This window comes from Anoplopoma fimbria, chromosome 11 (genome assembly GCF_027596085.1).
Source record: "Anoplopoma fimbria isolate UVic2021 breed Golden Eagle Sablefish chromosome 11, Afim_UVic_2022, whole genome shotgun sequence".
In the NCBI taxonomy this organism is placed as follows: domain Eukaryota; kingdom Metazoa; phylum Chordata; class Actinopteri; order Perciformes; family Anoplopomatidae; genus Anoplopoma; species Anoplopoma fimbria.
Window position 1 is genome coordinate 23,339,125 of NC_072459.1, and position 70,378 is coordinate 23,409,502.

General features: G+C 40.9%; 7 protein-coding genes across 10 annotated transcripts in view; 3 read left to right on the forward strand and 4 right to left on the reverse strand.

Moving 5' to 3' along the window:
• The first annotated feature begins 1,113 nt into the window (after positions 1–1,113).
• On the forward strand, positions 1,114–4,172 carry LOC129099054 (inward rectifier potassium channel 4-like). Its single transcript, XM_054608221.1, has 2 exons — positions 1,114–1,136; positions 2,549–4,172. Exons 1-2 carry the CDS (start codon positions 1,114–1,116, stop codon positions 4,170–4,172), a joined length of 1,647 nt encoding a protein of 548 aa, XP_054464196.1.
• Positions 4,173–24,331: 20,159 nt separating this feature from the next.
• Positions 24,332–28,127, forward strand: sox10 (SRY-box transcription factor 10). Its single transcript, XM_054608222.1, has 3 exons — positions 24,332–24,765; positions 26,915–27,177; positions 27,322–28,127. Exons 1-3 carry the CDS (start codon positions 24,332–24,334, stop codon positions 28,125–28,127), a joined length of 1,503 nt encoding a protein of 500 aa, XP_054464197.1.
• A 5,560-nt stretch (positions 28,128–33,687) lies between these two features.
• Positions 33,688–36,542, reverse strand: polr2f (RNA polymerase II, I and III subunit F). Its single transcript, XM_054608227.1, has 5 exons — positions 36,373–36,542; positions 36,134–36,203; positions 35,420–35,550; positions 34,382–34,453; positions 33,688–34,235 (listed from the first exon to the last, which is right to left on the reverse strand). The coding sequence occupies exons 1-5, from the start codon at positions 36,390–36,392 to the stop codon at positions 34,145–34,147; spliced, it is 384 nt and encodes a 127-aa protein (XP_054464202.1). The 5' UTR covers positions 36,393–36,542; the 3' UTR covers positions 33,688–34,144.
• Positions 36,543–37,242: 700 nt separating this feature from the next.
• On the reverse strand, positions 37,243–43,734 carry LOC129099051 (MICAL-like protein 1). 4 transcript variants are annotated; one of them, XM_054608215.1, is made up of 16 exons: positions 43,600–43,734; positions 43,158–43,446; positions 42,611–42,659; positions 42,285–42,426; positions 41,997–42,085; positions 41,754–41,896; positions 40,722–41,344; positions 40,535–40,580; positions 39,556–40,171; positions 39,330–39,452; positions 38,882–39,008; positions 38,665–38,755; positions 38,413–38,486; positions 37,957–38,071; positions 37,823–37,869; positions 37,243–37,612 (listed from the first exon to the last, which is right to left on the reverse strand). In XM_054608215.1, the coding sequence occupies exons 2-16, from the start codon at positions 43,298–43,300 to the stop codon at positions 37,488–37,490; spliced, it is 2,553 nt and encodes an 850-aa protein (XP_054464190.1). In that variant the 5' UTR covers positions 43,301–43,446; positions 43,600–43,734; the 3' UTR covers positions 37,243–37,487. The 4 variants fall into 4 exon arrangements, with proteins under 4 accessions (XP_054464190.1, XP_054464193.1, XP_054464192.1 ...); XM_054608218.1 differs by having other exon boundaries at positions 39,556–39,809; positions 39,900–40,171; positions 43,158–43,734; XM_054608217.1 differs by having other exon boundaries at positions 39,556–40,165; positions 43,158–43,734.
• A 1,457-nt stretch (positions 43,735–45,191) lies between these two features.
• On the forward strand, positions 45,192–54,089 carry LOC129099052 (ADP-ribosylation factor-binding protein GGA1-like). Its single transcript, XM_054608219.1, has 17 exons — positions 45,192–45,268; positions 46,326–46,410; positions 46,686–46,761; positions 47,214–47,312; positions 47,417–47,540; positions 47,725–47,825; positions 47,925–48,005; positions 48,457–48,594; positions 48,975–49,056; positions 50,029–50,142; positions 50,275–50,427; positions 50,543–50,616; positions 50,751–50,938; positions 51,372–51,601; positions 51,693–51,862; positions 51,991–52,101; positions 52,783–54,089. Exons 1-17 carry the CDS (start codon positions 45,226–45,228, stop codon positions 52,891–52,893), a joined length of 1,980 nt encoding a protein of 659 aa, XP_054464194.1. The 5' UTR covers positions 45,192–45,225; the 3' UTR covers positions 52,894–54,089.
• Positions 54,090–54,238: 149 nt separating this feature from the next.
• Positions 54,239–62,308, reverse strand: LOC129099053 (probable ATP-dependent RNA helicase DDX17). The gene is made up of 13 exons (XM_054608220.1): positions 61,961–62,308; positions 61,186–61,345; positions 60,945–61,041; positions 60,680–60,813; positions 60,515–60,580; positions 60,217–60,358; positions 59,916–60,076; positions 59,641–59,813; positions 59,326–59,436; positions 59,032–59,093; positions 58,851–58,910; positions 55,873–56,100; positions 54,239–55,571 (listed from the first exon to the last, which is right to left on the reverse strand). The coding sequence occupies exons 1-13, from the start codon at positions 62,008–62,010 to the stop codon at positions 55,066–55,068; spliced, it is 1,950 nt and encodes a 649-aa protein (XP_054464195.1). The 5' UTR covers positions 62,011–62,308; the 3' UTR covers positions 54,239–55,065.
• Positions 62,309–62,578: 270 nt separating this feature from the next.
• The window catches only part of LOC129099057 (transmembrane protein 184B-like), a 14,950-nt gene continuing 7,150 nt past the window's right edge, over positions 62,579–70,378 (reverse strand). The window contains exons 5-10 of the mRNA XM_054608224.1: positions 68,001–68,091; positions 67,803–67,878; positions 67,248–67,339; positions 66,600–66,769; positions 65,976–66,170; positions 62,579–64,950 (exon numbers count right to left, since the gene is read on the reverse strand). Of these exons, the coding sequence (XP_054464199.1) occupies positions 64,724–64,950; positions 65,976–66,170; positions 66,600–66,769; positions 67,248–67,339; positions 67,803–67,878; positions 68,001–68,091 (851 nt within the window). The 3' untranslated portion in view covers positions 62,579–64,723. The remainder of the gene's footprint in view (positions 64,951–65,975; positions 66,171–66,599; positions 66,770–67,247; positions 67,340–67,802; positions 67,879–68,000; positions 68,092–70,378) is intronic.

Genomic DNA, 70,378 nt, shown 5'->3' on the forward strand with positions numbered 1-70,378 from the left:
TATTAAATCACAACGAACCTGACCAACATCTGATTGTAATGTTTTCCATAAAAATAAAAGCAAGACGATATCGTAGATCAGTTCATTTGAAACCATAAATCAATCTTTTAGTTCCATTTGAGCCAACTTCTTGTCGTCACAAGCTCACATGATTAAAATGTATCACATGTATTGATAGGTTGACTGTATGGTACTTGAACTTAAACTCAGTCAGTGATCAATAATTCTCCAACTTGGTGTTCACACCAAAAATATTGTTCCAACCATTTTTAAGTCAATTTGATTTACAGACTGTGTAGGCATACCCTTCAGAATTGAGTATACTGTATATAAATAGTATCATATTAATATCCCAGATTTATAGGAAATAAAATCCCAGGTGAACAGCATCAGTTTCAATGGGATGCTCATTTTGACTCTGAATCTCTAAACCAGATTGTTTTAAGGTGTAGAGAAAGAAACGAAGATGCCAAAAAGAGCATTTCAATAAATCCTTTCATAGTGTATTGTTTATTGGTTTCTGTGAGTGTTGGAGAGGTGCACATTACTATGCTTTATCTTCTGGCTTAAGCATAGTAGACTGCTTGAGATGTTTCCTTACTGTGTAACCAGAGTAAACCCTTCGGTTAATCTATAATTACCAGATGTGTCACACCCAATGTAAAACAGCCACTTGCACCCACATACAACATTACATCTCAAGAGTGCGGTCGCTGTTCCTTCAAAACACTCTGCAGAATCATCTCTTCTAATCATCCATATCTTTAGCTCACACGAAACAGACTAGAAACACAAACCCACGCCATATGAAGAGATAAAATGCGATGAAACCGTGTTGGATTAGGTTTTAATGAAAGTCAAAGAAGGTAATGTTTTGCAGTTATTAAATTGTGCCTCCCTCAGCTCTCTGTACTTTCATGGATTAAACCCAATTAATTAGACAATGGAGATTTTACATGAACCGATACGGACTGATTCTGTTACTCTTTGTATCTCTCCTGCAGTGATCTTCTCAGTGGTCCAAGCACCACCTCCATGGTGGTGATCTGACTTTTGGGAGCAGGACAGAGTCTGGCCTCCCACCCAGGCCCCATACCAGAGACCACTGGTGCCATGGGAACAAGTAGGTCCAACAGGTGAAGGAGCTGCCAATTGAGCTATTATTTCTTCATTTTAGTGGTCCTTTTTAGTTTTTTATAAAAGCCTGAATCTGCTCCTGGATTTCAGCATTCCTTTGTTACTAATCCTTTGCTCCCTTTGCCATCAGTCCCAATTGACAAAGAAATTAGAAATAAGGGTGGCAAAGTGCCAATTCACAGCACAATTAAGAATTAAGATGGAAACTGCAGTTGTTTGGACATGATGCCTTTTGTTATACCTATTAATCAATTTATTCTGTGTGGGAGTTTCAGCGTCAAAGGGCGTCACAACAGATGCTTTACAGAAACTATTTGTTCATTTTGTAACATTATCTTCAACACTGCCGGTAAGAATGGGCTTGCTAATTTGGTGATCTAGTCGCGGTGAGTCAGGCCCGGCTCAGGGATATTTACAGCAAGCACATCCTTAGAAAGGCCAAGGCCATCCTACACTGTCCTGAAAGCTCCTGCCTTCAGGCATCTGCAGCAGATCAGCTGCTAAGAGAACAAGAAGGCTGACGGTTGTTGTATTAATGGTCATCAATACGCTGAACATTGAATAGTTTGCACATTATTAGCCTGCCACATTAACATACATTTTTCAATTCATACCATTTCTGTTGTCAGGGTTTAGATGTCTCATAGTTTGGGTTTCCTTTTGTCTTGCAGTTTTGCGCAGTGGTTCCAACTGTCTTATTGTCTTATTTCTTTGTGTGGTGTTTTAAAGCCCATGTAAAATTTCCCTTCAAGGCACAATAGAGATTGACTTCATGGAGAAAATCTATGCAAAAAAAACGATCAAACGCCTTCGAACATCGGATCTCTTCTTATCAGTGAGTTAATGAAAGAATAAATGAGTGTGTTAACATTCATCTACATATAACAGGTAACATATATGTTGGTCCATCTCAAAACGGGTTGTCTGACTGACACTGACTCAGATATAATCCTGTAATCTATGATGACCGGCAATCCTTCTCACGTAGCTAAACTGAACTCACCTTGCTGGTAATCCTCCATGTAAAGGAGAGAGACAGGTGAGGTTGATCGATACACTCAGGTGACTGGGAGTTTGGTCAATTTGAGTAGATTTGGAAGGGGATTTAAATATATCTTTTATCACTGTGTTCATGTCCGAATTTCCCCCTAAACTGTGAGGCAGGTTCCTATTTGAGACTGCTACCAACCCTTGTATCCCTGATGAGTCAGGTATTATCTTCTTGTCGCTGTCTATGAGAGCATGTGCATTGTGTCTTTGTGGGCTTTAAATGGTACACTAGGAAGTACACAGGGATCAGTGAGATTACTGGCTCTATCAATTGTTCCTAAATTTTGTTCACACTACAATTTGAATGATAAAGATACCAACTTTTGGGATCCTAATCTCCCCCTCTCTGTTGGCCTCACAGGTACGGCATTGTGTCAGGCAATTTACCGGAGGAGTCACGCCAGAAGATCTCCAGCTCGGGACTCCATAACGGCCACAGTTCCCTCAACTTCCGACTGCACTCGCCCTGCGACGCAGAGACAGAAGACAGTAGGAGGAGGTCGGGAGCCTCTGCTGGCGTGTCCAGCATAAAGGGACAAGGAGGGATGAACAACTACAACGGGAAGATTCTGACAAGGGGCTCAGGCCAAGTACGTAGCCGGTTTGTAAAGAAGAATGGACAATGTAATGTTCTGTTCACCAACATGGACGAAAAGAGGCAGCGCTACCTAGCTGACATCTTCACCACCTGCGTGGACATCCGCTGGAGATACCTGCTGCTTTTATTCTGCGCCAGCTTCCTGGTCTCGTGGCTTTTCTTCGGCATCATCTTTTACAGTGTCTCTCTGGTGCATGGGGACTTTGAGGAGAAACCGACGGTGAAGGGTGACGGGCTGGCGGTGGCGGGGCTGCACGGGCCCACATCTGGACACACATCTGGAGGGCCGACACAAAGGATGCCCTGCATACTCCATGTCCAAGGCTTTGTTGGGGCTCTACTGTTCTCCATGGAGACCCAGACCACCATTGGTTACGGCTGGCGCTGCGTCACCGAGGAGTGCCCCGTCGCTGTGATAACAGTGGTCGTCCAGTCCATTGTGGGCTGCATCATTGACTCTTTCATGATTGGCACCATCATGGCCAAGATGGCGCGGCCAAAGAAGAGGAACCAGACCCTCGTGTTCTCCAAAAATGCTGTCATTGCCCTGCGTGATGGCAAGCTGTGCCTCATGTGGAGGGTAGGCAACCTGCGGAAGAGCCACATTGTGGAGGCTCATGTCCGTGCCCAGTTGATACGTTCTTACGTCACAGCTGAGGGAGAGTTCATCCCCTTGGAGCAGATGGACCTCAATGTGGGCTATGATGAGGGCACAGACAGACTGTTTCTAGTATCCCCGCTGGTAATCATCCACGAGATAGATAAAGACAGCCCCTTGTACAGTTTAAGCCGAGCTGATCTGGAGGCGGATGACTTTGAGATCGTCGTGATCTTGGAGGGGATGGTGGAGGCCACGGCCATGACCACCCAGTTCCGTAGCTCCTACCTCGCCAGAGAGGTCTTCTGGGGTCACAGGTTTGAGCCTGTGATCCACGAGGACCGTGACCGATACAAGGTAGACTACGCTCGCTTCCACAAGACCTACGAGGTGCCGTCAATGCCCCATCTCAGCGCAAAGGAGCTCGACAAGGCCGCCAGCAGGGCCTCTTCTACCGCTTCTCCCGTCTCGGCATGTAGATCCACGAAAGACTTTATTCCCAGGTCCCTGAGCGCGTTTTGTTACGAGAACGAGATGGCACTGAGCTGCGGGGAGGAAGAGGATGACATCTTCGACTCACAGATTGTGGGGAAAGAGAGGGCAGAGGAGAGGAGGACTTCAGCGTCTGTAGACTTCCAAAATGTGTTCCAGGACACAGCGACCATGACATCAGGCAGTCACAGCGTCATGTGCGTTCTGGACATGGACAACAACCAGATGGAGTTTGACATCCTACAGACTGCCATCCCTCTTGATCCAGTGTCTTATAAGAGTGAGCAAGACATCTAATGATTGTCTTGTGTCCTTCTTATACTTCACCCACACAAATCCTTTCAACTTCTTCTACAGTGAGTTGGACCTGAGTAGGGTATGCTTGGCGAACTTTGGATTGCATGTCCAGAAATGAATACCCCTTTTGCCTGGTCGGTTTTGTTTCACATTTACATTTGTTTGTTTTTTCTTCTCAATGAGATTAGAAATTACAAAACAGAGCACAGGTTCCGAAATAACTTTTGGCACATGCAACTACACTCCTTAAATGCGCCATAGCTATCAACCAGACTGATTCTGCAGAAAGACAAAGGATCTCAGACAAAGCGCTGATGGGCTTTTATTAAGATTTGATAACCCAGGGAAAGCACAATGGCAGTAAAAGTAAACATTTTGGACTGTTTGTACATTTTCATAGTTAAAGACTCTACTTCATTTATTCTCTTCCTTTTCGAAGAGGAGTGAGCTCAATACTTAAATGGTCAAATTTGATGCACTGTTTGAATTTATGCTTGATAATCTCCATGTTGTTCATGGATTTTAATGGTCATCATGCCTGCAATAGTTTCCTGCAAAGTCAGCTTTTTGCACATTTTTGTGACTGACTGTTTGGTTGAATCTTTTCTGGTAATTCTTAAAGAACCCTCCCTTTATTTAGTGAGAAACTACAGTTGTTGATTTTGCTGTGCAGTACAATCCCAGGATCATTCAAAGTGCAATCACTAAGAGTAGCAGGAGGACTATGTTTCTGAATTTGATTAAGACTCCTTAAGACAATAACTTTTGACATTTGTCTTGATGTATTGCTTTATTAGGAAGACAGCACTGCATTTGAAATCCTATGTAAAGAACACATTTTTTCTTCTGAAAACAAAGCTTTGTATAACTTAGACATTTGTTAGTTTACTGATCCTAAGAAGAGCATAACAAATATTACTTTACTAATATTTATCAATGTCAGGCAAAGTAGACCCTTTGTTCTGTTTATGGATCACTTTTTTTTTTTCTTTTTCAGTTAGTTTCTTGTGGAGGCTGCAGCCATTGATCACAAAAACAATACAGGGAGCTGGCTTTGATTTATGTTTGTGCTGTTGTTTGTTCGCCAAAGGTTCTGGAAAGGTGTGAAGCCACTGTAAAGCACAACAGGAAATGAATGGATGAAGGCTGAGGAGTACAGTGTCTTGGGGCAGTGGGGATAAAGTCAAGTTTATGTCAGGTAAATTGCAGTGAAGAAAACAGTAGACGTTGAAAACATAATTTAACATAATTTTACGCCCATCTGGTAGTTCAAACTGAACTGAAACTAACTAACGATTTAACTTCCGATTGACCATTATATATGAAAGTACTGCCACCTTTAGATAGAGTCACACAGTTGTCAGAACAGTCGACCTGCTGAACATGATGATATTGCAACTCTTTTCAGTGAGTTTTTTTTGTTTTTTTAGCTGGTTTTATTGAGTGTTGTGGGTTTCAATCAATCAATATGGCCGTGAGAGACTGATTGTAGTAAGAAGGTTTTCTCTAAAGCAATGTTTTCATAAATTTGATATAAATTACTGTCATATATACTTTTAAGTAACAAAGATAACTCTAAGGAGAAACCTGTGACAGACAGCTGTATTGTATGAATATGTCCTATAAAATGAATTTGTACAGTACATCCTGACTGCAGGAACATTTTCAATCAGATATCTGGTCAGTTTCTTAATGTCTAATTGTTCAAAGATACAATCAATTTCTTTAAACTAAGTGCTCCAAACTTTTAAGGTTATTTTTGAAGCTCAACCAAAACTTGGTTTTGAATTTAAAGCATTTTTTGCAATGTCTGCATGCCCTGTGCATAGGTACTGTGCGTACTGCTCACTGCTACATGTTTTACTGAGACACCTAAAGGATTCATCGTTAAGGTCATTCAATCCACCTGTACGACGCCTGCTGTGACAAGGACCTATGGCTCAGATCCTAATTAGCTCTTCATTAGACGCAGCTGTTTAAATGTGTGTAGACAGCTTCAGAATTAAAGGTAACAAATATACAGGGCAGTATGTTTAATTGACCTAATTCCCTTCAAAAATAAAAAAGGCTGAATGTCTTTCTTACTTTAATTATCTAATTTGAGGTTATTCATAATGAAACTACCATCAAATTGCTTGGGATCAATCCAAAATTGTCATTAGAATGCAATAAATAAGAAAACATTTTGACTGGTGGTGTATAACAGTCTTTCTGTAATGTTGGTCTTGGCTTGTAGAAGTAGTTCATATTTCAACATGGGTACAGAAGGGGAGCCAACTTGAGTGCAGGAAAACACTCACTGTAAAAGCCATTTTTTGTAACAGAGAGATTATTTTGTTATCTTTGCTTGCTGCTTTGTATAAGTCTTGTGATAAACATGCACTAAGCAAACTATTGTCCTAACTGAAATAAGATGAGAAGAAAGAAATATCTCGTACAACGCACTTTATTCTTCCTTGTATCCCTTTTGATGTCGCTAATAAAAATATTTATATAATTCTGCTTGTTTGTCCTTTTGGAAACCTGGTGAAATATACATAAAATGCATGCAATGTTTTCTAATTCAGCTATGAGTGCTGGAGCTCCAAAGCCACTAGATGACTCTGCAGCCATTTATATTGTAGAGGCTTCACAGAATACACTGAGCCACGTGTTCCCTCTAGGGGTGAAACAGGGAAGCAGCAGAGGAGTTCAAACCTGTATCATGAAGTCTAAACTCAAGAATGTTTTGAGAAAAACACATTAAGATGATTATTAATACCCTGTAAAGCAAAAGTCTGATTAGATTTTACCTGCACTGTGTGTGTGTTAGTATGACAACTAAAAACATTGTGACTCAGGGGGAAGGCCTGACTACTTACCCTGGGGGGGCATTGCAGTGGGTGTAACATATCACAAGACACAACATAATGGAGCCCTGATGAATTATCGATAAACACTGCAGATGGCTGACTGACACTGAACTGATCTGACTTATATGTCTAAAAGTGGCTCTATTGATTAAAACACCACACCTGGTGCGAATTAGCCAATCAGCTGACCATGTATAGAAGAACAGGTGTGCTCTACTTACTTTTAGAAAAAATACATTTTCTGTATAAATTATTGCATTTCATTCTGGTGAGGTGCTGCTTTCCCCCATGGTATTTAAATAGATTTTATTCTAAGCTCCACATCCTTGGAAGAAGGTATTGGGTGCAAATCGCTTTTCTATCCAAACTAAAGTGTTTCTAGCTCATTTTCTGCAACACAGCCACAGTTACTTACACACATGCAAAAAATGTACAACTGGCCAGGTTCAGACTGACTACTTTACTTATAACGTAGCTCTTTAACACGTGCTAACGAGGAGGTGTTTGTCAAAAGCAAGATATAAACAATGTGATTTGGACAAAGGTAATAAAACAAAGTTTCCCTGCCTGGGGCATATAACACATCTCTTTTGGACTCTAGTGTTGGAGGCTTCCATACTGTCCAGATCTGATTACTTCATGATTAACTGGTCAACAAGGCTGCCTTCTAGAATGTACAGTTTGCTGGCAGGTTTCAGTAATAAGGTCAGAATTTCTTTGTAGTACAGTCAGCTCTTAATCTGTTGATGAAGAGGGCCCCGTTTCAAGACTAAGTGGTTCCTGACAGAAGGAATGCTGTAGAGCACCAACAAACCGCCAGGTGTGTCCAGATGTGGAAACAATTTTATAGGAGTCTGTAAAAACAAGTTTTTCAGTTGATTTAAAATAGCTGAAAAATTCAAGACTCAAGCAAACTACAGTATGTTGATATGAAATGTGTGGACATTTTTTTTGTATTTTAATTTAGAGGGGATTGCCTGAAGAGTATATTTTAAAGTTATGATTTGTGTACATTTTGTTTCATGAGAAGCAGCTGTAAACATTGTAGAGTATCTGAATGGTTAAGATGTTGTGGACTTACAGTTTCACGGTCCATTTTTTAGCTTTAGTTACTGTTAGCAGATGAAGCAAAAGAAGAAGAGGAAGTATATGAGAGAGATAATGAAGATACCAAATCTCCGACTTGACGACAGGTGGATCAGAAGCATCTATTGGGAGAATTTGGCACGTGTGCAGTAATTCCACTGCAAATCTCAGGTGCTGCCTGAAATTAAACCCCCCCAAGGAATTTGACAGAGGGTTCAGTGAGGCTTAACCTCATTGCCTACAGAACCAGGCCCATTGCAGGTTATATGAAAATGTGCTTTGCGGAGCGTCAACATACGGAGCAGCTCACTGCACGTCCTGGCCTCTGACATTGTGAGGATATCAGCACTGCATTTTGACAAAAAGCACTTACAGCGTTGTTTTCTGGGGTACTTTCCTGACATCAATATGTAAAGTATCTGCATTTTTCCCCATAATCAAATCATTTCTGTCCAGATTTTAATCAAGTTAAAATCACCCTGTGTCCGGCTAACAAGAGAACTTCCCCTGTCAGCTTGTCCTGTCTTGATCTTCCTTTAATTACATATCCTCCATCCCTGTTTTGTCAGCTTGTCGCTGTTCCCATGCCCACATATTGGACCTCTGAACCTCAGGAGAACTGGAGAGGCATTTCTGTCGGTGGAGGAAAAGATGAAAAGAGGGAAATGAGGAGGAAGGGGCAAGCTGCTCAGTGAGCGCAGGCCTCCAGGCTATCGGCTTTTCATTAGCCGGTAAGTGAGTGAGTGAATGACTGTGATCGGTGGAATGGTAAAATAGGAGAAGCCATGCTGGGCCACGTCGGCTATTAGGGTGATTTGGGGGCTCCCACTGACTCCCATTGTGCATTGTCTCCGAAAGTGAGCAACCGAGGCTCAACAGTGAGCCTTTGTGTGGGGCATTTAACTGCCTGTTAGCATGCTAATTATGGGATGTGTGTGGTGTGTGTGTGCGTGTGTGTGTGCATCCATCATCTTCTTGACCTTTCCATCCCTCCGTCTCTCTCCTGGGATTTAAACTCCTCCAATTCCTCTTCCCATGTCACATCTTTACTATCTTTCCCCAAGGCATGAGTGCACCACTGATCTCCGTGTTACTGTTTTACCCCTTTTTCAAGCTTCGTCCTTTTGTTCCCATTTTTTTCCACATCTGTCTTTATTTCTAAATCTGTGTGCTCCCAGTGTCTTATTATTTTTTTATTATTAATCAGCTGCCTCTGATTCTGCTATGCTTGAATCCGTTTCGCTCTCACTCCGACATTTAAACAAGCCTCTCTCACAGTCAGTGCGGTACATTATCCTCACATTTAACTGTGGAAAAACCCTGTTTCAGACATGCCCCTCTTTCATAAGTGACAACTTCTCCTGTAAAACTGTTCGGCCATCTTGAGCCCGTGCTTCGTTCTCACCTGTCTCCCTGTTGCTGTATGGGGGGTGTACGATTACAGATTCCAAAAATATTTTTGGCCAAAGAGAGCCAATCCTAGAAGGGAGAAGAATGAGGCTGGCAATGTGCTTTACAAGAGCTGGACACAACATAAAAACCTGTAAAACACGTTACAATGAATCCAAAAGAAATAGTGGAGGGTGTTGGCATGCGTAATATTACAGAGGGGTTTATTTTATTGTGTCCAGGTCTTGATTGGTAGCCAGGTAGCACTGTGCATACATTGAGCATCTATTGTGTTTCTTCATTATGCTAAAAAATAATCTTTCCTTATTGGACTCCTGTTTTGGGGCGATTTACAGAGGTATTTAGAAAAACGTTTGGACCCTCCCCTCTAATAACTACTTTTGATGTTGTCTTTATCCAAATAACAGGCTAACTCATTAGCTTTTGCTTCTCTAGTAGCAAAATACACTTATTCAGTGGATTAGAGATTTTATGCTGTTTCTCCACCTAGAAAAGACAAAGATGCTCTTAGAGGCCGAACTAGACGGACTAAAACTGCACTCCCTCGCATCAGGGTCTAGATGTGCATGATCTGCTGTTGGGCTATTTACAAGCTCCATTAAGCCTTGACTTGTCATTTGGATAGATGTTTTATTATTGTCAGTATTTTTTAAAGATGATGACATGATTTGTAATGCTCTCTGAAAATTTAAACTTTTTGTTTTTCTCTTTATTTCCGTCCGTTGTTTGAAATAGAACCGTTCATGCAATGTTTTTGAACACAATCTTGTGTTTGAAATAAAGTGGAAAAAAACATTTAATTTGCTAACCAAAAAAATCTAAGCTGAGCGGGGAGGCCATCACATCGATTTGTATTACCGACCTTTTAACCTTTAAACAGTTTTACTACATTAAAAAATCATGGGAGGCAAAATCATTCAACAACCTGAAACACAAATTCTACATGTCTTGTCATTTAGACGACTGAATCATCTCACTGAATTGTATTTTAGGACACAAAATTAATGTTTTTCAACAATGAGCGGTGCTTATTAGTATCTAGCATTTTAATGTTAACAACAAACACATTATATGGGTTCAAGCAGTGTTAGAAACAAGTTAGCTTAAACTGTAAGAAGACGTTTTCATATCATGTCTCTATCTCTCCTCAGTCGAATATCGATGCATATCCACACCCCAATCAGATGAATGGTGAACACTTTTGGTGTCCATGTAGGTTAGTATGTCAACCAAACGAATCAACAGGCTCTGATGTAACATGATGACGTTTGAATAGAGTTATCGTAACTGATCAGGAGGAAATACAATTGAACAGACACAACACTGAACGGTAACAAGTGTCTCTCGATGAAGACAACAAGGACGGCTTTGTTTGTTGGGCCTGATAACTTGAACCCTTACAATGATGGTATTTCTGATCTAGAAGCTTTAGTCTTGACTGAATGTGAGTAACAGAGTTACAGGTGCTGAAAAAAAAAAAAAGGTCCATCCCTCAAGCAGTAAAGTCGTGCTGCAGTTTTTTCATGTAGGTATGTATTTATGTGTATATTTTCTGTGTCTATCCATGCAAATTCATGCACTATGTATCATAAACTTAAAAGGGCATTCGTTCACATTGTTTAACTGCAATGGACTTGTCCAATCACACTTTTTCAATATCAATGACTGTTTTTCAGGAAAGTTTTGAATGTATGATCTCTGTAAATTATCTTGTGGTATTGCAGGATTTTTTTTTTTATGTTTATTACAAGTACTCTCTTTGAACTAGGTCACTAATCTAAACATTTTGTACTCTCTTCCTAAACAGATATGGGTTGTTCTTGTATTTGTTGTACTCAAATATACATCATGTCAGAGATTAATGTTCATTATTGTCAGCATTAACGGGCAATAAACTGTTTTAATTGTCTCGTGTTGTCGGTTGACATTATGTTTGATCTTTCTGTGTGTGATCGACTTTTGTTTTTCCAGTGTGCACCGAAAGGCACTGCATGCACATGTGACTGTCTGCTTGTTTGTGTGACTGTGTGTGTGTTTGCCTATCAACTGTTGAGTACGCAGATGCATTTCTGCAAGTAGTTTGCGCGTCTGCTTGTATATTTTAGTTATGTGTGTGTATGTGTGTGTGTGTGTGAGCAGCTGTGGGCCCTGTGTTTGAACTCTAACTCACATGGGCAAAGCGAGGGAAGGCCGCAGGGTGAGGAGGCAATGGGAGAGGGGACTGATGTCCGACAAACTCGCCATCTCCCTCTCCTCTTTCATCTCCCTATCCCAGCGCTGAACAACTAACTCTTTCATTCAGGCATCTTTGCGGCCAGCCGCCCCCAGACCCTCGAGGCCCCCACCCGTTCACGCTGCTTAATTCAATGTTCCGAGAAAAACTCATGATTGGAAAGTGACTCTGGTATCCTCCTCCTTTTCCATATCTCCTCCTAAGAAGCATCACCCCTCTTCCTGTTCTCCCTTGCGATGTTTTTTCCCCTCTCGCATCAAAACAGCTTCTGTCCTGTAAACACAAAAGAAGTAAACCCAGGTCAATCCACTCTCAGAGCTGGACTACACAGTGAAGGTGAAGGGCACCACCAGTGAGCATGCAATAATTGGTACAATTAAGATGCCAGAACATTATATTACTGGCATGAAAATGATGTTACATTACTTATTGTAGTGCTTTGATTGCAATTTTGGTCTCTTTCTAGGGACTGGCATTCACTCATCCTGATGCAAGACATTGGTTTATCAGAAACAAGAGTTTATCCATTGAGTGAAGGATATGAATGACTCAGAGCAGCTCTTCATCTGCACAATGACATAACTGAGCGACACAAATTACCTACTTCAGCTCCTTCAGTGAAACATTAACTGGAAAGTGAGTTCATTCCAACTGTCTACCTTTCTACTCCACTTCCATGACTCATCAAAGAGTCTCTTAAGACAACAATGCTTATATAGACAATATATAAACAAAATATATGTAAAAATATAGTATATAGCAAAGTAACAATACTGTCCAAGAAACGTACAAAGCATGTGAAATACACACAGCACGTACTGTAACAACTTCATCACACAACATGTCCTATTCAAAACTACCCATGATCAATACAACCAGATACAAGTCTAACATGAGCCATTATTAAGTTCTTTCATGTGCAAAAGCTTTTCACTCCACGCCGATTTATTAGGAACAGCTAGCTAAAAGTAATGTAGACTTATGCAACAGTTCCGCAATAAATCCTACTTCATAAAGGTTATAATGTTTTTTTGTTGTTGAAACTGTTTAATAGTGCTGTTAATTCAACTTTATTGTCATTTTGGAGGCTGTTCAGTGTTTAATTTCCCACCCTATTGATTTAAATGAGGGTGGACTGACAGCAATGTCAGACAATTATCTTATTTGAGTAAATCTGATCCTGGCAGTCCTTCTGCTACAATTTAACATTTCACCTCTGGTTGAACATTTTGGTGAAAGAAGTATTCACATCAACAACTAAATGTGGCAATACCACACAACAGATGTGCTCCATTACAACTTCAAGTTTTGCCTTCAAGAATTTACACAACTGTTAAGTAATAGAGCTAAAAATGCTCATCCTGCATGATTTTATTATTGTATACTGTTATATAATTGGTTTATTAATAGTGAGGCATTATAACATAGAAGCAGCATTTTAGTTTACTGTTTTATTTACTGTCAAGTCGTTTATAGGAATGCATCCTGTTTTATAAAATAATCAGGTATAAGGAATAGGTACTAGTTGTCAGACAACAATGCTCCTGTGAGTGGTATATTGCATTATTATTACTCATGCATTCATAAAGAACAATGCATCAGATTTTATAAGCACATTATGTTTCGTATTATTGTTCCTAGCAAGGCGGGTTCAAAGCACAATAATTCCCTCTTAAACATAATAAATATGCGGAAATACAAAGAAGCATGAAAGGGAAATTTTCAACTGAAGCACAAAAATCAAAGCAGTACTAAGGTACAGTACTTAAATAAATGTACTCAGAAACTTTCCACCACCGTTGCAAGTATCTGGAATACATATTTTTGTTCTCAGCTATCAGGACGTCAAGCAAAATTAGATATTAAATGAGAATTTTGTTTTGTGTCCTGGGGGGAAAACATTCTGTGAGAGAATCATTCAAATGGGACATTTTTAGAGAGGCACATCAATGCTGCGTGATGATGTCCCGAACAGCAACCATCCAGACAGACATGCAGCAGAACCATCCTAACAAAGGACACCCTTGTTCCCCGCTGAATTCTTGAACATCATTTTCTGCATTTTCCTTCAAATGACTCAATCTCCACGTCCCTCGCCTCTCATTCCGCCCAATTATCATTTTTCAAGCATGTCCCCTTGTCCTGCAGAGATGGGTTCTTTGGGGGTTTCCAAATCTTGCCAAGAAATCTGCTTACATGTGTCGGGATGTGTGAGGGGTTTTACAGACAAAATCACACACACATGAAGAGAGAGGTGGACTTAAAAGAATATCGTGACTGAATTTGCTCCAAGAGGGAGACAGGAGACAGTTGTGAAGGACACAAGGCAACATTGAGGATTCTCTTATTCTTCCTCAATCGCCCCCTTTTTTCTCTTTCCTCTCTTGTTGCCTTCACAGCTGCAGCAGAGCTCAGCGACCGCACAGCTTTAAGGGCTGGTCCTATTTGACACAAAAGGGTGCGATGCTTGTCAGTGTGTTAATGGCTGCTCAGTGCTTCTGTGACTAATTATTTGTGTATAAAAAGTAAGCGATGTAAACCTGAATTGATGGCTCTTAAGGTCAAAAGGTCATGTGTCTCGACAGAGCATTCACACCTGGCCAACTATGAAAGTAAAAACTTTTCATAAACACAATCCTTTTTCCCAAACTAATATGTCTAATAAGTCAGTTGTCATGTCGTAATCGTAAAACATAACGCCACCTAACACACAGCGAGATTTACACTCTATAATGTTAATCCACAAATCTAAACAGCACCACTTCTGTTATGCTTGAACTTCAACTTAATGCAACTTACATGCATGCAACCTTTTGCTTAATCACAAGGGGTGATACACTATGCAATCTTATGTAAGTCACTTACATATAACCAAATTGCATCGAAGTGTTTCAAGCCAAACACCAGCATCAAAAAGTCAGTCAGATATCACAGCAGTGCTTTGAGCTAAATGCTAACGCCAGTATAGAAACATGTTCCCAATGACAGTGCTAACATGCTGCTGTTTAGCAGGTATAATGTCTACCATGATAGCCATCTTAGTTTAGCGTGTTAGCATGGTGACATTTGACAATTTGAACAAAACCCAGAGTCTAGCTGAGGCTAAAGGGAGTCTCGTTAGTTTTACAGATGTTGGTGCTGGATAAAAAAACAAGGCATCACCAAAGTGATAAAAAATTCTTCCTGAGCAGGAAAAGTCTGAGAGTCATTAGGTCACATCCTCTGAGCATCATAGATATCTGTACCACATTTCATGGCAATCCATCCAATGGTTGTTGAGATATTTTACTAAAATACAAAAATGTCAACCTGCTGGTGGGGCTAAAGCAAAAGTCAGAGGACCACCAACGTTGGTAGGAGTAATACTCTGGGGACCATGATTGTTTATAAAAATCTAATGGCAATCAATATGACAGAAAGTATATTATAGTTTGGACCAAGGGTGGAACAACCATCAGCTGTAGCCATGTTGAATGGCAAAATTAATACTACATTACTCCCCAAAAACAAAACAGCAATCTATAAATTAGCTTGTATTCACTTAAAATCTACCTTTATGCAAACCTATTGAAGTAATACAAACATGCATCATAACACTGCACCTCTAAACGCAGTACAATGAACAATAAATGAGCACAACACCAACTGCCTGCTGAGAGTGTAAAGAGGAAAGGCAAGTTCTCAAAAACAAGTAGAGTGATGATTACAGAATACCAGCAGAGATCAGCAACAGGAAACTAAACTCTCCCTCTCCGTCTCACCTGGGACCCTTAGCCCAATACCCCGTGCCCCTCCAACCACCACCACCACCCCCACACATTCCCCCCTCAACCCCCTATATATCAATTTCCTTTAGATGTTCCCCCTCACACAATTGAAGTAACTAGAGTCTTTCCTTTGGCTGGCCAGTGGAGATATGGAGCAGAATGCACAATGGGCTATTCATTAAGGTAGCAACACACACACACAAACACACACACACACACACACACACACACACACACACACACACACACACACACACACACACACACACACACACACACACCCACACACACACACACACCCCTACCCCCATTCATCCCCACCCGACCAGCACCAGTAGCAGCACCGTCCATCACACATGTATTTACCACCCATGTCTCTCTGTAACATACATGCATGCACACAAACGCAGGCATACAACAACACACACATTATGCACACACACATTCAAAAGCCCATGCAAATACATTCACATACACACATATAGCACACACGCACACACACACGACATCCCACCTCACTCCCCAGCTGCAGTGAAAGCTCTTCCAAGTTCATGCCAACCCCTCTCTCTCTCACACACACACACACACACACACACACACACACACACACACACACACACACACACACACACACACACACACACACACACACACACACACACACACACACACACAGTTTCGACCCCTCCTCCCTAACCAGTAACTCAGAGAAAGACAAGGAGAAAACAATATAATAGGAACTTTGGTGGTATGAGCACAAAGGCAGGATTCACAGGACTTATTTAAAAGTAACACAGCTGCATGAATTTATGAAGACAGATGGACAGAGCAACAAGTTCAGGTTCCATGACATTTTAATTGGGGATGTAACTAATATTTATGACTATTAGAGAATAATTTATAAATGATAGAAGCTCAGTTACTTTCATTAGACGCCTTTCATTACAGTAGGCCTCTAAAATGGAGAGATGGTCTGAAGAAGAACAAGGAAGCTGGTTTCAAACCCTCTGACTCTCAATCCCTACCAGCTCCAGCTGTGTCGTTCTATGTCTGACCCTGACCTCTGACCCCCCCTGTAGGGCAGGAATATAAAGGAGAATCCATCAGTATCTCGTCATTACTGCCATTATTCCTGAGGAACTCAAGTTTGAATGCTGCTTTTATTTCAAACTATAAGACAGAGTTGATTATGTTGGTAATAACTTAATAACTGCAGCCCACCTGATCCCTCTGCAAGCTTGACTGAGTCACTTCAACGAGCAGATACGGACACACCTGCTCTGTCCTGCACAGGTGCATGCAGGGAGAGAGATAGAGTCACAGAGGCGTGGAGGTCGAGTATGTTTGTGAGAAAGAGAGGGATATAAACAGATTTCAAGGGATACAGACTTTTCACAACACCACACTAACGTCACTCCCTGGTCAGTTGAGCAGCTCCCTGCCTTTTGTGAGTCAGCCGGAATGTGTTGTGAAACGGGCCGAAAAGGGAGATAGCGGCTTCTGTGCTGAAGAATGCGTCCCTTTTTTTTTATAACACACAACATAACACAAGTAAATTGGGTTTCTAGATTCCATTCAGTTGAAACACTATTTTTTTATTCTTACCTAAAACGTCATACCAGCAACATAACTAGATACAATATACAAAACAACGTTATATAGTTCAAAGGAGGAAATAACATTCTTAACAAAAAGTGTTGGATTTAATCCTTCTAATGTGGTTGTGAAATTAGTTTTGATTCCATTTTAATGTTAATAAATCACAACAAATAAACAAGAAATATATACAACTTTTAAGTATTTTTTATTTGGCCGAAACATAGGCATTAAATGCTCCAATTCCAGTGTGCCAGTTTGTTAAATTCTAATAAAATGTGTACATCTATTGTATATTTGTGTTTTGGTCCCTATACATGTGTAAAAGAGACAGTTCAGTACCTGTCGTTCACCAGTAGATGACTGGGCTCACACGGGTTTGGAATACAATTTAAAGCTCCATATTCAGTTTTTGAACGGGTTTGTTTTGGAGTCTGATAATGTAAAGTCAGGTTGAGTAGTGTGCATGTATATCTCTGCGGTAATTCTGGCCCGGATAAAAGATTTAGGGGCCAAAAGTCAAAGGACTGTGTGGCCCGTGATAGGCCCCTGCTTTGACGCCGACTGATAGCTGACCTTTAACTGTCACTCTTTGCCATGTGCTGTGTGTGTGTGTGTGTGTGTGTGTGTGTGTGTGTGTGTGTGTGTGTGTGTGTGTGTGTGTGTGTGTGTGTGTGTGTGTGTGTGTGTGTGTGTGCTTCACAACAAACTACATAATTTCTGTCACATGGCAGGTTACGTTTGCATCATTGTCTCTCTCTGTCTGTGTGTGTTTCTTCTCTGGGTTCTTTGTTTATGTTATTGCTAAATAATTTGGTCCAATATAATTATCTTCTCATTTCTTGGATGCAGCAAAGTATTAACTTTAAAAACAAAAACTCTTTTTAATGTGCAGATTGAGTCTCAAAAGCTGCATGTGTATGTGCACAGTGAAACCAAATGCAGAAGAATCAAAGCAGTTTTGACATTAGTTTTCCATAATATTTGGTTATTATATTACTTTTAAATGTGCATTTTGTGTGACCATGATTTGTCATTAACCTAATAAGTTTATTCATGCCAATATCTAAAAGATGTAACTATTGATCACTGGGGGCAGTTTCAATAATTGACTGCATAATATTCCTTAAGGTTGCAGGTTTTTATATTCCACTGAGACAAATTTCTTTTAGGTTTTGTATTGTTTAGTATTTTAGTATTTTGAAAGTTATGTATTTCTCTTTGAAAAAATGTTAAACTACTAAAGTAAAATTGTCTTTAATTATTCAGGCCAACTTTACTTTTTAAAAGAAGTATCAACCAGCTGCAATACAAGCCTTTTCATACTGAATACATTGTTTCATATAATATATAAGTCAGAATAAATAACGATCTTAAATAACAACATTTGTAGCACTCATGCATTATCAGCAGCAAAATCATAGAAACACGTTACATAAAAAATGTTTTCTAAACATCTATCTTTAATTGCTTTATTAAATCTCCCTCATTCTGACTGAAGGCAGCAGTCTGTCAGCTCTTACATTATTTTTCGGACAGAAGAAATTTAGGAAATTATCAAGCAAGAATCAGGCCTGTAACAGCTGCAGGTTCTCATTGATAATTAAAAACAACAACAAGAGGTTCGTTCGAAAATATAGGCTATTTTTGAAGCATTTAAAATTCGACCCAGTTCCTTATTTAATTAAACAACCAGCACCTTGTGGCCATAGACAGATGTGTAGAATGAATTCATTCAGGTTAGAGATACAGGCCTATGTGTTGGGCCTGTTCACACACACACACACACACACACACACACACACACACACACACACACACACACACACACACACACACACACACACACACACACACACACACACACACACACACAGGCCAAAACAAGCACTCACGTCAAATCCTCCGCCGCCTCAGCGAGTGTCTGTCTGAAGATGCCCGCTTCTAGAGCTCCGGGAGGCGGACAGTCCACCACAGCTCACCGGGGAGGAGTCTCCTCTCTGGAGCTCATATGTGTGTATGTCAGAGAGTGGCGGTGGAAGGGAAGACACCAGCTATTCCCTTCTCTTCTTTCCTTTTTCTTTTTTTTTTTTTACATGCACAAAACTGCTTTTTGTTCCCCATTTCTTTCTCTTTTTTTCATCTAAGGGGGTGCTGGTTTTGATCACATGATTACAACTCACCTGAGATAAAACAAAGCACGCACAGAAAGGAAGGGAGAGGAGGATTGGGACAAAGAGAAGCACTCATGGCTGCAGGATTCCCTGATCGACATTAACTGATAATGAAAAAAAAAAAAAAAAAAAAAGTGGTGATTTTTGGATTGGGTGCCAGTGTGTCGCATGTCGGGGATACAAGAGGTCATTGTTCCGAAGAAGGAGCCTGTGTGTGTCCGTGATGCTCCGTGGGTCTCAGTCTGAGGCGAGAATGCAATTAAAAACACTCACATTCGTTTGAGTTTTACTCATTTTCTATATTAAGAGAGAAAGAGAGAGATGACCATTATTGTCTGTGCACCTATTTCACCACATCTAAGTCATATCATTTGTCTAGAAGTGGATAAATATATATATATATAGGCTATATATATATATAGGCTATATATATACCAGAATATTTCTGAAACATCACAAATGTGTGTTTCTGCCTTAAAAAAAAAAGAAAATGAATTATCCATGATGCAAATTCTGTAACCTTGACATTCAAATGTGTTCAAAACCACCGATACTTGTCCGTCTGTTTGACTGTGTTTGAAGCATCATTGTGTAAAATCTGACAAACTTTTTTCCTCCATAAACTGCATATTATTTGAGACTTGAACAGCATGAAACATGTCTGATGAACTGAGGCGCAGTTTATCTCCACTGCCTTAAGAAACGACCAGACCTCTAATAAAGCTTTTTATTTTTTAGATTTTAATTTGTGGATCTGTCAGTGACGGAAATGCCCTCGAGCATGTTCTGAAATCTAAACTGCCTCATCAAATGTTGCACGAGAACATTGCTCTCAGCTGATAAAGTTTCCACAAAACTCCTGCAGCTGCACACTGGATTTCATTTCGTGATTATTTTTAGAATCCAATCTATACACTATGTTTTAGAATGGTGCACACTTGAAGTTTTCCTATTAAGCAGGCCGAAGGGAGCCTGTAAATAAAATGGTCGTTTTGGGGCTCTGCAAAAAAAAAAAGGCAGATCATCCAAAGTAACCAAAACCAAAGTTTCATTTCTCAGGTGCACAACTGTACAAAACAGAACATGTGTATGGAGATTTTGATTTTTTGATTTTTGATTTCATTTATTTATTTCAGACATATCAAAATACAAATCAAACATCGCAAATAACACCAAACAAAATAAAAAAAACATGACACTACAATAAACAAAAGCGATGTGCCAACTATTTCACTAAAGAAAAAAAATTACATACATTCAATTGATATGTCTGAAAAGGAGTAGGAAGAAGTGTAACACTTATACTTATACTTAGACAAGCATTCCCCAGGTAAAGGTGTTCATTTATGAGATAAACAGATATTTTGCAAACTTTCCTTTGCATAAAACTTGCAAAATGTATTTTCTTATAAATTCATCTCCATTTTCTGAAGCATCATGGTTTGGGTTGGATTGATGAAGAGAGAGAGAGAGAGAGAGAGAGAGAGAGAGAGAGAGAGAGAGCCAATCAGAGACCTCCAGGCCTGCAGGTCCACTGCTCCTTTAAGGATTGTCCTCCCCATCTAACTGTGTTTCTGTTTTTTCCCCCTCAGCCTCGTACAAGGAGCTCTTTAAGCCTCACCGACACACAGAGCAGGCATTCATCCGGGCTCGGGCTCGGGAGCGAGCGTCACTTTGGAACTCACGGATTCTCAACCGACGACCTCCTTCTCCTCACTGCTGAAGTAAGACGTTTAGCATTTCCAACTCTGGCTCTGCCATCTGCACATAAGCCCAACTCATAAAGTCTTGATATCAGAGATGATTTAAGGATGCCATGCCTAGGAGTGTGTTTTTAGACTGGTCCAAAATGACCGATGACTTGTTCGTTCTTTAAGTCTTTATGTTGAACAATCTGCAATGCACTTTAAGAATAGTTATGTTTCTTATGACATTATGATCATAAACAGGATAATCGCTTTCATTGTGAATTGTTTAATGATGAATTGTGTCAGTGCGACAAGTGCTCCTATTTTAAATCTGGGTTTCATTTTTTATATAGTTGATTATTATAAGTTTTGGACATTCTTTCTTGACACAATTATAGAAATGTGTTTCTGTCCTACTAACTGAGAACACAGCAGCAGCCTGTTGGAGCAAAACGTTTCCTACGTTTTTACAAGTTGAAGAGAGAAACTATAAACGGACATTTCTTACATGGACTTTGGTGCAGATGGAAAAAGCAATGTTTTCACTATTTCCTTGTTAGATTATAGTGAGCTTTGTTTAATTGCAACTTGTGCTGGTTTTGTTCTATATATATATATATATATATATATATATATATATATATATATATATATATATATATATATATATATATATATGTTGTTTTGGAGCTTTGTGGATCAGATGACACTTGAAATCTAAACTGTTGTAAAACCAAATTGAAAAAAAAACAGATTAAACAAAAAAAGGTTTCTAAACAAGCAAATTAAGGCCACCTCACTGCAAGTCAAGCGTTGGTAATGAGTTCACATGACCGGGAATCATGTAATTAACAACAAGCAGGATTTAGGGGTTGTGTCGAAAACACTTTAAATATTACATATCATCAGATGATAAATCAAATGACCATTCAGAAGACTCACTGTTGAGTTCATGACCAGGAACCAGTGATTCTAGCTTCTAGAGCACCTTAGTAATGAGCGTTTGGTGCCTTTACTCAGTGTTTAGCACAGTGTTTAGCACAGTGCTGTGGTAAAGGGACTCCTATGAACCGTGATGACAGCCTGTGATGAAGGCCTTGCAGAGCAGGTGGCAGGCGACAGGTGGGGAACCACTCCGGTGTTAATTAACATGTAAGAAACTGTCGTTCTCCCAGAGGTTTCTCCCTCTTTTCTCCCTGTTAAAGGGGTTTTTAGGGGAGTTTTTCCTGTGAATGTGAGGGAAGGACAGAGGATAAGATAAGATAAGATAAGATAATCCTTTATTAGTCCCGCAGCGGGGACATTTGCAGGCTTACAACAGCAGAGAGTTAAAGTGCACACAAGAGACATAGAAGAAGAAGACAAGATAAAAATAAAAAATAAAATAAAACAAGTATTATAAATAAGCAATAAAAAAAAACAGTAGAAAAAACAACAATAACTGAAATATTATATTTACAGACAGAGAAAAAAAACAACTATTTCAACTATTTCTAACTTTTTTAACTATCATTGCACAGTGTAATGTGTAATGTGTTGCACATTGCAGGATGTAACATGTGCACAGATTGTAAAACCCTCTGAGGCACATTTGTAATTTGTGATTCTGGGCTCTACAAAATAAACTGAATTGAATTGAATTAAAGGTTAGTGTCGTCACACTGGGATCCACACGGCACGAAATCTGTTATTGAATTCATTTATTTTATATCATCGACAGAGAAAAAGAAAGAAAACACACACACACACACACACACACACACACACACACACACACACACACACACACACACACACACACACACACACACACACTTAACCTGCACTATATGCACTATTTCGTAATGTCACTGGGCGTGATTTTGTGTTGCTGGTTCACAGGACTTAAGGTTTGAGGGTGTTTTCTTTAACGGACAGAACAAGGACACATTCCGCTCCCTCCCGACGACAGACCTGCTCCTGTGTAACAAACAGGACTGTGTCTAACTCACACGCCGGGTTCATGTTTCCAGCAGGCCGTGTTTATCCACGACCATGCTGGGTATCAATCCGGAGCCTGTGCTGCTGCGGCCTCTCCGGGGAGCTCGGAATAACTGCTAAACCTTAAACAGCAAGGTGTGGACCTCTGCACACAGGAGCCGGACCTCTGCAAATAAACTTTATATCCTTATTTTGAGACTGAACTTTATTTTACTGAGCCCCAACTTTGAATTATGACAGAATTGTTTTGGCTCAGCTTCATTTCTCACATTGATTTGAACCAATATGAAGTAATGTTAGTAATGTTAGACAGAGAATGTCTCCAATACTCCTGACATTTTAAAGAATTCACTTCTCATATCTATGCGAGTGTCGCAAGTAGTGGAGTGAAAGGTGGAGGCAATATGGGGACATGGCCCACCATTAAAGGGAGTATGTATTGAGGAAAGATGGGGTGGGACAATCCTTTTAGGCCCAGTCTTGTTCTTTATTACTGTGATGCAGAGAGAGGGATGTTGTACTATTAAGATAAGATAAGATAAGATAACATTTGCAGGCTTACAACAGTGTAGAGTAAAGTGCACACAAGAGACATAGTAGAAGAAGACAAGCTAAAAATAAAAAATAAAATAAAACAAGTATTATAAATAAGCAATAAAAAAAAAACAGTAGAAAAAACAACAATAACTGAAATATTATATTTACAGACAGAGAAAAAAACAACTAGGCTATTTTAACTATTTTTAACTATTTTAACTATTATTGCAGTGTAATGTGTAATGTATTGCACAGGTTTTTATTGTCATGTTATTATTGTCATGTGGTCATGTGGTCTGCTGGGAGCAGAGTTATTGACTTGGCCTTCATATATTAAAACACTAACAAATAACAAAATCCCTCCAGCCTCCCATGCAGCGAGATGGCCTCCTGCCTCATGACGCAGTGACATTTACCTGCTGTTGAACTGACACTCTGCATCATTCTGCTGTTTCCAGGTCCTCACTGTTGGGATTTCAACCTCGGCACAAACGGAGGAGAGAGAGACTGAAGGGGAAGTCAGGAGGGAAGAGAGACCGGGTGAGTTTGGCGCACGGTTGTGCATTAGCAGGTAAACTGGGGTCCAAGGTGCGCACTGAGCCGCCTATGATACCAACAACACGGATGGAAAGAACTTTAATGTGGAACCCTCACAGAGTTTTGCAACGGAGGCTGAGAGTAGAGACAGACTGGCAGTTCATATTATAACTTCCAGGAGGCCAGAGGGACAGATCAGACCGATCCGACAGGTAGAGCCAAGCACTTAGGGACATCCTGCGCACCTGGGGGCCTGTGTGTGTGTGCGTGTGTGTGTGTGTGTGTGTGTGTGTGGAAAGATGTCAAGAGAGGAGCAGAGCATGTCGGACGTTGAGCTCAGTCCCGGGATGTCGGACGACAGTCGCTCCCTGTCACCGGGTCATTCCTCCGGTGCGGCCGGCGGAGGGGACTCGCCTCCCAGCCGGCGGGAGGACCGGCAGCTGGCGGGTCTGGACGACTCGGTTCCAGGCTGCTCGTCTATCAAATCCGAGGACGAGGACGACCGCTTCCCCGCAGGGATCCGGGACGCAGTGAGCCAGGTGCTCAACTGCTACGACTGGACACTGGTGCCCATGCCCGTGCGGGTGAACAGCGGGAGCAAGAACAAGCCGCATGTGAAGAGGCCCATGAACGCCTTCATGGTGTGGGCGCAGGCGGCGAGGAGGAAGCTGGCAGACCAACACCCGCACCTGCACAACGCAGAGCTCAGCAAGACCCTGGGGAAGCTCTGGAGGTGAGGAGGAAGCTGGACGGCACATTGTCAGATCACATAGTGTAAGATGAGATAAGGTAAGGTAAGGTAAGGTGAGATGAGATGAGATGAGATGAGATGAGGTGAGGTGAGATGAGATGAGATGAGATGAGATGAGATGAGGTGAGGTGAGATGAGATGAGATGAGATGAGATGAGATGAGATGAGATGAGATGAGATGAGATGAGATGAGATGAGATGAGATGAGGTAAGGTAAGGTAAGAAGATAAGATAAGGTAAGGTAAGATAGGATAAGATAAGATAGGATAGGATAGGATGAGATGAGATGAGATGAGGTAAGGTAAGGTAAGATAAGATAAGATAAGGTTAGGTTAGGTTAGGTAAGGTAAGATAAGATAAAACAAGACAAGATAAGATAAGATAAGATAAGATAAGATTAGATTAGATTAGATTAGATTAGGTAAAGTAAAATAAAATAAAATAAAATAAGATAAGATAAGATAAGATAATCCTTTATTAGTCCCGCAGCGGGGACATTTGCAGGCTTACAACAGCAGAGAGTAAAGTGCACACAAGAGACATAGTAGAAGAAGACAAGATAAAAGTAAAAAATGAAAATAAAAAAACAAGTATTATAAATAAGCAATAAAAAACAGTAGAAAATCAACAATAACTGAAATATTATATTTACAGACAGAAAAAACTATTTTAACTATTATTGCACAGTGTAATGTATTGCACAGGTTTTTATTGTCATGTGGTCTGCTGGGAGCAGAGCTGGTTGTGCAGCCTGACAGCAGGAAGGACCTGCAGACCTGTAGACATCACGGGTACAGCAGGACAGCACAATGTTAAGGATACATCTAGAGCTAAGGGGCCGGGCCTTGTTTTTAGGGTGGGATAGCTCCAGGCAAAGGTCAGTGGCATGGTCCAGCCTGATTGAGAGCAGAATAAATGCAACAGAGTAAAGCCATCTTGTTGTATATTTTTCCCCTATAATCAAAAGAACTTCAAAGAAGTATCACCTCAATCAGTGGATGTCTAGCACCCTGAACTAAAAAAAAAAATAAATGTTTTGTTCTTTGTCTTTGTGAATATCATCTCTCTCTATCATTGCTTTTCCTTCAGGACAACTTAAACGAGTACACTCACATATACTAATATTAAGAAACAAGAGTTTATGTGCTTTAAAAACAGTTAAAGCACACTGAAGGTTATTCTTTTATGATGTTTTATCAATAGGATCTTATTATTATTATTATTATTATTATTATTATTATTATTATTATTATTATTATTATGATATTATTACAAATGTTTTGCAACAATAAACCTGATTTATAGGATACTTTTCAACAGAAGTTTTTTGTGTCTTATGTCATACACTGTTCCATTACTTGCCATGTAGAGCATCAGGCCAGTTGTCAACACCGCTGCCTCTTGATCACTCCTTTACACTTCTTTAAGTTTAAAGTTCTGTCAGACCATCCATCCAGCGTCTATCTTCTCACAAAAAAACACTCACTATTTTCTGACAACAAAGTCAGAGAGGTTAAGTTCATTAACTTTGTGAGGACTGAAGTTAATTAAATGAAGACTTTACCTTGGGCTCAGGCATGATTGGCTAATCGGCCCAGAAACACGATGAACAGGGAGGCTGAGGAAGGTCAGGAGTTTCTCATGCCATTCCTGCCAGGAATAGTAATAAGGAGCTCAGTTTCATGTGTGCAGACAGGATGCATCTTTGGCCTGTATTATATTATTAGATGCAGCTGTGCAGATGAAGTGAATAAAGCATAATGTATTGATAAGCACTATACATGTATCAAATTTATCACTGGATACTAATATATTCCTATATATTATAATATATACAAGATCATTTTGACCCACATATTGTTTATATTATTTTATACCCGTAAATCCAGGTCCCTGACTTCCTACAGAATATAAAGCCATAAATAATTAATTTCAATGTGCATTTTTTAGTATATATGTGACCATTAACTTATAGTCCCTAATTTTGTGAAATACCAAAGTTACCAAGTAACCAAAATTTCACGATCGCATTATCTTGTAGAATATAATCAAAAAGCAGTGTTGAGACTTTTCTTCTCCTCTTTGTCACTTAAACAAACTTATCTACCAACATCTTTCCCTTTCACCCAAGGCTTCTTAATGAGAGCGACAAGCGACCCTTCATCGAGGAGGCAGAGAGGCTGAGGAAGCAGCACAAGAAGGACTATCCCGACTACAAATACCAGCCACGACGCCGCAAAAGCGGAAAGCCCGGTTCTGGGTCAGGAAGTGAGGCCGATGGCCATTCGGAGGGTGAGGTCGGCCAACCCCACTACAAGGGCCTCCAACTGGATGTGGCCCTCAGTAGGGGAGCCGGGTCCCCTCTGGAAGATGGGCACCACCCTCATGCTGCAGGTGGGCTGCAGGCTGCCTGCCACTACCTCACTGATACTGTTTCTGTCACACGGTTTCCAGATTAGTCTGGCTACAACAGCACAATGTGGCACACTGATACATAAGAGAACTACTGTAACTTCATGTTTTCTTGTGTCTCCACAGGTCACAGTCCTCCCACACCTCCCACCACTCCCAAGACCGAGCCTCAGTCTGGGAAGGTGGGGGAAGGAAAGCGGGAGGGTGGGTCTGGGGTCTCGCGTGGTGTAATGGGAGCTGAGGGAAGCTCAGGTGCTCCGGGATCTGGAAAACCTCACATCGACTTTGGTAATGTGGACATTGGTGAGATGAGCCACGAGGTGATGGCCAACATGGAGCCTTTCGATGTCAACGAGTTTGACCAGTACCTTCCCCCAAATGGACACCCAGGGGTTGGGCAGAGTGCTGGGGCAGCTGCTACGGCTTCTCCAGTCTCTCCGTACACCTACGGCATCTCCTCAGCTCTGGCAGCGGCCAGTGGACACTCAGCAGCCTGGCTCTCCAAGCAGCAGCAGCAGCAGCAGCAGCAGCAGCAGCAGCAGCAGCAGCTTCAACACCACGGCCCGTCTCTGGGCTCTGATCACTCCAAAGCCCAGATCAAGAGTGAAGCTGGGGGTGCCGGGGGTCACTTTGCAGAAGCAGCCTCAGTAGGTTCCCATGTCACCTACACCCCCCTCAGCCTTCCTCACTACGGTTCTGCCTTCCCCTCACTGGCCTCCAGGGCTCAGTTTGCCGAATATGCTGACCACCAGGCCTCCGGGTCATACTACGCTCACTCCAGCCAGGCCTCGGGGTTGTACTCCGCCTTCTCTTACATGGGGCCCTCCCAGAGGCCCCTGTACACCACCATCCCTGACCCAGCCAGCGTGCCGCAGTCACACAGCCCCACGCACTGGGAACAGCCCATCTACACGACTCTGTCGCGGCCATGACAGACAACGAGACCAGAGGGCACTGGTGCAGGTTCAGCCCCTATGTCAGACCCGAGGAGCAGCAGCTCCAGCAGCAGTGTTGGTGGCTACGGTGGTGGAAGTGGTCTGGGCTGGGGGGAGTGGGCCGGCACTGGGGGAGTCGGCAGGGGAGGCAGGAGGGGAGAAACCCCGTTCTGTCCCTGCCCAAATGGAGAAATGCTGTCACAGCCCAAGGATGAGCTTGGAGCGTGGTGCTTTTGAAGCGGGGTTGATTATTTGGGGCACTTGGTGTAGTTGTGACAGAGCGTTTCACTTCACACCCACCATCGCAGAGTTTCAGGTTAGATTCACAGCAGCCAAGCCTCTGGCGCTCCAAACAACATGATTGACAGTCTTCATAAGTGGTTAAGGATCAGGTCCCTGTCAGGTTTGTGTATCAAAGGAGGCACTTTGTAGTCTACAGCCCTCTCCCACAAGCCACCAGGGGTGAGTAGCGACAGAGAACGGTACACATTGAGAATTAGCAAGACTTTGATTTCTATTGGGAAGGGTGTGACTGAGATGGAGCCAAATGCATTCTCTATGAAATAAGGTTTTTTTTGTACCAGAAGAATGCAGTGCCAAACTATTTGGCTGTGGCCCGTTCACTTCTCAGGCAAGATTTTCCCTTTATCAAACAGATGTTAAATTGTATTGCTTTTGGAAAACAATACAACCTATACTGATATCATTCTGTTGGTTTCTGAGGCACATTTGTCCTTAAATAATTAATTGAAATTATTATGCTTTGTTAACCTAACATGACTTTTGTATACATAACGGACGTGCATGGAAGCAAAATGCCATAAAACTCTTTTGAGGTTTTGTTAAGTTAAATGATATTTAGTCAAAAAACAAAACAATTTTTATGGTAACTGATTATTTTCAGGATAGTTTGTACAATGTACTTGAAATTACAAATGTACCTTTAATGACACGTACAGATTTGCGATATTTGTAATAAGACCAAAGTTTTGAGACCAAAACTTTAAGAAAAGAAACTGATTATACAGACGTTTCTCCCAACGTGACATCAGAACTACCTTACATAACATAGATAATTAGTTTTCTCTTAGCTGTCAAGATTCTTTTCAATGTTTCTTATTGTAAATGCCTTAAAAACGTATTGGTGTCAAAAACTACTTTTGCCTTTCTTTCACAATGGCACTGATGAGTTTGACGAGTAGTTGACGCATTCATGAAGAACATTCATGAAAAAAGAACATTTGATTTATACTTGCATGATCCATTTTTATTAAGCATTGTCGCAATTAGGGATGCACGATATGTATCAGTCAACAATGGTAAATTTATATTAATATGAATTATTTTGCTAACAAATTCTATATTCTATATAATATATATATATATATATATATATATATATATATATATATATATATATATATATATAGTCGATTTTACGAAACCAAATTGCTTACATGAACTTAACAGGCTTAGCATCTACACACCTTTAAAGTTGGTTTGTGAGCTGCCAATACACACAGAAAAGAACAAGCGCTGCACCCTGACTAGAGAGACAAACGTGGTCGCTGTGTGGACGTTTTGCACAGCGCCAGAGAAAAACAACACGATTGCTATTTGCAATATACGTTTTTTGATGTACATTCCTAGAAAAAAATGACAGAACATTTGAAGAGTCCGAGATATTGAATATCAAATCATCCATCTTTTCTAAGTACATCTTAGCCTTTCTTTCACTCAGGTGTTCAAAATACAAAAATGTGAAATTATCGCTATTGGCTATGAGAAGCAAGTAATTATCAGTTATCGTATCATCTGTAAAAAATCCATATCGTGTATCCCTCGTCGCAATGTGTCATAAAATACATGGTAGAAGCTTTTTTCATTGTTTTAAATATTGACTAATATTTCTAAATTCTTTTTGCTGTTATTATCTTCACTGAAAATCTGCACCCTGCCTTTTCTTTACCTTTGTGTGTAATTTAAAATGTGTTTCAATTTTCAATAGGAAATGTCGGATCTTTTGATTGTAGATGGGTTTTTTTTTTGCATTTTGAGGACAGTTTTAATGTGGGAGATGCCAATATTGAGAAACAGTTGCCAGAGATTGAGCGATTAAAGCTTCCAGGAGAAAATAAGTTTGAACGTTAAATATAAAATGTGCATGGTCCTTAAAAATATCCGCTGCTCCCATATGAAACAGAGAAATATTTTATCTTAAATCATGTATTTGTCTTTCCCAATTTTTGGACTATTAATTAATCTAGTGTTTTCCTCATCTCTTTTTGGTCTTTATAGTATACTATATTCCCACGTCATTTCTTTCCCTCATTTCTTAAACAGAACTGTATTTTAAGTATCTTATTTTCCATCTGGGGAAGTGGAAAAAAAAACCTTCATTTGTTTTTGCTATGTTTTTATTTATATCACTCAAATATTCTTTATTACTACAGGACGCAGATCTAAACCATATGCATGCAGCACTGCTTGTTTTAATTCATAGTCCATCTAAGCTTAAAGCCCATTTATATTTAACCCTTTTACCTCCAGCACAAGAAGCAGAGTTCATTTTACTATGTTTGAAATACGTGTTATATTGCTACGAATTTTACATTTCTTATTTATATTTGTTTTATGCTTGTGTTTGCGCTGTTCGTCGTTTCTCTCCAATATGAAGACAACTTTTGACCGGTACTGCCATTTTAGTATTTCATAGTCTCATCCTTGTACAACTGTTGCCAGCACACCACAGCAACACGACTTCTAAGTAACAGCAGGAGCGAAAGCCTAAACATGTGATGATGACTAATGACCTTTTACGCTCACTTGAAATAAAGCTCTATTATTTCTTCTTTGATAAAAGTTTGCCTCTTGGATTTTTTGGGTTTTTACAATGCAACAAATATCAGAAATAATCCATAACGCATATCAGTCAACAACAAATCGTCCCCCAGATTTTAAACGTGTCCACTGCTCACATTTTCTGCATCACCCGTCTACCGAATGTATAATTCACTTTAGCCGGCTGGGACTCACAGCTACAGCGATATACATCCATTAACGGAGGTAAGGTGGACACGAGTGATGGTGCCTTGTATGTGCATGCAGTGAATGGGACTGTAAGGGATGGTGTGTTTCATTACAACAGTAGCAGTCAACACATGTACATTAATTTACTGCAGTTTGTAGCTGTTTACTGCAACTGAACTTGAACTAATCCAGCCCCAGATGAGGGTGTGATTGGTTATGCATGCCTATATGCATATTTCATCATAGTGTGCATGGGTGTTTTTCTGTGTGTTGCGGGTTAAGCCTGACTCCTAATTCCCTCTCTTTAATCGGCTGTGTGATACTTTGGAAAGACAAAGAGGGCCATTGAAGGGGAGCTAGGGGGAGGAGGGAAACAGGGGCAATGAGGGAGCCTTACCCATAACTGCCTGGCCTGTAGCTTTGCTGGGATACAATGGGACTCTCATACTCTCTGCACACAGACCCCGCAACCCCCACTACCCACCCTCCTCCTCTCATCCCCCACACTCACCCCATCCACTGAGAAAACCCCCTCCATTTTCAGGATGGAGCTGTAATGGGATTAAAACATTCCCAATATATTAGAGTTAACCAGAAAGATGTTGGTCGAGTTATTTATTTGTTTAACTGCTTTTTGAGCACCAAACTGTCAAAGCAGGTGTCAGCCAGGTGCAGCACACCCAGGAACAAACAGGTCTGGACATTGACTATCTCCAGACGAGACTGGATCAGACCTATTGTCGGTCAGCTGGAAGGGCTGTGTTTGCGTCTCCAAAAAGTGCTAAAACTTTGAAGGTCTCATATATTTTGACCTGCCAGAGCTAATCTCATTCTGTTAAGCAGCATAGGTTCTCATTCACTAAGGTTGTTAGAGAGTAATCACGAGAAGTACATGTACATGGAACTGGTATATAACGGGGGCTGCGTAAGCACAAAACTCTGACAACACTAAGAGACATTTTGATGAGTGAAGTCTGAAGATCTGAAAAATTCAACTAAGACACTATTTGAACCAAAATAATTCATCAACCTTAGAACTGATAATCAAATCTACAAATTCAGCACACAAATGGTATGTATTTAGTCCAGTATGCAGCGTAATCACAGGGTTAATGGGGCATTGTAAGAGCACAACGGGTTGGAAAAAGACGAATCAGACTCCAGTGTTGACAGTGTATGCGTGTGACAGATCAACAGAACAGAGAAATAAAGACATAAGAGAGAAAGGGAGAATAATGAGCAAAAGAAAAAGTCAGAAGATATTCGTCGCACCCTAAACTGGGTTGAGGACGACCTGATGGTGGCCTCGCTGTGGTTGGTGCTGCTGAGTGTCACATGGGCTGCCCCCTCCACCTCATGAAAGGACTGCAGCGTCACCCTGAGGCACTGTCTCCTCCAATCAAAAGACCCACAGATTAAAGCAGTTATTTAGAAATTAACAGCATGACTGTGGCTACACACAATTATAGACCAGTCCAAACTGGATTCTCCCTGATGATGTTTGAATGCTTGTGAGAAAGACTTTTACCACAGGAATAATTCTAGATTCTATGCCGAACATATAATCCACCCATCTATCTACCAGAGGCTGGAGTATCACCCTGCAGCTTCTTCTACAACAAAGCTGTTAATCCTCTCATTCTCACAAACGTTTAGCCCCCTCTATCTTCCTGCATGCACTGGCCCTCTTTCTGCCTGGGCAACAACCCATTTTGGCTAAACAATAATGTGACTGTTAGGCTGCTTTGTGTGTATGTGTTTGTCGGGGGGACGGGGGGTGAAGACACGGAGAGCATCACGGCGGTTAAACTTCTCCATCAGCTGCAGGAGTAACCCGCCTTTGCCTCTTTAAAAAAGCTCCTGAACATTAAGGCGGTGGTGAATCTTTCAGTTTTAAAAGCTAGTTATCAACGATAGCGTGGAATAACATATGGAAAAACACCAGTTTGATGAAGGTCATTATTGAAACTGCCAGAATTTCCACTTGATTGCAACTTTTGAAGCAGTGTTCAATGTGCTATATGTATCAGGATCTTGTCAAGAAATATCACCTGGAAAAATGGTAATTGTTTTTTTAAGCAGACGCATACTAACATGCTAACTGATACTCAATATATTCAATGATAGTTGTGTTCAGTTACAGCTGAACTGCACAATCTTCAGGTGGAAACAGTGTGGATTTATTTCATGTGGAAGCAGTAATCATAACTTTTGCCACACTAAAAAAGCTGCAATAGCCTAGTGGAAAAGTGGACATATGTGAACTCCTAAAAGGAAATTTTGCGAATCATAGTAAAATCTAAAGCTTGGCCAAGAACATCTAAATATTTATTTGCAGTATTTTAACATACTGTAGGTTGTTTACCTTAACATCCCACATGCTCAGGTGGCTTACTGCATAATTATGCTATAATGTCCCTGTGACATTGTGATATTAACCCATATTATAACTTCAAACTCATTACAAACATCTTGGATGGTTTATAGTGTAATATGTGTTATGAATGTGACAAGGTCTTTTATACAAAAGAGTTTATTAATAACAAAACAGTTCTTGTACACTAATCATACACACAATCGTACATCTTTGACTTAAGTTACATTTCCCCCTTGTGGCTCTTCGTTATAATGCAACTTTAAAAGATGTACTGTAGATTTGTATCTCGAGTCGTATGCAAAAAACACAATGAAAGTGAAAACATTACAAGTCAGATCACAAGGTCATAAACCTGCAAGCGTCTCTCTGTTTTGATTTGAATTAGTCTTCTAGTGTCAGTTCAGCACATTTAAGTCATTCATATTCCACCGACTCACAGAGTCACCTGATGCGATGGATGTTTGTGGATCAAATCGAGGCGTGAACAGGTGGGTGATTCTTGGACCGGCCTTGGCATTCTTCTGGGTTTGTGTGGCTGACTGACCTGATGTGATGGTGGGTGTGAACCAGCATAAATTATTTTATCAGTTCAAACCGGATGAGTTGTTTAATCAGTTATGATGAGCTCATCACAGCCCCAGTCCTCATAACTCCCGTCAGGAAGGTACCTGCGAATGATGATTGGGATCTTTCTGCTCCTGTTAGACGGAGTCAAACAAAATTCACGGTGAGACACACAGTATATCGACCTACTTTTTAAACGTCATAAGGAAACTAAATATGCAGTCAAGATATAATCTTATAAAGACTAAATGATATTTCAAACTATACAATTAGCACCTACTTGAGCTCTTTCATAGCTATTTGCAAGGGGTCTGTTTCTCCCTCCAGCTCCACCATGACTGGAGCGCACATCCTGTTGGAAGCAGATAGACAGGTACAGTAAATGCTCAAAAATACAGGCAATACAAAATAACCTAACTAATAAAGTGGCGTCCAAACACCCAAACCTTCCTACAATACATTAAGATCTGGGTTATTGTGCTCATCACATTAAAAAAGTATTGACTAGTGCCACTCAGTCAAATCATCTAGCTCCTGCATTATACAGAAGTCGCTGTATAAAGTTAGATTTGCGGATTGATATGGAGTTGTATTTGACTTTAGTGGTTCTGCTAACACAGGTCATCTAACAGAGGGGGACCTCATTGTTTCCAATATGTTACCATTTTTAAAGTGGACAATATTGATGCACAAAATCTTTACCTAAATATCTAAATATCAATGTACAGCTATCAACAAGACCAAACTTATAATAATATAATTATTTATATATAAAATCATAGTTATCCGTGCTCTTGGAAAAAGAAACACATAGGATATAAAAATAAAAAAAAGTAAGTAAATATGATTACCAAACAGTAGGGGCATTAAAGCTGGGGTCGTTCCCATTTGAGAAACTAGCAACAGTATGCTAGATTTTTTTTAATGATCTAACTGAGCCCAGTGTTGCCAACTGCTTTCAAATTAAACTTCAATAAATTTGGTCAGAACGTTGACAACACTGGCAGTGTTGCTCAGATGTACTGTGATTGAAAATTCAAGAGAGGAATAAGCAATTACACGTTCGCAATCTTTTACAAAACCATTCAGTGGTACAAACCAACAATACAACTAATGACAGCTGTGTGGTTCGTAAGTATTTGTCCTGACAAAAAGCCCTCCCACCTTCATATGTGGACATCATACTGTAAACAGAGGAAGCAATCGCATAAAAAAGTGTGACGATAGGAGTCGAAGGTCAGAGGCCAGATTTGAACCCAGGACATTGTGGTTATATCACCTGAATACAGGATGTAGGGCACCATATAGAAACACCTACGCTATCTGGAGAGCTCGTGTCCCGAGCACTCTGGCTCTCTCATATTTGGTCATGTAAGGTGTTGTGATCCTCTTCGCGTTGGCCTGCTGCCCCTCTCCTGCGGGCAGGATCTGCACGTTCTCCCGGTCCCCCTGCACATGAGAGAGTTACACTATCACAGAGCAGCGATGGAGAACGCATGTAGAGACAAATAACATTTAATAGCCAATGGTTAGAAAGGTAACACACAAGCTAAATGCTAGTAAGAACAGTCAGTAATCATAATCCCCACTGACCTCAGGACAGCAGAGTCGCTGCCCATCTTTAGGCGCAGGCTGAAAACTCACCTCTTCAAGAAGTACTACCCTGAGCCTTCCTCGTAGCACTTATTGCAGCACTTATTGAATTCGTATTAGTTTACTGCACTTATTGAATTTGTTTTGTTTACTGCACTTATCCTATTCGTAGTAGTTTGTAGCACTTATTATATTCGTATTAGTCTGTTGCAATTATTGTTTTCGTAGTAATTTGCCTCTGCACTATACTTTTGCTCTGGTTTATGCTTTAAGATGCTTGTTTAAGAAAGGAGATGCACTTATGACTTCTGGTGACTAGTAGTTCTCTTGAATACCTATGTTGAACACACTTCCTGTAAGTCGCTTTGGATAAAAGCGTCTGCTAAATGACTGTAATGTAATGTAATGTAATGTAATATAATAATGTAATGTAATTTACATCTTCGACGTTTTCCAGGTCGTCTAATCCCTCATCTTCTTCGGCATCATCAAAATCACCGTCGTCGAAACTACAGAAGTGACATCAAAACATTTATTACAAAGACCACACATCCAGAATAAGTTTGTAATGGGCAGTTCTGTTAGCTAGCTAGCGATATGTTAGCTAGCTATAACGTTATGTGTTATAGTGAACACGCTGCTCAATAGTTCAGTTTAAAGCTGTGTGTCGTCACTTACTTATCTTCGTTGTCGGACATGTTTTATGTTGAAGCTTGTTTGTTTTCTCTGAATCACTGCTAATACAATTGTTCAGAAACACTTTCTGTTGTCAACATGGACCCACATGAACGCCAAGAACGTCTAACTTCCGGTATCTCGGTCCGCTAGAGGATGTTCCGGGTGGTCGAGGTGAGCGCTTCTTTTCGTTCCGCTTGTTCTGTCGTTTATTAAAAAGGCTGTTAAGACAAAGTGTGAGCTTACATTCTTTGGTCTAATTTTATTAGTCAGATTTCATTTGTTTGTTTCGTAGTGGAGCCAGTTGTCGTCCATTGCATATTTGTGAAAAATAGGGACACGCCTGCTTACTGTTGTTAATGCTGATGCATTTAATACTTTTATATAGACTATAATACTTAATCTTGTGGCATTTTTTTTAACTAATAAAGACTCACAGAAGAATTTGCAAACGTTCACTATAGAAAAACCTGCTGCCTCTGAAATGTTGCCATATTTGTGCATTGAACAAAATTCTATACAACACAGGAGTCAGGCGACGCAAATCATGAGGGACAATTCACTCAAAAGGATAGTTGACATCTAGGAATAAGTCATTACATTACTTTTTCCAGTTCTTTGATGATTTCCACGCTCTGCTCTCCCTTTTAAAACCTTAACATTAAAGCAAAAATAATTAAACTGATACTGAGTTCAATACAGGTTGGTTCTAACTGTCTGGTTTGAGTTTAAAAGCATTTTTTCAGCATAGAGGATAACCAGAATCTCAAAAAAGACATTTAACATTAAATATACAGTCTCCATAAAAAAGACAATGTTCCAAAATACATATTTATTTCCTACTTCAACTAATACAAGTATGTAGTAAAAAAAGTTTGTAAAACAGGAGATAGGGCAAGTAAAGACACATGAAAGCTAAAATGTACATTGATAACACTAAAACATTTAAAATGAGAGAATATTTAATGTAGGCAATGCTACTGAGCTGCTCTTCAACATAAAATTAATATTTATACATTTCATTGTGTGATCAGATTCCACTTATTTGCAACACTTTCATCTTCTTTATTATCTCAGAGTACACGTTTGTTTTCTGTGAGAGTATCTTGGATGGCAGTTCAGTTCTTTTTGTCCATGGAGTCTTTGTTGCTCTCAGCTTTATGGTTCAGCATCTTAAACATTTTCGTAGGCTTGAACTTTCCTTTTGACTTTTTTAGCTCTTTAAGTCCTTCTTTCTGGAACTCTGTGGAGATATTTTGCAGTTAGGGGCAGTAGAACATGGGTCATTGTTTTAAATACTTTTTTACAGGCGTTCACAAGTGTTTTATAGAGCATTATGTGTTTCAGAGAATCCAAGGCTAAACTTGCTCTGACTTCTTAACAAGCAGAAAGGAGGGTAAGACATTGACACACAACTGTATGAAAAAGACAATTTTTAAAATGTTTTTTTCACCTTTGTTCTTCATCATGGCTTCCAAAAGCATATCTTCTTCACTTTCCCTGATCAGAAAAACAAAGTTGCATTTATAATTTTCAACATAAAAATCTATAAAAAAGCCTCATGTATCGTCTCTTTTTTCTGTGCACCTCAGCCGGTCCCGATCCAAGCTGCTGACGATCTGGTTCCTCTGTTCAATGATAGTGACAAGCTCATCCATCAGCTGCTGCTCTTGACCTCGATCCTCCTGACTCCAGTCGCTCACTGAATGTGAAGATGACGGTGTGGAACATTTAAGAAAAACAAAGAGCAGTTCAGGGCAATTTCAGGTCCGATGGTAAAACTCACAGGACGGGGAACGTAAAACCTCTGGAATAATAAGCTTTTAGAAATATGTTTTTTTATATTGTATGTGTGATTTTACTATTTTTTGTTGAGCTCTTTATACCCACATCAGAGTAACAACTACAAATGTTAGGTCTATTGATTATATGGTTATAAAGGCCCCCGGTATATTGATTATATTGTAACCTTCATTCCAGAGTTTCCCCCCAGCTATGCCACTTGTTTTTGAGACAAAGTGATGCACACAGTAACACACTGACTTGGTTTATTAAGGAGACATCTGATCTCGTACTCCACGTCTGCCTGTCTCTCCTCTAACTTCTGCTGCTTTGTCCTGGGAAAAGGCACAACACACAACAAACACAAAATGTCCGTCAAATTCAAGAAACCTGCCGTCACAACACTTGCAAAACATTTCGATGCAGACTGAAATGCAGTGAAAGAAAAATAATGGCGCATACTATACAACTCATTAGCAGAGCAAAATCCTTGTCTTGGTGTGGTTTACTTACAGATGAACCAGCTCTGTTTCTCTGCGCATCAGAACGTGTCTCTCGTTGATAAGAGAGAACCACTCCATTAGCATTTGTTCCTCATCTTCATCTAAAATAAAAAAGAACAGGTCAATGGAACATAGTTAATATTTATACACTGCAGTCACAAAAACTGTGATTTGGTGCAAGCCAGTAAATAATTTAGGTAAGAACCAGTAAGAACAGTTTGCCGAACCGTTCTTGTTGTCTCTCAGATTCCCCTCCATTTCAACTCCTCTTTGTTCCAGTGCCTCCAGATGTTTCTCCAGTTCTCTCTTCTCCACCTCCAGGTCTTCTGTGTTCACATTCTGGTCTGTCTGCACCTGTCCAGCAACATACAAGTCTCAGTCATATCTCAAACTCCTATTACTCCATAATATTATGCAGAATTTCTGCAAAACCAAGTGTGAATTAACACCACAATGATTTACATACACTCCCTAATGACTGAACCTTGTGATGAGGGCTAAAATAGTCTGTGTGTCTGCATCCAATCCTTCTATTAAAGTTTAATACGTTGAAGCGGAGACAAACCTTTGGGCAGCAATGTGTATTTAGAACATGAATTATGTGAGAAAGCCCAAAAAGTAATTGAGTTGTTCTCTAATTAGTTGTCTCTTGAGTTCTAAATCCAGCCATTGTACCTTCCTCTTGATAAGTGGGAAGCCATGTCCGGGGGCGGGGGTCCGTGTAGAGGGGAGGGCCTGAAAGGTCTTTGATTTTGGCATCGCAGGTTTTCGATCAAAGGGATTCTCTTTGCAGGCAAGCTAAAAATAAAAAGAACATTGTTGTCTTGAAGTATTTAGTCCGTGACTCCAGATGAAAACATTCATATTAGATTTCATTATTAACAGTTATCACTTCCTATACCTTATTTTGACATGACGGGACCTGGTCAGACTCATTTGCCTCTGTCGAGTCAAAATCCAAAAGGGAGCTTTGAGAGCGGGCGGATGTGATCGCTGGCACAGACAGACTCCTGGGTAAAATGTGACTTTGTGCTTCTTCTGCTGCTGCTTCAGTCACATCGGGTAGTAAACTTTTTGTGTTTCCAGTTTCATCCAAATCAGATGATATTTTACTTGTTTCTCCAGCTGGTTCACACGAAGCTCCCACATCATCAGCTGTTGATATAATAGCAGAATCTTCAGCATCACTTGAACAACCAACAGCATCCGTGTCCCCCGCTGTATTTTTTTGATTGCCACCGTTACCTGAACGGATACCTCCCGCTGCAAGATCAGTTTGATCTGCAGGCTCAGGTTTTGTGTCCTCTTTCTGAGTGTCGTCGTCCACCTCCTCTCCAAATGGGTTGGGAGGAAGCACTCTGGGCCTGTTCCAGGACTGCATGTTGGAGACAGATTTGGATCGAGGAGCGGGTACTGGAGGTGGAGCGGGAGGCAGTTGTGTCCAGGGTCCGGGGTGAATGATGGTCATCCATGGATGGTTGGTATGCACTTTAGGGCTATTTCTGGTTGGGCTGGTGCTACAAGGGGGAAAGACAAGAGGGGCTTTAAGAGACGACTCCACAAGTGAGGAAGAACTTCTGAGGAAATCAGTAATCATTATTCTTCTTCCCATTATTCTTATTATTATAACAAATCAAGTCACACTGTTTTATAAAGCTCCTTTTATGTGATGTTTAATATTTTGCCAACATGTATTTGTTTGAGTTTTAAACTTTTTTTAAATAATTTGTTTTCCCTTTTGTAAGATTAAGATTATTATCAATTATTATACTGAACAAAATTGTAGCTGGAAGTTAGAGAGGTATACTGAGTAAGAGAAAAGATGCTTGACAATCGAACATAATCAGGAGAAATAAAGTAATATAATAATGTACACTCACATGTGAGATGAGTCGGTCGAACATTTATTTTGGTTGCATGAATGTCCTGCAAAGAGAAACATTAAAAATAAACAAAAAGGCTTTCACTCAGTCATAAAAGAGAAAATCACATCTACACACAAAATGCAGGGAATGGTTGAAACAAAAACTGATCAGCTACAGCAAAAAGAATATAGTGCCTTTTTACCTGCAGTAGTGGAGGTGTCCATGGGCTGGGCAGCTTTGGTCCTGGGTGCAGGAACAGGGACTGCAGAAGGGTCCAACAATCGCCTGGGTGTTGGAACCGGCCGACTACTTCCTTCTGTCACTCGTGCACACGGTGAAGAGAGCTCAGAGGGCCGTTGACTCTTTGTCTCCTCCTGCTGTATCTTACTGTCTACCAGAACGGGTGCAAGTCCAGCTTTTCCAGCTCTTTTGACAGCCCTGCCTTCAACACTGGGTGGAGGAAGACGAGGAGGCGCCGGCTTCTTTGTCGTGCACTTCGGTCCAACAGTTGAGTCTCTGTCTTTCAGCTCTGTGCTCCTCTCCTGTATTTCTCTCCCCTCCGTCTCCGGTGTCTTACAAACCTGTCTGTCCTGTGGCTCTGTTGTCTTAGTGTAATGAGGGACGCTGGAAATGGGCAATCCACCCAGAGAGAAATAACCTGCCTGGAACTTACATTTGGGTTGATTGTCAGTAGATCTAATTTGCTGATTGAGGTCAACACTTGTACTTGTACTGCCCGTAATGTGGTGAGTGCAGATCAAGGAGCTGTTATCACTTCCCTGTGTGTAAGACTCCGGTAAAAGAGTGCTGTGGCACACTTTGCACCTGGAAGACAAAAGTGTGTGTTTCAACAGAAAAAAAGTTAATCCTAAAATATACCTGCATTGATATCTAAATAACTCCCATGTATAAGAATAAATATTATAAAAAGATTGTTTGACAATTTAAAAACAACAGAAAAACAAGCAAACCCAGTCCTCTTCTTACCCTGTATGGCCGTGTACAGATATAGGTTCCTTCAGCTATAAGCATATGTGAGTAGGGATGTCCAATATGATAACAGTGATCACTTGATACACATTTGAAACACATTCTTAAGTGTTAACTGCAGCCCGACTCAAACTAGATCTACACACAGTCTGGATAAATCTGGCCCCAGACACTAACAGAAGCAAAAAAAACAACAACAACAACAACAAACGAGCTGCTGTCACCTTGTGAACTGTGCTGTTACCTGAAACAGCTGCGATGGTAGACCTTTCCGTCTGTCAAATGTCTCTGTATAAGGTGGACAGGCTTAAAACACAAATGACACACTGTCCGTAGCCTTGTGTTGGATAAACGATCTTCTCTGCTGGTTTCCAGAACAGACTGGCTCTGAAAGGAGAAGAGAAACAAGCAACTGAGACTGATAACCAAGCGGCCGAGATGACTAAGAGGTGCGTTCACTTTGCAAACATATGTGCGTTCAATTTACCTTCAGGCGTTTCAGACCATCAGGAGTTTTACTCTTCTTGAGGTTGTTTAATGAAGTGACTTGTGATGGCCTGGAACTGGCAAGACCTGCTGCAAAGTCAAGAGAAAACATGCAAATGGAGCGCAGTTTTGCAAACAAGAACTTTAAAATAAAAATATACGTGCTTTGAGTAATGGAGGCTTTGAGAAAGACAATAAACCTCAGCTGGCTGGTTAGCTGCAAGTAGCTATGAATAACTGATCTAACAGAAAGCTATAAAAAGGAACAGAGACAATGAACTCAGCACACCATAAGACTTCCTCTTGAAGAAGTAGTAGTACTGGGAAAGGTAGGTGATGACACTCAAACAATCAGGCACCTCGGTGGACACCATGTCCTTAGGGTCCAGCAATGCAGGGATGCCCAGCTTCCTCTCTGCAATATCAAATGCCTGAAGGAAACCAGGAAAGATGAACAGAGAATGAATGTAGAAGACTGGAAAGAGGGAATGGCATGAATACAAATTATCCAGAAGTTTTTTGTGTGAGTATAATTGTAAATAAATGCTCAGCACAGAGTTGAGAGATACACGCTTGCATTGTGGCTTGAGGGCAGCATAGATGTAAATGACTCACCATCTTGTTATTTTGATAAACATTATCTTTGCAGAGGGAGCAGAAATCTCTGGAGCAAGGTGAGGAAAATAAAGAGGTTGATTAAGTGATTACAAAAAAGACAAAAATGAATAAACAAACAAAACAGTTGCCAAATGGTGAATGGCAGTTAACCAGAGACCCCACAGACATAAAGAAGCACTGACACAATCAAAATGCAGTTTCAATTAGATGATTCAGGTTAAATCGTTGTATGTAAAAAAAAAGGTAGAAACAACTCAACTAATCTCATTAAACTCGACAAGACAAGGTTAAGAAGAGAGACAGAGGGAGATTAAGCAGAGAGCAGATTAGACAGTGTGCAGGTCCTGCTCTGCTCCAGATTATACAGCACATTTATCTGGTTCAGCCACAGACAAAAAGACCTCTAAACAGGACGTCCCGACCAAAAGACAAAACAAAAGGACAAGAACAAATATGTGAACAATGTTAGAAGTGTCCTAAACCTGCAACACACCTGCAGATCAGACCAAAGCCTATAAGTAACACATGCTCCTGGTCTACTTACATCAGGTCAGGTCGGTGGCTGTGGATGATGGCACAAAATGCAAGTCCGTCCCTGAATGAAGTAGACATGTTCTTGATTTCCACATTTGGGTATTTGGCGCATGAGACACGGCACCAGTCCTGCACGGCCTTCGGTGATGCCATTTCTTGCGTGCTTTTTGACCTGCAGGCTGGCTGAACATGGCACTTTACAAGTTAGAGGGGATGAAATAAAAGCTGGGCAGGTTGGTCTTTGAGGGGGAAACAGGAAACCAGCATCTACCAATGCAACTTCTTCTTGCAGCAAACACCTGCGGCCACACCAGTGCAACGAGTCGGTGGAGCAGCAGGAAGGAAGGAAGTTATAGTTTACCGTTATGTTGTCAAATAAAAAACAAGGTGTCCACGCATACAGCTAGAGAAGAGACTCCACGTTGTCCCTCACAACAACAACCCAATGTCACCTTTCACCAACCACCACAACCGAGCTTCTGTATCTGGAGATCTGTCGTCAGAAACAGACTTTTATGCTGATTGGATGTCGAGGTCGATGTGATTTTAAATCAAATCCCGTTACTTTCTGTAGTCCTCTTGTTGTGCTCCACATTCAGTAGCTGTCGCTGGAGGGAGACAGAGCTGCTGCCTCTGTGATTAGGAAGGGCAGGTTTTCCGGTTGAATAACAACTTATAAAAGAACTTCTCTCGAAACATTAATAAATAATTAATAAGCATTACAGATTCATTAAAACACATTTGTTCATTTAAATCCTTCTTCTCAGATCTTGCTATTAATGATCAATGAATATATATCTTGATGTAAACACATCGAGGCTACAGTGTTATTTCTGTCATGTTTGGACAACAATTTCAAAACATTTCCAGTCAAACCAAAATCTAGAGAAAACTCAAATAACTTTAATTTAGAAATAACTTTAATCTGTCTGTGCGCCTGACTCAGCTCAGTGATCATAGAAACACATCGGCTAGAGTGGTTGTTATTATTATGGCCTATTTAACACTTATAAATACATGAACAAATAGCCTAATTTGGGGCTAAAATGCAATATTTGGTCATTTGCGTTAACTTGGCATATTACACTCAAAATATTAACACACAATATACACGATAGTATAAATACCACAAAGTGTTAAACACTGTATATTATAGAACAGGGGTGGGCAATTATGTTTCCCAGGGGGCCAAATGAGCAACTGAAAATATTTTGGAGGGCCTGGCCAAAATGCCGAACTCAATTATGCATAATATACATTTTATTTCTATATAAAAAGCAGTAAATGGCATTGTTTTGACCGCTGGTAAGAGTGTATGTTATTATTTGGCAATTAAAAGGTGAGGTTAGCTTTCAAAAATATCATTTATTCAAATAGAATTTCCAAAATGATAAACAAAATGTGAAACATTTGACTCATTTTCAGTCACATTAATAACAAAGGGCATTTTGAGTTTCATATACTATTGAAACAAGGATTTTCTTAGCTTTCTAAAGACATCACATCATCTTTGTAGCCAAAATAAACAAGACATGTCACTGAACTGTGTAACTGTGTAAAGAAAAGTGTCCCAGTTTTGTAGCCTTTTTGACTTTACATGCAGAAACAGATTATTTTTTAAAAGATAGTTCTATAATATAAAATATATATAAATAAAAAAAATAAAAAAAAAAATAATAAATAAATTTTGACTTTACATGCCTATATTAAACATTTAATGTTTTCAGAACTGTGCAAAAAAAAAAATTAGTAGAAAAAAAAGATCAAGTGTCCCATTTCACTTGTTATATTTCCACATTTTAGTGTTCTTCAGTTCTTTTTTTTAGTAGTAAACATTAGTAGATTATTTTTTTTAAAGATAGTTCTATAATATTATTTTTTTAAAAAATAATCTGTTTCAGTTTTGTATGAGCGGTATTCCAGAAAACTGGAGCACTAAACACCATGTTTCCAATAGTCACCGCACTAGTGCTTCTAACCTTCACGTTTCTTCTATGCGCTCTGGATCTGTGTCTCTTCTTCCTCTACGTGCCTTTGCAGCTCTCGCGAGATCGCCGCGTCACATAAATCTCGCAGTGATGGCTGCGCCGCCCGACGCGGAGAGTTTGGAGTCTCGTATCAGTGAGTGTTTCAAACTTATTTGACGTAGCAGGTTGAGTATGGAGACATGGACACTGGCCAGTTATACATATTATATTATATATTATAGTTATGACGCGTGTCCCTGCAGAGAGGACTCGGACGCTGTCGCCACGTCCAGGATGCTAACCTAGCCTAGCCTGCTAGCTGTCAACACACGGTGCAGACAGACAGGCGTAGCTGCAGCTCCGCGGCTCCACAGCTCCACTAGTTAGGAGGCGACGAGGTCAGAGGGGCCGCTTCTTTAGACACAGATGATTATTGTTAGATGATGATTAAAGCTTTGGCGTCGTGAGAAAGTTCTAGACGATGACACAGTGCGACTACAGACTGCAAGCTAGCTAACGCGATGCTCTGCTAGCACCTGTGCTGAGTCTCTCTGAGTGTTGTGTGGCAGAGACTTAGTTCATTTCAGATCATTGTGTCACTAGGGAAGCCTAGGCCTCCTTGGACCCTCTTAAGTGTAAAGCTTAAGCATTTTGACTCTTTATCTGTATCTATAAGGTAAAATATATATGTTGGGTATGAGTACTGAAGCTCTCATTCAATTTTTTTTATTATGAAAGAAAAAATTAACAACAAGCAATTAGTTTACAGTTTAGCCACTGCTAGTTAAATTATAGAAATATTAAAAAGTAATAAGCTGTGCAGTAAACCCTCCATGCAGGCTATACTGTTTGTGTTGTGGTATTGCATTGCATTCAGAGGTGTTTCAAATATACATAACATTGGATTACAAATCTATAATAACTTATTAATACAAAAAAAAAAAATTCAGACGGTGCACCTACTAAAGTGGCAGCTGACTGTAGAAACTATAACTGTACAGGTAGGATGTTAATTGTTCATTTTACACTTTGACTTTTCACTTTAACACTTTATCATTAACTTGATGTTATGTCAATGCAGAAATAAATCATTTTAGTTAATGCAACCTTTAACGCTAGGTAACTTGAATGACACTGTTCATATAACACAGTAAAGCTGAAGTAACTTGTATCACCTCTGTTGTCTTATATCACATTTGCTCACATTTCAGACAGAGCCACAAACCCACTCAACAGAGACACAGACTGGAGCAGCATCAATGCTTTCTGTGACCAGCTCAACAATGACTTGGAGGGGTAAGAGGAGGCCATGACATCGTTTGTGCTTCATGTCTTAATTTGTCTGGTTGATGCTGATTCAAGTTTATAAATCCTGGAGACCCTAGCTGTGGTAGTGGACAAGTTTTCTACCAAAGGTTTCCCTGTTGAATTTAAAATCAATATATTCCTTCATTTTATTTTTACAAAATTGAACTGTCAATGCAAATTGACACATATTCAATCCACTACCTGCATACAAACTTTACCACGTTACCCTGCACATTCAGTTATCTTTGCAACTTGTGTTACAGTCCTCAGCTTGCCACCAGGCTCCTGGCCCACAAGATCCAATCTCCACAGGAGTGGGAGGCCATGCAGGCACTGCTGGTGAGTTCAAAACTGAACCAGGATCTGTTAGTCAGAATCAGCTGCCTAAGTACTGATGATAAGCGTTTTCAGTACAAATGTTTTGTGTCGAGTCAGTTTTTCCTAATCCGCTAAGACTCTACAAATTTTCTACCCCGCTGATTATAGATGATTTTATTTGTTTACATGTTGGTGTGTACAATTTCAAATTTTATGATGTTTAACTGCTATAATTGCAAATTGTCCATGGGCTCCCAAAAACCACAAGCATGTTAGGTTTTTAAAATGAGTCTGTGTTCCTGAATGTATCCCAGGAATCTACAGTAATGTAACAGAAATTGTTCGCAAATCTAAATTCACCTGGAGTGTTTGTTTAAATATATATTAAATAGTTTGACGAGTGATCTTTTTAGAGCATGGTGTATCTATTTTCAGATTTTGTTTAATTTTTTTGCATTGTAATTCTTGTCTAGGTTCTGGAGACGTGTATGAAAAACTGTGGGAAAAGGTTTCACAGTGAAGTTGGCAAGTTCCGTTTTCTTAATGAACTCATCAAAGTAGTTTCTCCAAAGGTAAGTTTCTCTGAGTGTTTCTCCGAGTGCATCAAAGTTGTTTTTTTTTCTTTTTTGACTGTTGTATATTATTCCCTCATTGTTGTCCTCGTTACCTCACTCAGTACCTGGGCTCACGGTCACCAGAGCCAGTGAAAAAGAAGGTTTTGGAGTTGATCTTTAGCTGGACTTTGGGGTTACCTGATGAGGCCAAGATCTCAGATGCCTATCAGATGCTGAAAAAACAAGGTAAGATGTCATCAGATAATGCAAACTTTAAAGTCATTAGGAGGCAATAACGGTTACAGCAAAAGGTTTTTTGAACAAATTCTTGATATGGTAATAATGGCTAAAGCAATTACTAATTACAGTGATAATAATAATTGGAAGAATTTAACTTCTTTCGTTTTGATATTCTGTGTTTGTAAATCAGGTATTATTAAACAAGACCCAGAGCTGCCACCTGACAAACTGCTGAACCTTCCCCCACCCAGACCCAAGAATGCCATTTTTGAGGATGAGGAGAAGTCAAAGGTGAGGACTTGTCTGTTAATTATCACAGTTATTTGAAAAGATGCTTTCCAACATGAGAAAATGTTTCACCATGGGAACTCTGGCTTTCTGCTTTGTCAGATGTTGTCCCGCCTGTTGAATAGCTCGCACCCTGAGGACCTAAAAGCTGCCAACAAACTCATCAAGGAAATGGTCCAAGAGGTAAACCTGTCTCCTACTCCTTTTTATAAATCAAATTTTTCTGTTCTACATTAGCTGCACATCTACCTTTCAGCATGGCAGAGAAAGACTGCCATGTTTTTTTCTAAGAAAAGGAGTAAAATATCAGAGTGCTGCACTCAGGGCAGGAACATTAACAGAATGAGGAAAAAGGGTTGGTTGCTTTTGGAGGGTTTTGTGTGTCACTGGCAGAATGACTCAGCAGGAGTTCAGAGGGAATGCGTCCTGATTTCAGGGTAATGGGAACTGCTCTTTGTTCTCCCGAGACTTCTTGTACCTCTCCCTGACCTTGCTGTACTTCCTTTTTTGTTTTTTCCTATTTTATGTTTCTGCAGCTTGCGTCATGTATGATCATTTTCAAACATGGGCACTTGTTTGTTGTAACACCATGCTATGTGTGCCGTTTGTGAAATTGTCTCTTTTTCTCTTGCAGGATCAGAAGCGAGCAGAGAAGGTTTCAAAGCGAGTGAACGCTATTCAGGAGGTGAATGAGAGCGTCAGTCTGCTGACTCAGCTTCTGCAGGACTATGACGGCACCGCCGACAATCAGCAAAACGCTGAACTATTACAGGTGATCTGAAATATGCTTTTAATCCAAAGGAGATTTAAACTGTCTAACGTTGTGGTGAACCAGACAAGAAACTTAATTTCAAGTATTTAAAGCCCCTTTTAAATATTTAATTTATTAACGTACAAAGCTATTATTGTGCTCTTCTCAAAGCCACCAGACCTCATTCAGAAAACTATTTGTTATTTTACCTCGTTGGGCGTCGTAAAAAACACTTCATTCAGACGTCAAAACGGTCTTTGACAGCCTTTCCACTGTTACAACAATTACTAACTCTGGTTTTGATAGTTTGAAAGAAAAAATAGAAAGAAGTAACCACTGTAACATTTAATTGTTAATTTTGGTGGGAAAAGGGTTTAATATATTGTGTTTTGTGGTATCAGGATCTGTACCAGCGCTGTGAGAAAATGAGACCGACACTGTTCAGACTGGCAAGTGATACGGAGGACAACGACGAGGCTCTGGGTGAGCATCATTTTCATTAATCTGTTATTAAACATCAAGAAAAAAAGGAATGATTACTCCCCCTTTTTTTTTTGTTCAACCAAGCCCAGCCTTTCATACTCTTTTAAAGTTGTTCATTATAGGAGCACCAGAAACCCACCCACAATATAAACATTTGGGCTAATCATTGAAGTCACCTCACTGCTTTTTTACTGTCTTTGTCCTGCAGAAATCTTTGGTATCCAGGACAGTCATTTTCTTTTCTGGAGACATTTGCAATCATTGTAAAATATTAAAAAATACCATACATGGATAAAATACAGATTATAAATTATCCATGATAATTACATTTGGCTGATTGGAAAAAGTTTGCGTTTTTAATACTTTTGAGCATTGTCCTTTAACTTCAGCTGGAGGTATGTATTGCAGCTTCTAAGCTAAATTGGTAGACACCCTATCCGGCTACTTAGTTTGTTAAAGTAACTCACTGCTTGATGATCCGTGAGGGTTCGGGTGGTCCCAAGGTTGTTTGAATGGTACACTTGAGTTGATGGGTTGAGCTTAACTGGTTTCGCTGACTGCAGCGTCATAAATTAAGTAAAAAGCCTCAAAACAAACACCCATAAACAGGCCTTTACAAAATGTTGAAATCGGTGGCAAAATAACCAAATTCATCAAAGTAAGAGCAGCAGGCACGTCTTTAACAGCGGTTGAAGATGTGCCGTCTTCCAAGGTTCACCTAATTTTCAGCACACCTGCCTTCAATAATAGCTTCCAGAGATGTGAGGGCAGGTGATAATGAGCACTAGTTTAGCACCAAAACGACCATTGTGTGCTGCTATACTATTTATATTAAGGCAATTATAAAACGCGTATCTTTTGTCTAGTCCACTTCCTGAGCTCTAGTCCACCCCAGCAGGAGACGTATTACTTTTGACTATTATTGTAATAGTGTGAAATCAATGCAGAGCATTTTCTCTTGTCTTTCCACAGCTGAGATCCTGCAGGCAAACGACAGCCTGACTCAGGTCATCAACCAGTACAAACAGCAGGTGAAGGGGGAGATAGTGAACGCCAACAACACATTAAACACACAGAGGACAACAGGTGGGTGAAGCATTGAGCACAGAAATACATGAAGAGTAATTCATTGATTGGTTATAGAATTATCAGTTACAAAAATGATAAATGTAGAAACTTTTTTTTCGATTTAAACTGGATTGACTCCATTTCTCACAGGAGGAGGGACGGCACTGCTAGATCTGTCAGGATTGGACACATCACCACAGTCGCCTCCGTCCTTCCCAGAGTTCCCCACCCCAACAGACAGCCTCAACGCCCCTTCGCAAGAGATGGGGATCAGTCTCCTGGACGACGAGCTCATGTCACTCGGTAACAGCACGTCAGACACCACACACCTATCTGTTTTATGCAGGAAGTTGATTTTGAGTGTTTGGAGTTGAAACATAGTCCTAAATAGTAGTGCCACTCTTTGTGCGTCCCACAGGTCTAAGTGAAGGAACACACACCTCCAACCCTCACTCACAGCCTGAGGACTCCACCGCATGGGACTCCTTCCAGGTTTATAATTATTCATCTCTCAAACACGCACAACTTCTTTTTAAAATGAATGTTAACGGGCATCATTGCTTTCAAAACAACTCCGGTATAATCCACATCTATATCACCATTTTTCTCATACTCTCTACTTCCAGTCCTCTGACAGCATAGACACAGACATCCCAGCAGCACCCAGTCTCCTCCTGAGTCCAGACCCCCCCTCCTACTCTCAGCCACTTTCGTCTGGCTCCACCCCCGGGAACTCGGCCCTGGACGAGCTGGACCTGCTGGGAAAGACGCTGATGCAGCAGTCCCTGCCTCCAGAGGGCCTGCAGGTCAAATGGTATTTAACTAACACCACCTTAACTCTGTCACATTACCGTGGGAAATGGTCTGTAAGTTTTGGTTTGATACGATTGTCTGCCTGGTGCACTTACATACGTATGTAGTAAAAGTAGATCAGTGCCGTAGCAGTCGTTGATGGATTTCCATCTAGTTTCCGAACATTAGACACTCCCAGAACACAGCCACTGCTCTCCATACTGGTCAGAGAAACAACAGCTATATGCTTTGACCTTTCACTCCTTACATTTTTCCTTGCTGTTGTTTTTGTTTACTCAGTTGCCGTCCTGGCTCATAATGCTCCTCAGAAGGTTAGCAAGGAGCTAGTAAAAGGGATTTTTTTAAAAAAAATGTAAAAAAATGTAAATTGTATGAACTAATACATTTAACCACCAAAGCAAACTAAAATGAATTGTTCATTTATCTGCTTTCAGGGACAAGCAGCAGTGTAAACCAACTCTGAGGGATCTGCAGAGCAAGTCTGTGTGCAACGTCACCCCAAACCCCATACCAACCTTCGCCGTCGAACATCCCGCACCTCTCCTCAACTCTCAGCCCGGCCCTGCAGCGACGTTGCTGGATATGTCCCCGACTCACACCGAGACACCGTCTGCAGACTTCACCCTGACTGATGTTTTTGTACCGCTAGAATCCATTAAGCCCAGTGAGTGAACCTAATGGCTTTATGCTTCTGCCTACCTGGAAGAACAGATTATATACTCACCTCCTCTCTCTCTCTCTCTTACTCTCTCCAGGTAGTCTGTTACCTGTGACTGTGTTTGACGGACACAGTCTGCGGGTTCTCTTTCACTTCGCTCGGGACTCGCCTCCCTCTCGTCCCGATGTGCTGGTGGTGATCATCTCCATGTTGTCATCCGCTCCCGTCCCCGTCAGTAACATCAATTTCCAGACCACGGCTCCAAAGGTCAGCAGTGACAAAGTTCAAGGCCTTGGCCTCTCATCAAACACAGTCGACCTTTTACATACATGGACCCCTGCAACCGATTTACCGTCCGAGTAAGAATGTTGTTTGTTTTCTTTTATCAACTGTAGCCTATGGCAGTGAAGCTTCAGCCCCCATCAGGAACAGAGCTCCCAGCGTTCAACCCCATCCTTCCTCCTGCTGCTGTCACACAGATCCTGCTGCTGGCAAACCCAAACAAGGTAAGCCGAGATGCTTTACCGGTCTACACATTGGGGGTCCCAATTTAAAAGAAACCATTAAGCTACCTTTAGTATCTAAAAAAACATATGATACTCCCCATCCACCAACAGTAACCTCAAAGTCTTACTTTGGTTTTGTCAAGTATCTGTTTAAATTTCTGTTTCAGGTTAATAGCAGAAACTCTGCTGACATCCACAGCCATTAACAGAAACACTGAAAGAAAACAATTCCTTGAAAAACATACTACCTTGCAAACCTTGTTACTTAACTTTCTCATACTCAGGCTGTGACAGTATTTCAAGCTACAGCTACATTTGACACTATATGCATTCTATAAAAGTGACATTAAGTAGAAGAAATTAAATTGCGTACAACTTAAATAGGGATATCCCTTCTTAGTCGATTAATAAATTGGTCATTTTGGTCGTAGTCGACTAAGATTTCTTTACAAAACAAATGGGTGAAGGCAAAAAAATGCCACTTAACTTGTTATACCGCCACTGGTCAAGTGACCTGTGGAAGTCACATAGACTGTCATAGCTGTGATGAGTCTAGTTATCCCTGTTCTATCTCTGAGTAGTTCTTTTGACTCACAACCATAAGATAAGTACAGAGCCTGTTGGATCTCTGGCTGTCAACACTGATTCATCCACCTCTCTCATCCTCTGTGTGTGCTTCAGGAGAAAGTGCAGCTGCAGTACAGTTTAACCTTCACCATGGGAGAGCAGGAGCACAGCGAGAGCGGCAGTCTAGAACAGTTTCCTCCTCCAGAGACGTGGGGGAACCTATAGCACTGAAACACAACCACAACCTGACAGACTCTCTGCTTTCAGACTCCGCTTCCTTCCTAAACAAACTTCTCCAACACTGCGCCCATTTTCCTTTGTAAACACATTGTACTTTCTTTGGTCGGTATTAATAAATTTTCTTGGATTACGCTCATGCTCTGTCAGTGTGTGTGAATGCTTTGCTGTCGTGTGTGTGTGTGTGTGTGTGTGTCAACATCTAGTCTGCCGTATGTTGCCGCTTTAAAAACAGTCCTGCAACATGCTTCCCACAGAGCTGTTGCAGTCAATCAATATTTTTTTAACAAACTACATCAAATGTGTGCATATTTTTTGGTGTGTTTCATGTTTTTCACTTTACAAAGTCCGTCTGTATCACTTATCAGTTGCGTTTACCTTCACCTCTGCATGCTTTTCCAACATGGGATACGATGCCTGCAAAATCCAGCACACCGAGAGAGAAAGGACGTTAGCGCATTACATAGGTGCAGCTCATCTTAGTTTCCGAAACAAAGCTGTACCTAATCAACGTTTCATGCTGTGTATTTTGTAAAAAATAATTTCACAACAACTGAGTCCACTTTTTGATTTGCACAGAGAATGATTTTTTTGATTGTACTGTTTTCATGTCTGTTCCTCATCTTGTGTAAAGAACAACATCTACTGTAACAACAGATCATGTGTATCATCTGCCATATGTGCCTATTTTGCAGTTCTAACATTATTTAACTTTTCGTCTGTTTGGATGGATTTGTTTTTTTTGTTACACATCAGTCATATTAGGTCTGTCTGACATGCAGTTCAACTACATGATATCCTTTTAATTCTTAATATATTCAGAGCATTTTCAGTAGGGTATGAATTACATTTTCACATTTCTTTATTTAGCTTGTGATTTTTAAGTTTAATTCAGCATTTATTGGGTAAAACTGAAATATCATGCAAATTGAGATGAAGCCAGCTGCTCTGAGCACAGTGTTTGTCTCAGACAGGTTCAGATAGTTTCTACGGTGTGCGATGCATGTCAGCCACGCTCAACATTCTCTCCTCGCCACAGGCTCTCAATCACATTCCGCTGCACTAAACTCCCAATACGACTGCTTTGTAAATACCAATGACGGCAGTCCTGTTATGTACATTTGAATTGTGAAAGAGCATAACACTGGTAAAATATTCCAAATGGGTAATAAAGGTTTTTTTTTTCTTGGTGAGCTGAAGGCCTGTTCATTTGTGTTGTAGGTGACTTGAGTTTTTCCTCTCTCTTCATGGAAACTCCACAATACAGTAGCCATAACTCATCATGCATGATTTTAGTGTCAAGGATTAAAGACCACACCTTAATACATTGACAAGCTTTATTAAACTGTTAAATGAACTTGGTATTTGCTAAGAAAACTTCAATCATCACTGCTGCAAAGAGTTTCCCACATTGGTTATTAACTGAATACGGTCATCTATGGTGGATTGCCAGTAAACACAAACCTTGACATGTGAAAGAAAAGCTAATTTATATGCATGTGACTTTCACTGCTGCCATGGCTGCACAAAGTCCCTGCATAGTTCCCTCAATCGGGTCAAAATTAATATTTATACTATGAAAATATCAAAATCAAAAGGAGAGAGAAATCCCTTCATGGATTCTGTTTTTAACCATAATGGTGCTCAAGCAAAATGAGGATCTCCATGGTTATCGTTAAATCTATTCAAACTGATCTTGCGGCTTACAAACTTTCAAAACACAAAAATAAAGATATTTAGCCTAAAACAGAAACTAGCCTTTATACAAAAAAATGTACCTACCTCATACGCCTAAAGGGGAAAATCTGATTACTCCACAAATCCTATGTATCAGTTCACAACACAAACTTAGTTATTTGACACAGACAAGCTTCTGTCAAACTAAATAATGAATTTTGATTAATTTCACACAAAAGCAAAAGTTTAAAACAAAAACTTGTTGACCACTTAAACAAACTGGAAACTAGTCTAAATAATTTATGTCTTGATGTTAAAGAATTTCAAAAGCACAGTGCACTCGTGTTGCAACCCAAACAAGCTCATAATTGTAATGTTGATGTTGCAGTGGTCAACTGCTGAGGGTTAAACCCCTGCAAAACCAAATGTTTTGGTCACAGATTGGGACTGGGTGTAGTATGTGTGACTGACTCACGGATTACTTTACTTTCTGCCTGACGGAGGGGGTGGCAGTGGAGGAGCAAACTGGAATGGGGAGTGCCCCATCAGCCCAAGCATGGGCTGGGGAGGGTTGAACTGCTTGGCCATTAGAGGCTGGGGGCCCGATGAAGAGGGCGGGGCCTGCCCCACTCCAACACTCCCCGACCCAGAGCTGCTCCTGGAGCTGCTGCTGCTGCCGTTGTTGTTGTTCTGGTATGAGTTGGTGCTGGAGCTATAGCTGCGCCCTCCGTCCCTGCTGCTGCGATCTCTGTAGGAGGAGGAAGATGAGGAGGAGGAGCGTTCCCCGTCACGGCTGCTTCCTCTGTGGCCATCTCGACTGTCACGGCCATAGCTGCTGCTGCTGCTGCTGCTGCTGCTGTTGTTGCTGCCGCGGCTCTCCTTGGCGCTGCCGCTCCCACCCACAGAACGCATTCGCCTGTCACACTCGTCCTGGTACATCAGGTTGGGATTGTTTGAATTGGAGCCACCGCGAAAACGAGGACGGCCACCTGGAGATAATTAAAAAAAAAAAGGATGAAGGAAGAGAGAGGAAGGACAAACGCATCACACTGCTATGTTGGCCCGTCACATGAGGAACTACCTCTCAAACATTCAATTCATGTTAGGTTGAAGCTGTTTTATCCCATCTTTAACAATACCCTCATACTTAAGACATTAGGACAGCGAAATACTACAACTCCCCATAATCTGAAAACTGTTCCTCTTTGGGTGTTGAGATCTCATGAGCTTAATGAATTAGCCACCAAACAAAGCATATAGTAATCTAATCCAGCAGGCAGTGTCCCTCACCTCCTCCACGTCCAGTATCGACCAGCTGCAGCAGTTTGGGATTGATGGCCTGTCGGGCCTCTTCCAGCACCCGGATCAGCTCGCGGGCCTGGCGGAGGTTCCCCGGGGTGAAGAAGGTGTAGGCGGTGCCTTTGTTGGTGCTGCGGGCTGTGCGGCCAATGCGATGGATGTAATCCTCCGATGAGTTGGGATAGTCATAGTTGATGACAAACTTGACATCCTCCACATCTTAACATTTGAGTCAGTAGTAGTTGGGAAGAGGTGGTGGGATGGGATCAGTTACGGGGATGGAAAAGACAAGAAGACAAAGTCAGGAAAACCTAAAACTGGTTGAGAAATTTACTCCAAATTTCAGTTTGTTGCTTTTAGAACATTCAGACAGACAATACCTGCAAGACCCAGCAATACCCATCATCCTCTGAAAGCGTAAACCCACTTACCTCTTAAATCGTCAACTACTTTTACAATACACAATTAGAAAATGTATTTACTTACCATGACAACTACACAAACAGGGCTCACCTATCCAGCATAGCAATAAACTATGTGTAGCCAAAAGGTACATAATCAGCTTAATCTACGGATGAAAAAGTTTTTGGTTTGCTGAAGAATTTGGACAATATAAAGTGAAATTGTAAAAAGAGGCAAGTGACCTCACAGGATCCTTGTGTAAAAGACAGATTCAGTAGTCTAAAAGGATTTCTGATCAGAACCAAATAAGAAATGTATTTTAGAGGTCTGTTTCTCATTACAGTTGACAAGGGCTCTGAAAGCACTGCTGTTATTAAAAGCAAAAACAAGTCTGGATTTGGTAACATAAAGACGAAGGCTGGTGGAAGACAAAATGGGGGAGGAGGGGGTTGAAGTAGAGTACTTACCCCGTATCAGAGATTTAGTGATGGCTCATAAAGTGAGCCCTCTGTCCCCCTACCCATCACCAGTCCTGGGAGGTCTGCAGGGGTAGGAGGAGAGCGCACAGGACTAAAGCGGTCCCTTCTCTCCCACCTCGCCACTCCTCCACAACACTCCCAAAGCTGGAAACTGTGTGACCCAGAGCTCCAGCTGGACTGTGCAGGGATGCAGGACTACTCTATTCTCATCTGTGCCTCCCTCATGTCACCCAGCCTTTTTTATCTTATCCTATCTAAGCATTAAAGTCCTTGTAAGAATGAGCAAGCCACCAATGGCAGTGATATCAAAGAGCCCAGCTTTTTAAGTTTGGTAACAAGAAACAGACATTAAGGAGGAGGCGTGTGGGTGTTTTCTGAGAGAGGGGTCTGCCAGGGAATTTGAAAGCTGACAGCTTTTTCTAGTCCTTATGGAGGGTTTTAGCAAGTGATCAAGAGCTGGTGAGTTTTTACCAGACGTGACTGTTGGTCTGCTATGATGCTTAGAAAGATAAATGTCGAAGTCTTAAAAGACAAAAGGGATTGAAAGCAGGACAAAGTCGATTTGGGAATGGGAAGAAAAAGGGACAAAAAGGGACAGGGGTCAGTAATGGTTTTAAAGGAAACAACAGGAAGATAATACAAGACCAGGACAGGAAGTTGGGTGATAAAAAGAGGTCCAGTAAAGAGACGAATGAGAGAAAAGAGCAAAGGAGGGAGGGAAGTGATAACCAAGCGAGAAAAAACGACAGCAGGAGAAAGAGAGATGATGTGTGAGAGAGGCAGAGAATGCGAGTGAAAGAAAGAAAGGACAGAGAGGCCGAGGAGTGAAAGGGAAGGGAACTGGATTATAGAGAGGTGGCTCCTCCAGGCCAGGACTCCTGCCAGCCAGGACCAGACATGACGTCCGCAGAGGGAGAGGCCGGACGGCACAGCCAGTGGTGTGAGGGGTGTCAGGGGCTGGCATCAGGGGGCAGTTCAGAGGGGAGCCTCCAGCATAGCCGTCCATGCCCGGCTTTGGCGGCTTTCCACCCTCACTTCCTGGCAGTTGTCTCTTTCTGTCTTCTCGTAACGCACCACTGTATCTCGGCTTCACAAAACTTAAGTATGACCTATCAAACTGGATTATATGCAGGACCAATTGAGGGTAAAAACTTTGCTCTCCAAAGTTTGTTATTGGGAATGGAAATGTATCTCCAGGACTGTCAAAAAAAAGTCTTCTTAATCCATATCCCATCAGAATAATAAATACATGAATATTGAAAACTTTGTAAAAAAGTCTCCAAGTCCGAGTCTTTGTGTTAATTCAATCAGCAAATAGTGGTGCGTCACTGTGATGATGGCATGGCTGAGGGGAGCCCACCCTCCTCCAAACCCCCCTCTTCGCCCTCTCTCACCTGACAGCCGCCCCCGACCCTTCGGATCAAATTTGGAAGCCCAGCAGCACCCCACGCTCGCACCCCCCCGTCGCCCAGGTGACCAGTGTCCTGGAAGGGGGGAGAGTTTTGTTTGTGGGCTCTGTTCTAGGTTTTCAGCGGAGATGGCTGTGACTGGGACTGATTAATCAGGCCGTCTCTCTCCCCCAAGTCAGCTTTCGATTTGTCATGCCTAGGTCCGGCTGCAGGCTCCCGAGGGCCTGTGTGCTTCTAGTTGCCGGAGGAGAGACTTGGAAACAAAAAAAAAACAAAGAAAAAAAATGAAAAGAAAACAAATGAACATAGAATTAGGTTAAAGGTTGATAGCCATCCTGTAAAGGGCTGCTTCACTAGCACGCACCCTTTACATCTTATCACTGTTCTACATCCTTCCCATGTTCATTTCTTTCTGTTATTCGATAGAGCAAAGTGGCTTAAACCTATGATCCACTTCTTAGAGACACATTTTATCTGAGAAGCATATTTTCTTTTGAAGAAAAGCAAATCTGTATGTGTTTGTAATTGACTTTTGATCATAAATGATACCATGAATAAACATGCAGTGAAGAGTTATTACATATTTGACCATTGTTATTATTTTATTACTAATTGAATGGTATAATATATTGCATGTGTAGTGTATCAGTGTGTTTGCACTTGAGCACACAGGACGTACCCAAACCACGCGAGGCCACGTCAGTAGCAATGAGGATAGGAGCTTTGCCGCTACGGAACTCTGCAAAACAGAATATATGATCAGAAAAATAATGTCTTCATGAAAGAAAAAACAGATAAGAAAAAGGTAACAATGCCTAAATAAAGTCCCTGTTATTCAAATGTCAGATTGTTTGTTTTACCAGATAACACCCAGTCTCTCTCTGGCTGGCTCTTGTCGCCATGAATACACATCGCTGGCCACCTGGAAGAGACATAAGCAAGCTGTAACGTAAATGAAAGTTAATATCGCAATGATTTCACATTTCTTAATCCCCAGAGGGAAATGCATGCCCACCTGTTCCTGCAAACTTTGGGGTCAGATACAGGATGTGATTAGCATGGGAATACATGAGATCACGCACCATAAAAAAATTGGAAAGACCAAACTGTATATAAAAGCTTTTCTATTCCTATTATACATCATTATTATTCACCCATCACGTCTCATCCTGCGTGTGAGATCGTCACATCGTTTCTTGGTCTCCACGAAGATGATGGTCTTGTTCTCTTTCTCAGCCATGATCTCCTCCATCAGCTGGATCAACCTGAGGAAAGAAAGCGAAAGAAAAAAAAAAAACATTTATAATATTCACAAGTTATACATGTATATATCATAATCATCCCTTCAAAAAAAGTCGATTAAAGCAAGCAATATTACAAAGGAAAAGGGCCCTAAGGAAATACAAACCAAACAAATGTTATAAACCAAAGCAGGAAAAGACAGATCTGAAATGTGGCCGGCCTCTTACTTGTTGTCCTTCTCACTCTCGATACAGACATCAACTATCTGAAGGATGTTGTGGTTGGCGCTGAGCTCCAGTGCTCCGACATTGATTTGGACATAGTCTTTCAGGAAGTCCTCTGCCAGCTGGCGGACATCTTTAGGCCACGTAGCGCTCCACATCAGGGTCTGTCTGTCGGGCTGGGCAAAGAGCAAACCAGACAAACAGAAACAAGTAAGGACAGAAACTAAAATGACTGCTTCATCTTTAAAAAACGTAGCATTTCTCTGCTGTTAATTTACCCTGATCTGGTCCACAATCTTGCGAATCTGTGGTTCAAAACCCATATCCAGCATGCGGTCAGCTTCATCCAGAACCAAGAAAGTGCAGTGTCGCAGGTTTGTCTTTCCAGCCTCAAGAAAGTCAATCAGACGACCTGGTGTGGCAATGCAGATCTCAACACCTGCAGGAGACAAATTTAGTACATTACAGACAAATAAAATGTGGATTTCAATGGGAAACAGTTTCAGCTGACTCAGAAAAAAAGAAAAGTAAGTAATGTGATACAAATTAGTCTGAAACCAAATAGTTAATACTCCCTACCTCTCTCCAGGTCTCTTATTTGAGGTCCCTTGGGAGCACCCCCATACACACAAGTGCTTTTGATGCGGGAGGACTTTCCATAATCGAATGCCACCTGCTGGACCTGCTGCGCCAGTTCTCTTGTGGGGGCCAGGACCAAGCACTGTAGAGCAAACATATAATGCCATAACAATACACCGTTTAGTGCATTTGACACTTTAATGTTTTGCTAAGAGGGCATTTAATATCATTCTTGTAAACTTTGATATCTCAAAGTGGACTACTAAGTGATTAGTGTATTCCTTTTCTCTGCACGTACAATGGGCCCATCTCCACGCTCCAAGTAGGGCTGATGATTGATGTGCACAATGGCAGGCAGGAGGTACTGAAGAGAAAAAAAAGGGGGGAAAGGTCAGTGGACTGTGCTTCTGCATATTACGCATCCATCTTTGCAAGTACAGTTAGAGGAAGACATGTGTCTCACCGATAAGGTCTTCCCAGAGCCAGTCTGAGCAATGCCCACCATGTCTCTCCCGCTGAGGGCCAGAGGGAAGCCTTGTGCCTGAATGGCTGTGGGCTCCTTGAAATTCTGCTGCATGAGTACATCCAATACATATTCTAGTTTTGAGAGGCAGAACAAATATCCTGGTTATTTCTGTGACAACTGATTTAGTTTATTCTTTTTTTTGTACTGGCTGTGTATTTCCACAATTGTACATTTGCAGATATCCATGTATGCATGTGCTTACGGGGAAACTGTGCCTGATGGAAGTTGGTGACAGGCTTTGGGCAGCCTGTACCTCGAACAGTGATTTCTTTCTTCCTGCAAAACTCCTCAACATCATACTGAAAGCACAAGAGTGAGAGAAAAAAAACCAAAAGACTAAAAACACGTGTAGGTCATTTTTAATAAAGTTACTCTTCATTGCCAAAGTCTAAATTAGACAGCGGCATCAGAAGATCAGACTGTTCAGACTGTTTCAGCAATACCTGGCTCATTCGCTGCACTTCTGCATGTTCACTGTAAAAGTTCTTCTCAAATTTAGGAAGCTCGTCCAGGTCCCATCTCTTCTTCCGTAAACGGTCCCCGGGGTTCCCAAACTTTTTACCCGGTGTTGGGCCGCCTCTGCTGGACCCGAAGCGAGGGCTGCTGCAACATGACGACACACACACACACACACACACACACACACACACACACACACACACACACACACAGACACAGACACACACAGACACACAGAGACACACAGACACACACACACACACACACACACACACACACACACACACACACACACACACACAGAGACACAGAGACACACACACACACACACACACACACACACACACACACACACACACACACACACAGACACACACACACACACACAGACACACAGAGACACACACACACACACAGACACACACACACACACACAGACACAGAGACACAGACAAACACACACACACACAGACACACAGACACAGAGACACAGAGACACACACACACAGACACACAGACACACACACACACACACACACACACACACACACACACACACACACACAGACACACACACACACAGAGACAGAGACACACACACACACACACACACACACACACACACACACACACACACACACACACACACACACACACACACACACACACACACACACACACACACACACACACACAGTTAATAGCCTTTTATAATGGCAGCTAGCGGTCTGTGCTAGCTGTGACTGGTTGGCTGCTTACCCTCTGTCACGGCCTCGGTCTCGGTCTCTGTCTCCGTACGAACCTCTCATTCTAAGGACACACTCTCTCGTATGGAAGGTGAAGCGGTTGTTTAATGGACCCTTTAGGTCAGGTGACCCTTTCCTCTCTAAGAAGTTACCTGGTTTTCTTTAACTGTTCCTGTCACAGGCCTTGAACACCACCTTTAACCGACACGGCCTTTATTTCAGACAAACGGTAACGTTTAACGTGGATGGAGACACCGTCGCTTCCTCAAGTCAAATATCACCACAAAGCATCACGAGCTACAGCTTCAGCTCAATAGAAACAATAACAAGGCGCAGCTAGCTGTGCAGCTATGTTGTTGTTGTTGTTGTTAGCATTACTCTGATTGGCTGGCTGCTCGGGAAGCCCCGCCCCCACGTCTGATTGGACGTGGATCAAACACAGCTTGTAGTCTCAGTCTCACATATCTGCTATTTAAATCAACTTTGCTTTCATTTGAGACTAAAATCAGACACCAAAAGTGAGAAATTATTTTTTGTTTCTTGATGGCATTGTACAATGTAACAAAATATTACATATTGTTGTGATGATGGTGTCACAAGCTGACTAGATCAAAAACCTGGCAGAAATGTATTTTTTGCATTTTGTATTTTATTTCATTTTTTTAACAACAGAAACCATTATAGCATCAAAACAAGAGATACTATTGCCAATATACAAATCAATAAGTGTACAACAGAAATAAAACAAGAGATCATATGGAAATTAAAACATTAACTAAAGCACTACACAAAGCAATGCCATAACAGGCATCATCATGAATGTTCCGCAGTGCTTCCACAGAGTTTAACTCTATTTACAACATTCCCTTCTTTCAGGTATAATATTTCCTGGTTTTATATACTCATACTATTCTTTGTGATTAATATCCAGCTTTTAAAACACATAGTATCAAAACTGTTATTTGATAGTGTTTTGAATCGAGACGCTTGAGTTTGATATGCTGCTAACTTGGGGCAGAGTCGAGGATATAGTTTAGCAGTCACACCAGGAAACTGTTCAACACTTTCATTATCCCCCTAATTGAAAACGATTTTCCCATTAAGAAGATGATTGTCCTCTTTTGAGGATACACATCAATTTGGCAGTTCATTTTTCACTTGGCTTACATTCATTACAAACAAGGACTTCACTGTTTGTTTAATTTCCGTCAATAGACTTGAGTCGATCCGTAAAATCAGTTTGCACTCTGCACTTAACATAACAAGAGGAAAAGAATGATCACACATTTAGCGCCAGCATTGGGCTTAATGGGTTAAGATCTAGTCAGCACTTATATTGCTGTGTTCTGCCATCAAACATTTAAGATCAGGACCACAAGCAGCTTTTATACGGGCCCCTGATAAGACGCATAGTCAACATCACTTGATGAACAATTAACTCTGCCAATGTGTAACTGAGTATTACGGGCAGACCTGAAGGTTCTGACTCACTTGAGGATTATTTTTTTTACAATGCTTCACCGCTTTAGTGTGTGCCTGAACAAATCCATGTGCAGCCTGCATACATTGTTGTAATGCCCATATATTCATTTTCTAGATGAGGGAGTCGAATTTAAAGCCCTGTTTGCACTGAGACTTTTTGAATGGCCTTATCTGTCTGTGATGGCCGTCTTCCTGACTAACTCACGACTACTTTAGCAGTGAGGCCACTATAAACAATACCAGCAGAGGCAGGCCTGATCTGTGCTGCCCTTAATTATGGGATTACAATCCGCAGCACATCACAGCTGGGCCGGCTCTGCAGGGAAGCGTTGCTTCTTCAGTAATCTGTAATCTGTAATCTGTGTGGGCGTTGTCCTTCCGCCAGTCTCCCTGCCCGCACTAATATCCCTCCTACAGCTGTTCCCTCTCAGAGCTCCACAGACAATAACATTGCACGAGGAGCCAAAAGCTGGGGTCATGCAATTACACCTTTGAGTCACTGGTTCATATGAACCCATAACAAAATGAAAACAAAAAACAAACAAACATTTTCTGGAATAACAAACTTCCAACAAACTACTCTTTAAATGAGTTACACCTTCAAGGTCATACAACATTTAAATACAAAAATGTGATTCAATTCTTATATATTAAAATTAAGTAGCTTAGTTTTGCTTGACTATAAATCAATTCTAAATCTTAAGACAGTGTGTCTCATTGACCTGAGCACATGGTACTCCTTCTATTTGGCAATGATTCGGTAAGAGGCAGAATTGGCAGAGGGGTGAGAAGGAGTTTGGATTGAAAATCAATATGAAAACTGACATATGAAGGAGGCCATTTGTTTCAGATGTAGATGGCACTTATTTGCTCTGGCATACACCTTATATCTGTTTAAAGTGCAGCATAAATACGCTATATGCAGGCACAGTTATTTGTTCTGTCAGTAATGGCTTCTTTGACATCAACAGAATTGACAACTGACCATTTAATAACCAGTTAATAAATCTAATGTCTGTCTGAACATCTTGACTTCTTTCTTCTCCCTGACCATACTAGTAACAACTCCTCCAACCTCTTTTATTAGCTCTCTTTCCTTGTATAAACTCTCGATCCCTTCCCACAGTCTGATAACTATGTTTCTATACATCTGAAATAAATCTGATCTTTTTATTGTTGTCTAAATGAATCTTCGATGTTAAGGTACCAACAAAAATTTTGTTCAGATTTGTTTCACACCGCTAATAGAAATCCAATATGGGCTACGGGACTAGAGTGAGTGTGTGTTTGTGCCTCAGAACTCGTCGTCAGAGCTGAGCAGCAGGGTCTTTTCGTCCCCGCGGGTGCTCAGGTTACTGTGGCTGCGGGAGATGGGGGGCCCCCCACTTCGCTCCAGTGTGGACTGCTGGGTGTACTGCTGATAAGCCGGCGAGAAGTTGTGGATGGCATCCTGGACCATGTCCCCTGGATTCATGGTCTCCTTCAGGCTGCTGGAGATGCTCTTCATTGGGGCACATCGGCCTGGATAAAGGGGTGGAGAGGTTGGAATATCAGTAAAGAGACACAAAAGTGGAGGGAGATATGGAAGTGACAGACGATGAGTGAGAAAATGGTTTGGATGTGTTTCCTTCAAACTTTCAAGGGAATTTTCCAAGTTAATCTTTGAAATGTGGCCCAAAAATATAATTTTGCCAAATTCGATCAGCAGAATGGAACAAAAAAAAATCTGTTGCCTCAAAATCCTAGACATGCAGATTATTTGATAAAGCAACAGTGGGTAGTAGGATATTACTGGAGGTCAAGAGGTGATGAATCAACATTAGGTTACGCTAATTTACATTGCTTCAGGTCTTATTGATTCACTGCTGGGAGACAGAGAATAAGAGAGGCCCGCTGAGCCTGGGTAGGAACATAGACAAGCAAAATTGTGCCAAGCAAAATGCTCAAGAACTGAAGTCACCGGCTGCAAAATAAGCACAAAGAAACAAAACAAGATCGCTGTAGACCCGCGGTTTTAAATGAATAAACTGAGCTCATGCTGAACTGAAAACGATGTGAAAGTAATGGACATTTCACCACACTCAAACCCCAACAGGCAAAGGAAAAGCACATATAGAGGTAAACATACAGAACTGGGGTAGATACAGACAGAACACAGCTAACATCAGACCTACCGTACTGTCCATAGATAGGAAAGGAGCCTTTCAGCGCATCAAAGTGAAGAAGAGAGAAAGAAAGGAGACAAAGAGAGACAAGGAACACAAGAAAGTCAAGATGAAAATGAAGGAAAAGCCGAAGAGAAGAGAAAGACTCATGTATAAAGAGCATATAAGATAGGAATCATAGTAAAATAGTTTGGGACACAAAGAGTGAGGTTTAATCAGACTGCAGAAATCAAGTCTATATAAAGGATCATTCACATTCCGAGCAGACCGATTATAATGCACACTATAACATACAGACTCTCTCATTATCTACATATTTTGCCTTAATGTTCTGATCTCACACCCGTCAAAATTACACCAGCCTCTTAATACTTCTCTTACCATACGAGTCCAGTCTTTTATCCATGTAGACCTTGTAAGTAAAGGCATGTCGCAAAGCGACAGCAGCGAAGAACATCTCAATGCAGATGATGAAGTTTTGGTAACCAGCGGCAACCGTTCCCTCGCCCACAGAGAAGTCCGCCGAGCTAATCTGAGGGATGGCTCCGCACTTTTCCAGGATGGCCAGCAGCATGCCTGAATTGTAGAAAGTCAGATAGCAGTGAGAAAACAGGAAATCGTAAACAGAGAGTAGGCACAAAAACGTTGTGTGCATTCTGAATCTGTTCAAGACAACACCTGACCAGAGAAACTGAAATTAAACAAACACCTATTACAAAAAGTGAAAAGGTTGGTATATCAAGCTACATGATAAAGTAAAGGGATTTTATTGCTGACAGTGCAATGCAGCATTATAGAGCTGCAAAACACCAAAAAATAAACAAAACAAAAACAGTGGCAGCGGCAGCAAAAACAACATCCAGATTAAACAAAATAATTCACAAATTAAACAAAGCTGTCTTTTATATGTGTAATAGTGCATTTTCTTTTGCCAACCGCTTTGAAATGAACACCAACAGGCTGCTGCATTGCTGTGTTAACAAGTTGATTCGGTAGACTTCTTACCTTGCCAGAAGGAGAGAAAGATGACTGATTTGACCATGAAGAACTTGAGCACTGGGTTGTATGGGACAAGCAGTTCGCGTGTGGCGAAGTAGAAGAGGAAGAGAGCGTAGAGCGACAGGCTGACGGAGACGTTGTAGATGATGGTCGCATACAGGTAGCCACTAGCCACGCTGGTGGAGAGAGACAGAGAAGAAAGAATGTGGTTTAGCTATGACACAGATGGCAAACGGCTAAGTGAAGAAACGAAGAAGACCTAAAGCTGACTTACAATCAACTTGAACCTACACAAGGCAAGTTTATGTTTTCATTTGGGCAAAGAGTAAAAACCCTTTAGTGTCTTAGTTCTGGGGAAGCTGCAGCTCTTTCTTGTGTAGGATGATTATTTTTACATAACGCTTTAAGTTCCCAAAAAGATGGATATTTTGACTGAAGAGCAGCCCTCCTGTTTTTGTTGTGTATTTTTACAGGCCCTCATTAGGGATTTACTCATTAATGATATGAATTATCTGGGTTGCTGCTCAGCGGTTGCTGTATGAGAAGACTTTTTGCTGAAGATGGTCACTGTCTACAGCAGTGTGACACATAAAGTCACACAATAGATCAACGCTCAGGGAGATGCCAATGCTGTGACTGAGAGGGGAAACTTACTTAAAGTCTCCATCTTTGTATTTCCCGAAGGCCTGGAGAATGACAGTGATCACTGCCATCAGGGGTTTCACCACGCAGAACTGGAGGGTTGCCTGAAGAAGCAAGAGTGAGAGGAGGGAAAGTAGGAAAAATAGAGTCAGTAAATAGCAGGTCAGTAAAAAGCAGCGATGCTACACCAACTTGTTTCACTATGAAGTCCCACTCACTCATAGTCTTCATCAAAATGTCTAAACTGAGTTTAAAGGTTCTGAAAACGAGCAATGAGACATTAAGGAAATGTGTATGATGTTAACATTAACATCTTACTAATACAGCTGATCCTACTGGACATTAACATACACTTTGCATCTTATGCCGTATATTTGAGTATCTTAATTAGACATGACAGTTACTGGGTTGGCTACCTACAGTAATTCGAAACAGGTCTCATGAATATGGATAGAAATATCATACCGAAATTTACAGAAAAAAATCTGTAAACTAATGAATTGTTATAAAACCCTTTTAGTTATATTAAACAACGTGCAGTATATGAGACAAGAGAGTGATCTGTACCTGTTTGCAAAACCTGAGGAAACCAATGGAGTATGTCTTGCCCCACAGACAACAGGTCCCGTACATACAGCTTGACCTAAAGGGAAGTGCAGGTTCAAATTGTCTTCTTTAAAATGCAATTACCATCAATAAAGACATTAATAAGAAGGAAGGAGAACTGAATCAAAAAAAGGGAAGATGAGAGCAAAGAGGACTTACTCAATAGGTTTCCCTCTGATCTCAGCCATGATGGCGCTCTCTCCTCCCAGATACTCGTAACACAGACTCAGGAAGTTGTAGATGACAAAGGCTGAAGAGTGTGACACATAAAAAATAAATAAGGGTGATTTTTAGTGTCTGTGAAATCACTCCCAGATTCACAGACATAAAAACAGCAAATGTTTTAGGAAAAAAGGGGATGAACCAATATTGGTTCAAGGGCAACTAGCTCTAGCAGGTGAAAAAAACCTGAAGATAATTTGAGCCTCAGATTGGTTAAGCAGTAACTGACCAGAGACCCTTAACCTAAATGCATCTATACCAAGGTTTTACAAAAATACCATGTCAATGTTGCTGAGGTGGGTTTGGAAACACTGAACAACAGCCTCCAAAAAACATATTGATGCACGACAGTTATCGGTTTGTTATACAGTGTCGTGTAACTGTCATAATTACAGTTATGTATTGCTGATTTTGTTCCAGAACTGCTGAGTGTGCCATTTCATGGCAGAAAAGGTGAGTCACCCCCAGTCGGCAGGCTTAGAGATGATTGTGTAATGTTGTGAGCGAGGCATAAGACTAAGCGTAATGGTAAGGTATAGTTCTCTAAAGCTGGGAGCTGAGGTGAAGCCGTGTGAGAATGGGACACCTATGGAGACGATGTTGAATAAAACCCGTGGCCATGTCACACAATAATGTCACATAACACAAATGGCTCAGATTAACAGATGTTACACAAGTGATCTGCACACATTTAAGGCTATTATATTCACTCATGAAATGTGTTGCATAAGTACTGCTAATAAAGATAAAAATCACATTGGAACATGCAATGTTTTTGTTGGTCTTCCACAGTATCATGGGCCTCAGTGCAAAGCTACACCAGATGTGTCTTTAATCCCTTTATATTCCATCTCCCGATAAGATCTGATATGTATGGGGCGGCTGTGGTGTAGTGGAGAGCAAGGTAGTTCTCCAATCCGAGGGTCGGTGGTTCGATACCCCGGCTTCGGCAGTCGATGTGTCCTTGGGCAAGACACTTAACCCCAAGTTGCTCCCGAAGGCTTGCCATCGGTGTGGACTGGATGATGAATGTTAGTTAGAGTCTGATGGTGTGAATGGGTGATTGTAAGTCGCTTTGGATAAAAGCGTCTGCTAAATGACTGTAATGTAATGTAATCAACCTAATCAATGTAGACAGCTGTACTGGTTGCTTTTGAAGCAAACACCTACACACCTGTCGCGGGTGGTGCGGATTCGTAAATGAAATTACATCAACGTACCTGCTCTCTCCTTTAAAAGCTTACCTTTTTATATATTTAGATTAGTAGTCCCTAAAAAGCACACAGGTTGCAGTATACTGTTATGTCACATCTAGTGTGCTAGTCAATAATTGATGGGCTATTCTGCAAACACTTGTAAGCTATTGGTCATTTTATTCAGAATTAACATACAATTTAAATAAACCATGACTGGGCCACGTACTGATCCTAGTAATTGAAGTCCCCTGAGAGTGCAGGTTGTTTTTTCATCCGCTGCCCCAGGTGTTCTCAGGCTAATTTAAGGGTAACCCACAGATACCAGCTCCCCACTGCCCTCATTACTATTTGAAGTGGCTCAGTTTAAAAGTGAACCTGTGATTGTAGCGCACCCACAACCCTGCCAGGACACAGTCAGCACAGTGGTGGCTTTGTTAATGTTGCATAGCTACGCATGCAATATTTCTGAACTCTAAAAGTGGACTTTCACTGCTTTTAGCTTGAAAGGCGCCGGCAGATGAATTTGTGGCACATCAAGAGCATAAATAGCCAAGAGTGTTACTCATGAGAGCAGCAACATATACCTGTCTTAATCTAGATTTGTAATTGTAGAGACAAAGCTCACCATGTCAATACTGGGCCTCGATAAAGATAGTTGTCTGGGACTTACATATCCAATAGCTTAAACAGTAACCTCTACATTCATACATTATTCTATAATGTATTCATTCTGTAATATGTACTATGTATGTTCTTGGGTGCAACTAACCATTCTTTTTGTATTATAGTCATCATCTTAAAAGTGTGTTTTTGATGAAAAAATGTATTCTTTAGTATACAAGATGATTAGAAAATAATAACCAACAGTTCAAGCAGATCTTCACAATGAGAGGCTACAACTAGCTTTCTGCCTTCCAGTAGATCAACTAGTTTCAGCACTAGAATCATGCTGAGGCAATTATCCTCATAGAGCACATGTGGTGATGGGATACTAAAAGCAAATTGACTCAAACATAACCACAGTATGATATATAATTGCTTGTTTTATTCTTAATTGTTTTGAAATTCTGCATGAGCACTGTGAGGGACCGAAAGAGAGAAGCTTGTGATTTATCTGCT

Coding starts and splice junctions, on each gene's coding strand:
- LOC129099054 (XM_054608221.1), top strand. CDS start 1,114: ATGGGAACAAGTAGGTCCAACAG. Junction 1,137..2,548: donor GGAACAAGTAGGTCCAACAG/GTGAAGGAGCTG, acceptor TTGGCCTCACAG/GTACGGCATTGTGTCAGGCA.
- sox10 (XM_054608222.1), top strand. CDS start 24,332: ATGTCAAGAGAGGAGCAGAGCATGTCGGACGTTGAGCTCAGTCCCGGG. Junction 24,766..26,914: donor ACCCTGGGGAAGCTCTGGAG/GTGAGGAGGAAG, acceptor CTTTCACCCAAG/GCTTCTTAATGAGAGCGACA. Junction 27,178..27,321: donor GCACCACCCTCATGCTGCAG/GTGGGCTGCAGG, acceptor GTGTCTCCACAG/GTCACAGTCCTCCCACACCT.
- polr2f (XM_054608227.1), bottom strand. CDS start 36,392: ATGTCCGACAACGAAGATAA. Junction 36,204..36,372: donor ATGTCCGACAACGAAGATAA/GTAAGTGACGAC, acceptor TCACTTCTGTAG/TTTCGACGACGGTGATTTTG. Junction 34,454..35,419: donor ACACGAGCTCTCCAGATAGC/GTAGGTGTTTCT, acceptor TGCTTCCAACAG/GATGTGCGCTCCAGTCATGG.
- LOC129099051 (XM_054608215.1), bottom strand. CDS start 43,300: ATGGCATCACCGAAGGCCGTGCAGGACTGGTGCCGTGTCTCATGCGCC. Junction 42,660..43,157: donor AGCCACCGACCTGACCTGAT/GTAAGTAGACCA, acceptor ACCTTGCTCCAG/AGATTTCTGCTCCCTCTGCA. Junction 42,427..42,610: donor TTTATCAAAATAACAAGATG/GTGAGTCATTTA, acceptor GGTTTCCTTCAG/GCATTTGATATTGCAGAGAG.
- LOC129099052 (XM_054608219.1), top strand. CDS start 45,226: ATGGCTGCGCCGCCCGACGCGGAGAGTTTGGAGTCTCGTATCA. Junction 50,143..50,274: donor AAACACACAGAGGACAACAG/GTGGGTGAAGCA, acceptor CATTTCTCACAG/GAGGAGGGACGGCACTGCTA. Junction 52,102..52,782: donor TGCTGGCAAACCCAAACAAG/GTAAGCCGAGAT, acceptor TGTGTGCTTCAG/GAGAAAGTGCAGCTGCAGTA.
- LOC129099053 (XM_054608220.1), bottom strand. CDS start 62,010: ATGAGAGGTTCGTACGGAGACAGAGACCGAGACCGAGGCCGTGACAGA. Junction 60,814..60,944: donor CCATCAGGCACAGTTTCCCC/GTAAGCACATGC, acceptor TCTCAAAACTAG/AATATGTATTGGATGTACTC. Junction 59,814..59,915: donor AGATTGTGGACCAGATCAGG/GTAAATTAACAG, acceptor CTCTTTGCCCAG/CCCGACAGACAGACCCTGAT.